At 44.9% G+C, this 72,089-nt stretch overlaps 1 protein-coding gene, 1 long non-coding RNA gene and 3 pseudogenes across 2 annotated transcripts; 1 reads left to right on the top strand and 4 right to left on the bottom strand.

Moving 5' to 3' along the window:
* The window catches only part of LOC136550633 (uncharacterized), a 3,586-nt pseudogene extending 925 nt beyond the window's left edge, over positions 1–2,661 (top strand).
* The window catches only part of LOC136547927 (putative receptor-like protein kinase At3g47110), a 216,491-nt pseudogene extending 185,779 nt beyond the window's left edge, over positions 1–30,712 (bottom strand).
* A 12,349-nt stretch (positions 30,713–43,061) lies between these two features.
* On the bottom strand, positions 43,062–56,595 carry LOC136547926 (putative F-box/FBD/LRR-repeat protein At4g03220; annotated as a pseudogene).
* Positions 56,596–59,915: 3,320 nt separating this feature from the next.
* Positions 59,916–69,753, bottom strand: LOC136547925 (uncharacterized). The gene is made up of 7 exons (XM_066539610.1): positions 69,725–69,753; positions 69,018–69,124; positions 68,818–68,912; positions 61,131–61,403; positions 60,618–60,824; positions 60,410–60,544; positions 59,916–60,290 (listed from the first exon to the last, which is right to left on the bottom strand). The coding sequence occupies exons 1-7, from the start codon at positions 69,751–69,753 to the stop codon at positions 59,916–59,918; spliced, it is 1,221 nt and encodes a 406-aa protein (XP_066395707.1).
* An 816-nt stretch (positions 69,754–70,569) lies between these two features.
* On the bottom strand, positions 70,570–71,391 carry LOC136550822 (uncharacterized). Its single transcript, XR_010782373.1, has 3 exons — positions 71,277–71,391; positions 71,035–71,105; positions 70,570–70,962 (listed from the first exon to the last, which is right to left on the bottom strand). It is a non-coding gene; the product is annotated as an uncharacterized lncRNA (long non-coding RNA).
* Between the last annotated feature and the right edge of the window lie 698 nt (positions 71,392–72,089).

The raw sequence follows: 72,089 nt of genomic DNA, 5'->3' as shown, positions 1-72,089 counted from the left end.
AGGTTTGGAAAATCACTGATTCCTAGCACCCTCATATTGCATCAGATTCTCGAAACATGAGGTTTGGAATAGCAACAGATGGTTTTAACCCATATGGGAAGTGTAATTCTACCCATAGTTGTTGGCCAGTTGTATTAGTACCATACAACCTTCCACCATGGTTATGCATGAAAGCTTCTTCTCTTATGCTCACTCTAATAATTTCTGGTTACCCTGGAAAGGACTTCCATACATTTATGCAGCCGGTTTATGATGAGCTAAATGAGTTGTTTGACACCGGTATGTCTACATATGATGCATCTCGAGATGAGAGATTTCAACTTTATGCTACAATATTACATACTGTGAGTGACTACCTTGGGACAGGGATACTGGCACATTACAGTGTTATGGGATAGTTGGGTTGTGTGTCCTGTGAAGATGAAACAAGTTCAATACGCTTGAAGCATGGCCTCAAGCAATGTTTCATGGGACACCGACGATTTCTACCCACTGGCCATGAGTTTCGTCATGATGCCAATTCATTTGACGGAACCGAAGAGCATCGGTTGAGACCTATTTCTTATTCTGGAGTATCTCTTTTGGAAAGGATAAAATCAATTAAAGACTTTGAGAAGTCCAAAACATGGAAGGGTGTTAGTGGCCTATTTTGTTTGTCTTACTGAAAGTATAATTTGCTACGGCACAATCTTGACTTTATGCATATAGAGAAGAATGTATGTGAAAATATATTTAGGACACTTTTAGAAATGGATGCCAAATCAAAGGACAATCTACAGGCAAGGAAAGACTTGCAAGAAATGAACATTAGGCCAGATCTACATCCACAAAAAAGGCTAATGGTAAGTATTACTTGCCTCCTGCTTTGTATAACATGTCTAAAGAGGAGAAGCAACAATTTTGTAAAGTCCTTCGTGACATAAAAGTTCTAGATGGTTATTCTAGTAACATCTCTAGATGTGTAAATGTTGGTCAAGCAAAAATTTCAGGCCTCAAAAGTCATGACAGCCACATACTAATGCAACAACTTATGCCACTTGCTCTGAGAGGTCTTCTCCCAGATGAAGTTACATCTGTCTTATTTGATCTGTGTGGATATTTTAGAGAACTGAATGCAAAAGTTCTCCACGTGAATGAACTTGAGAAGTTAGAGGACCAAATCATAATGACGTTATGTCAGATGGAGATGATATTCCCTCCTGGGTTTTTCACTATCATGGTGCATCTAGTTCTTCACTTAGCAACAGAGGCAAAAAATAGGTGGTCCTGTATGTTATCGATCAATGTATTTTGTGGAAAGGTATGTTTTTCTTATAAAAAATTAAGAGCCATGTTTGGTACCTTCACTTTGCATGCTAAATTATAGTTTTTATTAATTTATACTAGTTTGTGTAGGTACCTTGGTGATTTGAAGTCAAACGTGAGAAATAAAGCTCGTCCAGAGGGCTGCATTGCAGAATCAGTTCTGGCAAAAGAGGCTATGCACTTTTGTTCAACATTTCTTGATGGTTTTCAGACATTGTCTAATAGGCTTTCGCGGAATGATGATAATGAGGAGTCACTTGGATGCTCTACTAGACATGCATCAACTCTTTTTCCTCAATCTAGGAAACCACTTGGGAAGCCAAGTAGTTATGTCCTGAGAGGTTTGGCTAAAGTACAAGCACATAGATATGTGCTATTCAATTGTTCCGATGTCGATCCATACCTTAGGTAATATCTCAAAATTGTAAACATAAATTTATTTTTTTGCCTCCCATAAAATTTCTTACATGTAAATTGTAGAGCTCATGCTGAAGAGATCATTGGAAAAGGTACTGGACATAGAGCCAGTCATAGAGATGTTGAGAAAATCCAAAATGAGAAGTTCCATCAATGGTTTAGAGGTCATGTAAGTACCTTAACTCAAAATGCTTATGTAGCACTAACGTGCAGGACTAAACTTGTATAATTATACAGATAATGCAGTTAGAGAGGGAAAATGGCATTCATGGTGTTAAAGATGGCATTAGATGGCTAGCTCGTGGCCCGGTTGATGCTGCAAAAAGGTATCATGCTTTCAACAGTCGAGGTTTCCGTTTTAGGCCCAAACGGTTGGATAGGGTGACACAAAATAGTGGTGTAGTGCTAACTGCAAAAACATCAAGTTATGCCAGTGCAAGTGATGGCATTCCAGTTTTAGGTGATGTGACTTACTATGGGAGGATAATTGATATTATTGAGCTAAACTACTCTGGGAATTTTTCTGTGGTACTTTTCAAATGTGAATGGGTTGATGTTGTTTCTAAAAGAGGAATAAAGAAGGACAAGTATGGCTACACACTTGTTAATTTCTCACACCTGATACATACAGGAGAAAAGATTGTTCATGAACCGTATATTTTTCCTAACCAAGCTGACCAGGTGTTTTATGCTGAAGACAAAGAAAACCCTGGGTGGTCTGTAGTCATGAAGATGAAACCAAGAGATATATATGACACAGGTTGTGATGAATGGGAAGATGATGTAGAAAATGAGCCATTCCATGTCACACACCTTGGAGATATGTTCAATAATGCAAATGTAAGACATCAATGGGCTAGAACAGACATTGAGGGAACCACGGTGGATGCTAGTGATGCTGCGGATGCTAGTGGCAATGGATTGAATGACCAATCATAGTTCATGAGGTGCAGTACCTGACTCTTTATTGTGCAAGCTCATTTCTTCAATGGTTTGTGTTTCTCCTTTTTCTTTATTCTGTAATTGTACACGTTCTTCTCATATTTATTGAATTTTTACTATAATGATAATTTATATATGTGAACTTTATTGGGGTGGTCAATGGTATGATTGGAACAATATATGTTATACCTGTATGATACGATAACGAAAATATATAAAGAAACCACAAGTTAATTGTTACTTGACCATGCTAGTTCTCTACACATTCTTAAGTTGATTTATTACTAAGTTCAGTTTTGTTTATGCAGTCCAGCAGCACACGTTAATTGTTTTTGTACTAATCTATAACTCTCTCTTAATGGGGAAAAGAAATGCTACTTTGGTACATGTACTAAGAACTACTGAGTACCTGCTGTATTTTCTATTGCTATGGCACGCAAGCCTGCTTTGTTAGTTCATTAATGGCTGACGTGTGCTTCAAGTGTGGCACTGTTTTGCATAAATAGAGACTGGCTGACAACATGATAGACTGCTGCACAAGCACATGGATTAATGCTGCATGTTTTCACTAATTCAATCTTTCTATTGAACTTGTGATCCCAAAAAACATTGGTTTAACGCTGCATATTTTCACTAATTCAGTGTTTGACCCTGAAATTTTATGGGGTTAACTTTTAATGAAGTTCCTGATTCATGGCTTGATGCTGCTATAGGAGGTAAATGAGATGTTGGGCAGGTCTTGGCTACTACCATATGGGTCGATTTCTGTTGTAAGTGAGTTGTGCTCGTAATGGATTGAGGATGAATGACTAGGCGTTCTATTGGAATGTTGATGCTTGCTTACCAACTTTAGCAGCTGTGCTTGTTTACAGTTTTGCAATTAGTCAAATTACTGTGTGCATTTTCTTCTTTTTTTAAATGGTTCTATTCTTACATGTCTCAGTTGTTGATGGATGACTTATGCAACATGATACTCGTAACATGAGCTAAGATATAATTGAACATATTTCTGACACAAGAGCTATAGACTCGCTAGAGTAATTCTTCAGTTCCATTGCTACCAAATGTTAAAGGGAGTGTTCACTAAAGCTTCCTGCACCTGCTGTTGTGCAGTTGCTGTAGTAACTGCAGAGAACAAAGTGCAGCCATGGTTTGCCACTGCTGTTAAGTTTTATCTTGCATTTGCCAATTAATAACTGCAGAGAACTGCTGGCTTGTTATGCAGGACTTCAGGTGGCAATCAGCATGGGAGTGCAGGAGATCATTGTGGAGACCGACACCATGCTTGTCAGAGATGCTCTCTCAGGCGACAACTATAGGCTGTCCACAGTTGGGGGTCTAGTCACGGAGATGAAATTTTTTATTAGCGTAGAGCTTAGATCATGTAATCTTAGTGTGTGCAAACTTGACTGTAATAGGGTGGCTCATGCTTTAGCAGCTGTCAGGTGTAAGTTTTCTAGTGGCATTAGTAACACTTGGATGGTGTACCTTAGGAGTTTGAGTGTGTGGTAACCAGCGATTTGGCCGGAGTCGATGAGTAATAAAATGCTCAGTTCAAAAAAAAGATTATACTCGTACTAGGATGCTCGTCATGGTTGTGACTTGATAAATTATCTCATTATGTGTTCGTAACTTGAGTGGTTATGTGCCTGTAAACTTGAATTATATGTACGGATTTTTATTGGGTTGTTCCAGTTTATTATGACGTGGACTAATAAAAAAATAAAAGCTGAAATCTAGACTAATAAGAATGCAACACGTGGAAGAACTAGGCGGTCTATTAAAAAACTGATGAAATACGTGGATGAATTGGGTTAGCCCACAATATGGGACTGGACTATAATGTTGCTAATTTGTAGCTGGGCCAAAAAAAAATTGGGCCAATTGGGCAGATTGTAAATGAAAATAATAATGAAAAAAACCCATGCTATATGGGCCAAATGTTAAATGCCACGTCACCCACCACGTCCTCTGCCATGTCATATGTGCCATGTCACCATACACGTGGCAGTATTCTATTCAATATGTTGTGACGAGTTGTCTTGTCACGAATTATTGACAGGAGAACTATTGTCACTGTATTAATGAAAATGTCCTCTGGTGGTCATAGAAGCTCCTCCAAAATGGCTCCGACTCCTCCGAAGAAGCCCCTCAGGAGGAGCTCTGCCAAACACTCCCTTACTCATTGCTACTTGGTTCTCATGTGATGACCACGACGTGATTACCTAACAGCCTTGACAACAGCTAGGTGCGATGTTCGTGTCGCCTATGAATAGGAAGGTCCACATGTATATGTTTCTTTGTAACACTTGGACTGTAACATTATTTTGTGTTACTACAAGGTATATATTTGTAACATATTTTATATGTTCCATTTATGTGTTACAACATAGTACACTTTTGTAACATTTTGCTTGTAACATTAATTTTGTGTTACCATAATTATTGCCAGTAACACATTTTTATAAAAAAAAGTGTTTTGTGTTACAACCGAAGTCTGTAACACACTATTTTGTGTTACTATGAAATTTCATTGGAACACATTGATGAATGTGTTACAAGAAAGTGATACAATATCCTTGTTTTGTAGTAGTGTTCGTAGGCTGGGGAGCGAAATGAATTTGGGGGGTTGGTTCGGCTTCTAGTTCTAGGTGGACGGATCACGGACAGGTGGATTGAAAACACGTCGCATCGGTTTCTTTCCTTCATCTCGGCGATTTGCTTCATCGACAAATGGCCTGCGGCACGACGCCCTGATTGCGAGCAACAGAAAGAGATAGAGAGAGAGAGGGCCAGGGCAGGGCATCGGTGGGCACTTGGGCGGGTGACAGATCCATCACACTTTAGGGAGCACGTACCTGCATCTTGGCTTGAACAAGCCGGAGAACAATGGTGATGGGGACGAGGCCGCGGATGCCGCCGCCGTTGATGCTCACAACGTGATGAGCCTGGCCTCGTATGGTGAAGATAATGCTGCGACCAGAGATGAACCGGCCAAGGAGATTGGATATGACCGAGAGTGTCAACTGTTAGGGCAGCAGATGGATTCGTGAGAGGGAAAATTTAGTGGGAAATATTTTCAGTCAATATTTTAGGAGGAAAGCTAAGCTTCCACGCCTCTTGATTCTGGATTTCTGGTGCTTATCCATGCGCACGAAGTTGAAACACGTACATATAAAAAAATAAAAAAACGTACAGATCAAATTAGTTTGGCCTACGAAAATATGCAAGTTAAATCCAAGAGTGTCTACACATTCTAGCACAATTTTAAGAAAAATAAATTCATTTAATAGATTCATCTGAATCAATTTTCCATTATTTTACATATCCGATTCAGTATCAGTAGTAAAAAAAATTGATGGACATCCCATACAAATCCTTATATATCTAAAAAACATATAGTTTTCAAATAAAATATCTAAAAAATATATACTACTAGATTTCGCTATCTAAAAGTTACTTTATCAGTAATGACTATGTATATCGGTTTTGTGATAATATTAATAATATGTACCAATTTAGTCTATTTTAAAGCAATGACTAATATTAATTTTAATATTAACAATAATACATAAATGAAATTTATTTTATATAACTAATCACATCAATTTAATGTGGCCAATTATATTACAGCTGCTATAACTTCGTTTCCTAGCATAAAATCCATGTTAAAACTTGCGGCTTTGATTTCGGCCGCAACGTGCAAATCTTGCTCACCCTATTTCGATCTGTTTCACTTAAGACCATGTAGATTAGCGGTTTAACCTGCAGGAGGGACCATGGATTCAACAGGTGGTGGGAAGGCAACTTGGTGCTTCATTGCAGCAGCCGCCCACCAAGGAGCACTACAGATGGAGCTTGAGAGTTGAGACGAGGGATGAACGACGTCCTGACCCGTTTGGATCGGTGGCTCATCGGAGGGGAGCTACGAGGGTACAGATGGATTTAGAATTTTAGATTGCGTGGGTGCCGTGGGAAGGAGGATGAGAGGGATTTGGCGCGTGGATGTTGCGGGAAACTTGCCGCGATTTAGATTGCGTGGGTGCAGTGGGAAGGAGGACGAGAGGGATTTGGCGCGTGGGTACTAATTATTCGTTCAATTATTACAGGTAGTTCAAACCGAGCTAAACGAGTCGAGCCAAAGTTGAAGTCATTCAAAATCATGTCATTTTCATTTTAAAACAAAAATGAGGTTAATCAGACGTCACTTTGCAGCGTGTTACGGACATTCCACCCCATCATCCCAACTACTCTAGTGTCGCTTGGAGCTCTGCTTGTGGGTACCATGGTTTTCCGTCTTCCTCTGTACGGCGGTGGAGCTGGCGCCATGTGGGTCTCCTTTGGCTGTCAAGCCCTCGCAGGTAGTGCTTGGTCCTACAAGGATAGGGAATCAATGTTACCTTCGCTGGGGGCATTCTTGAGGTGGCCGCGCCGGTATCCACAGCCGAGGGTCCACATTACGCGACAGGGCACATCAGCAAAGGAACCAACCCTTCAAGACTTAGTCGAGGGTCCTTGCTGTTGCCCAAAAAATCAAGCACCTTAAATAGGAACTCCCTTATTGTTTACTTTTAAGTTGAATGACAAGTATCAAGAAACAATTTTTTATTAATATTTGTCTTATTAATAAAAATAAAAAGTAATATAATTGGCCACATTAAATTGATGTGATTAGTTATATAAAAATAAATTTCATTTATGTATTATTGTTAATATTAAAATTAATATTAGTCATTGCTTTAAAATAGACTAAATTGGTACATATTATTAATATTATCACAAAACCGATATACATAGTCATTACTGATAAAGTAACTTTTAGATAGCGAAATCTAGTAGTATATATTTTTAGATATTTTATTTGAAAACTATATGTTTTTTAGATATATATAAGGATTTGTATGGGATGTCCATCAATTTTTTTACTACTGATACTGAATCAGATATGTAAAATAATGGAAAATTGATTCAGATGAATCTATTAAATGAATTTATTTTTCTTAAAATTGTGCTAGAATGTGTAGACACTCTTGGATTTAACTTGCATATTTCGTAGGCCAAACTAATTTGATCTGTATGTTTTTTTATTTTTTTATATGTACGTGTTTCAACTTCGTGCGCATGGATAAGCACCAGAAATCCAGAATCAAGAGGCGTGGAAGCTTAGCTTTCCTCCTAAAATATTGACTGAAAATATTTCCCACTAAATTTTCCCTCTCACGAATCCATCTGCCGCCCTCACAGTTGACACTCTTGGTCATATCCAATCTCCTTGGCCGGTTCGTCTCTGGTCGCAGCATTATCTTCACCATACGAGGCCAGGCTCATCACGTTGTGAGCATCGACGGCGGCGGCATCCGCGGCTTCGTCCCCGTCACCATTGTTCTCCGGCTTGTTCAAGCCAAGATGCAGGTACGTGCTCCCTAAAGTGTGATGGATCTGTCACCCGCCCAAGTGCCCACCGATGCCCTGCCCTGGCCCTCTCTCTCTCTATCTCGTTCTGTTGCTCACAATCAGGGCGCCGTGCCGTAGGCCGTTTGTCGATGAAGCAAATCGCCGAGACGAAGGAAAGAAACCGATGCGACGTGTTTTCAATCCACCTGTCCGTGATCCGTCCACCTAGAACTAGAAGCCGAACCAACCCCCCAAATTCATTTCGCTCCCCAGCCTACGAACTCGCCGTCGCCGATCGGAGAGACCGAGGCGGCGGTGGCTGCGCTGGTCACGCTCCCGGTGCCCCGCGCCGTGCTGGGTCAGATCGTAGCGCTCGCGTCCTTGTTCCTGCAGCCCTCTCCATTGTGATCTCCCAGAGACCCGGACCTTCTGCTTCCGCAGCCATCAGCCGGCCTCCGCCCTTGAACAACGCCCGTTGAGGGCACGTCATCCCCCGCCGGCCGGTCCACTGCCGCCCGTCAGGGGCTGCCCATCGCGTACTGCAGTTACTGTAGATGAGTTGGGGGATGGTGACGCCCGTTAGGGTCTGCCCGTCGCGTACTTCACATTAACGATCAGGCATATCTTCTGGCACATGTGCAAGAATTGTTGAAGAATGTGTAGCAGAACAAATAAAAAAACCAGGGACACCGTACAATCATACACAAATGCTAGCTTCCTCCCTCCATCCGTAAGTTTCTATTTAGCATCCTTCCCCCACTTGTGATTGAATTGGGTATTGTCGATTAATCATCACAGCGATTCACTAAAGTTTTTTTGTTTTCTTGCGATTAGTAGTTGCCACCATGTGGGAGAAACTCGATTGACATGTCGTATAAGCAAATATTTGATTAGCAATTTGTTTTGCAGATTAGAGATGGCTTAGTGCAAATCGTGTTCTAGCATTGAAAACATAGCACTTCTACGAAACATTGATAGCAGGAGGAGCTCAGCCGCTGCAGTTCGACAATTAGGTAAGCAAGCAGGTAGCGGTGCGTCGGCAACTTATGCAGTTGCAACTTTCATTCGCTCGCACAGGCAAACGCGAAGTAGATAGCATTTGGTTACTCAGGTTACAGACGCTCCGAGCAGCAGTTCAGTATGTGAGACTCTAACTTGGTCTGCGTGCATATGGCTTTATGACTTAGTGTAATCCTTGGAAAAGGATACTTTACAGAAGAAATACTTACTGCTCGATTGCTTCACTAGTGTGGCTGATTAGTTGAAATACTTAGATGTGAATTATCCTATTCTTTATTCTTATTTATCTTATTTAATGTAAAGAACCTTTTGGACTATTTTTATTCGTATATATGTGTCATGCTCTAGACCATCCTATCTGAACCATAGCACTTTACTTGTTCTCAAGCTCCAAGTTCAAATAACATTACAAATATGCACTTTAGTCAAATTGTTACTATTCGGTTATACTTGATTCTTATTTGTGAATTATCCTATGCTTTATTCTTATTTTCCTATTGGTGCTATATTTTATTTAGATTGTGCTACCATGGCGGTGGATAATTGGACCATAAATCTGGAATGCGATGGGAAAGCTGAAGGACATAAACATGTGTAAAGGGAAATGGATAGAGATGAGATATGCTTTTTCGACTTGATTGATCTGATCGAGGGTTCTGGGTACACATCAGTCGACTATCTATACTACAAGAGAAAAGATAGCTTGGTTGTAATACAACAAGATTCTGATGTGATGGAAATGCTCAACGAGTGTGAGAGCGAAAAGACGGTTAATTTGTTTGTGACGAGGCAGAGACTGGCCACTTTAGCACCTACCAAGTCCAACAAAGAACCATCCAAATCTAAACCAAAAAAAATAAAGGTATTAGAATGAACATATAATTTACTTTTCTATGTATATTTGATTATTCAAGGACAACTATTCCAAGTAATGTTCCAAGTCATGTTAGTTATCAATGATTTATTTTCATCCAAGATTAGCATATCCAACCCCACCGTGGTATGTGACTTAATAAATACAATCTTGATAGTCTAATACAAATGTCTAGTTGTTTAATAAAAAGATTACATATTGTTTATTATATTTACTATAAACACGTGTTCATGTCCCCAACATTTGTTTAGCAGGAAGAGAAGGTACAAAGAAAAGGAAAGGATTAAATGTAATGCATACTGAAGCACTATATGCTAACAAGGTTGAGCAGTATGATGATGAGAACCAGAACACATCAGGTACAAATGTAGTTAGATCAATCTCATTCATATGGACTGCATCTTAAACAATTACTATCACTATCATTCTATTTTTAATAGGTGATGGCGATGAAGTACGTAGTAAACGAAAGGGGGCCGTTTTAACACATGTTTGGGATCTACTTGGAGGAGATCGGATAGTAGTAAGATGTAATATGCTTGGACAACCCATTGAAAAAGAAGGTGGCCTTTTAGGACAATTTTTGGGCACCATAGCAAGAAATGGTGGTTACTGTCCTGTTGGTGCCAAAGATTGGAGAGAAGTTAAGAAAAACAATGCAGAAACCATAATTCAATTCATCCAGGTTAGCTAAATTTCACAAGACATAATGTTTTTATAAGATTAAGTATATATATGCTTGTTATCATGTCATGAAGTCAAATTCATTCATTAGTGACTTTCTTATTTTAGAAAAAGTTCTTATATCCTCATTCATGTGAGAAATGGATTGAAATCAATTGAAAGAGATCGGAGAAAATACAAGGCAACAGTAAAAAAGTCACTATTTAATCCAAAGAAGAAAAAGTCGGTTTTGAACAAGCGTTGTCCAGATGATATCGATGAAGATCAATGGAAGGCCCTAGTAAAATATTGGAAGTCCAGCGAAGGACAAGTAAGGCACCATTATTGACGCTATTTGGCTTTTTTTTACTATCACTATCTATACCATTATTGATTTTTATATGTATAATGGTTCATTATCTATTAATTTACTTTTTCTTGTAGACCCTAAGTGAGAAGAACAAAATAAGTTGTGAAGTGAAGAAGACAACACATACAACCGGTACAAAGAGTTATGCTCGTTGGTCTGAGGACATGGTGAGTCATCTTCTGTTTAAAAAAATTATATATGATTCTTCTTACTTTTCCTTTACTGCTATTTTTCCAGAGGCAAACTGATCCTGAAAAAAACAGCCACATAGAGCAAAGGTTTACCTCGCAACTCACAGGAAAAGGGGAAAAGGGATAAATGAACCAATGGTATGCTACATGCACATGAGAATTTTTGCAAATATAAAATTATTTCTGTTTTCTAATGTGCAGATTTCTTGCTTGTAGGTTGAACTGGAAAATCTCCTAGACACACAACCAGAGTTAGCACAAAATAGTGAGGGAGGAGTTGCATGGGAAGGTGATGCATTACATCGGGTGTTGGGAGAAGAGAAAGCTGGACAAGTGCACGGCATGGGATTGCTTCCAGTTCCTAAACAAGTTTATGGTCAAAGAACACACCATTTTAAGGACATTAATATAGTTTCACTAGATGGCTCATCATCTGATGTAGAGACTCACATGTTGGAGGAAATAAGGCAACTCAAAGAGCATTCTAGAATGCAAGACAAAGTTATTGAAGAACTAAAAAACAATCAAAGGCACCATGAGAACCAAGAAGCAACAATGGTAACAATGTACATTTTAATTTGTAACTTCGTATTGAAATGTGTTACTAAAACTTTATTTCTTTTCTAGGGAAATTGTGCTAGGAGTGATCATAACAATTCTCAGAATCAAGCGGTGCTTTCTAAAAGAAAGGTATTTGCTCTATTTTCCATGTTTTCACCTAATTTAGTCTTTTGGCTTTAATATTGTTTCAATTTTTTAGAGAGTTCACTATGTTGCACCCAACCAGAATGATGGATTCCTTGAACACATGGATGAATTAGTAAAGTCACTTTCTTGTGAATTTAATACTATTTTATTCACAAAGGATTTTTTTTATATTAACTCATGCTACTGTCTTTTTTCTCTTTACTAGAATAAAGAAACATGTGAGTCTAAATATAGTGATGATGATAGTCTACTTTTATCCACCATAAGTAAAACAACAAAGAAACAAAAGGTATCTATGAACCACACTTTGCTGCATTTATAGAGGAATTTTTGTCTTAATATTTCATACTTCATTTTATATGTGTAAGGGTCATCATGGAGGGCCTGGAGAGACTACAACCATTGCACACCAGGAGGTGGCTCATGACAAGGTTACATGCAACAAGCGTCAAGCACCTAAACAACTTCCTATAATGAAGGTAGATGAACATAATACACTTGTTCTAATTGCATGATCTTGATGTACAACTAAGGGTTGTTGGTCACTAAGAGATTATGTCAAATTAATGTAGGTTGGGTCCATGGTGCTACTAATGACTTCAAAATATCCTAATAAGGCTAATGTGGCCTATGCAACTCTCTTGAGCACTAATCCAGAAGCCATTGTTGGTGGAGTTAAGACAGGAAGTCAATTCTACAAAGTGCGTATCGATCATGCTATAGCAAAAGATGAGCCATTAGTGAGGCCTAGGCCTGGGTGCAACAATATTGGTGATGCTCAAGCCAAAGGAGTCTCAATTGCTTGGCCTTCGATGTTTGTATGTTCAAACTAGCTTTCTTAACTTACATCATTGTACATATGTGGCCTAATTTGTAATCTTACAACTTATATTTTCTTTGCAGGTTCAAATGATTAATGGTTGAATTCCTACATCGATGTGTACAAAGAATAATAGAAAAAGAAGCAATGGACTTTATGAATCCTAGCTAGTTCTTGAATTTTTCTTTCTAGTATGGACTATGTGTGTTTGCTCTCTAGAGCCATATCGTTATGTACAAATACTATGATTTAATCTGAACACGCACTATGTTTGAAATCATCCTACTATATGTGGATCTTGTTATGATTATTGAAATTTGTGGTTTATGTGATTTTGCAATGTGTCATGTTTGTGTGATTCTATAATAATCCGTGTGCCACATATATAGGCGAAACAAATATTTGTTTCCTAATCTGAATATGTTACAATAGATATAAACAAGTGTTACAAACCATGTGTTCCTTTGTTCCATACTGTGCTCTACCATAATATAGAAGTGTTACTAGAACTAAAAAAAAGTGTTACAGCAGACAATCACTATAACACTAGGCAAATATTCCCATAGATAAATAAATGTGTTACAAACTATGTATTCCACCATAATGTGAAGTGTTACTAGAGAAAAAAAGTGTTACAGCAAAAATTATTGTAACACTAGACAAATGTTCCTATAGACAAGTAGATGTGTTACAATAAACTTGTCTATAGTAACATGGCCAATTGGAACACAAAAAAATTGTGTTACTAAGAGAGCTAGTAACACTTTTTTCAACCTACAGTAACACAAGCTGGTGTCACTGTATCCATGTGCTGTTGTAGTGGTCGGGCTCTCGGCAAAGAAAGGTTTGCCGAGAGTTGGCCCTCGACAACGGTAGGCCGTCGGCAAAACCATATTTGTCGAGGGCCAGGCCGTCGGCAAATAATTCCTCTCGGCAACCGGGCCCTTTGCCGAGGGTCCGGCCGTCGGCAAAGAAAGGCCATCGGCAACCTGTGACGGCAGGCAAACGGCCTTCACCTGCCGTCTGTTTTGCCGAGGGTCAGAATTTGGCCCTCGGCAAAGAATTACTTTGCCGAGTGTCGTTTCTGTGCCCTCGGCAAAATATATTTTTTTTGCTTCCAAATTTTTTCCCTGGGTTTACTGTTGTACCTTAAAGTACATATTAAAATTTAGAGCTTTTTTTATTTTATTAGCTATATTTAATAAGTTTATTTCATTTACTTGAATTATTCCCGGTAATTCGAATTTGAACTGCAGGTGCATCGAATATTGGAATTGAGTGATTCAAAAAATCATATTCATGGTATTGCATGTGGTGTGAGACCGTATCCAGTGACAGATGCCAAATTTGGCGCATTGTTTTCATGGAACACGGCGAGGAACTTGCGTGTAAAGTATTTTTAAATTATATAAAATGGAAACGAAGTCCGAAATTCACGAAACTTGTCGAGGTGTCATTTCATCGCATGTATAGGCTGTGATAAAAAATTGAGTGGGTTTCGAGCAAGTTGCGACGTCCGATGCCTAAAACCCACCCCGCGGCTAGCGCGTCCCCGGCCGGCCCCGCGCGCCCCCGGCCACGCCCGCCGGTGGCCCACCCCTGTGACCAGCGCGTCCCCGACAGGCCCCGTGCTCCCCCGGCTGGCCCCGTGCGCCCCTGCCGGTCGTGTAGAGAGCATTTGGAGGAGGAAGGGAGAAGAGGAAGGGAGAAGAGAGGAGGGGAGAAGGAGGGGAGAAGGAGAGGCCGACGACCGTCACGCCCCCCGCGTCGTCGTGTCACGCCAAGCGGTCGTTGCCGTTTTCCTTGTGTCTAGCCGAAGACGAGGGTGATCCCGACTCCGCATCGCCCGACTACACTGCCACCCAAGGTAAAGCCCCCCTCCTGCCTGTTGCTGGCCTTCGTGCCATTTCTGGATTAGTGGGCCTTCGTGCCTTTTGTGGATGTGTTGGCCATCGTGCCATATGTCGTTGTGTCGGCCATCGTGCCAAAATTGTGGATGTCGGCCATCGTGCCGTCTTTTTCCTTGCAGGTTTTGGAAGCCTCCCCGTACAGGGGAGGTTCTGCCGAAATTTTGAACTTATAAATTGTGTTTCTTGTTTTGCAGAGAAGAGCCCGACGGAGGGGACCCGGAGTACCCCGAGCGTCTTCCTTCGGGTCTGCCTGCACCGCGTCACCTCTCCACTCCACCACCACCCTAGGTATAAGCCCTTTGTCCGTAACCCTAGCTAGATCGCGTAAACCAGTTAGGCGTCTCCCGTCCGAAAGAGATACGGTCATAGGTATGCGGATCTCTACATATCTGCGACCGTATCTGTTTTGGATTATCCACGTTATTTGGACAGCCCGTGGATGCGTAGATGATTTAGTTTGTATGGTCCGGTCCGAGATGGGGTTTCGGCAGCACCTCCTTGTTGTTCTCCAGATACACACTCTCCCTTCCAGGACGTGTATCGGGAGAACAACGGGGATGTGCTGCCGAAATTCTATCTCGGATTGGAGCGGAGCATGGAAACTAACCTCATCTACGCATCCGCGGGTGGGATTAGGATCTATCCCTACCTATTAGATAGTAGGCAAGCGGTGTATATGCTATTGATGGTTATATTACTCTGTTATATATATGGTAGATGATGGATAACCGTGATTGGATGTACATGGGCCGCCGTAGTCAGAATCAGGTCACTCGTGAATGGATACAGAAGACTGAGGATTTCTTGGACAAAGCATTTGGTGTGGGTGCTCAAGTAGCGATAGAGGTGTGGTGTCCCTGCAGCGAAAGTGCAAACAGGAATAGGAAAACCAGGAAGGTCATTGAGGAACATCTTTGCAAGTTTGGGTTTACGCCAGACTATACCCGGTGGGTGTGCCATGGTGAAGGCCATCGTATTAGAGATGAGGCATTGAGGCCACGCTTGGAGGAGTTTGATAGTGATGGCGGGGTACCAGACATGATGGATGACTTCCACCAAGCACACTTCGGTGTACGATGTATGGACGAAACCGAGGAGCAGGAGCCAGAGGAAACCACAAGGGCATTCTATCGCATGATGGAGTCGGCTAAGAGGCCCCTTCATTACAAGACAAATGTTTCTCAACTCGATGCCATTGGACGCTTAATGGGGTTAAAGTCCATGCATAACATGAGTCGAGACTGCTTCGATAGTATGTTGGCAGTTTTTGGGACCCTGCTTCTGGCAGATCACGCGCTGCCGAAGAACATGTACGAGTCAGTGAAGCTCCTCAAAGCTCTTAAGATGCCATATGAGTAGATACACACTTGTGATAACAGGTGCGTCCTCTTTAGGAAAGAACACGCAGAAGCAAAGTACTGTCCAAAGTGTAAGTCCTCTAGGTATGTGGAGGTCGAATCTAGTGTTGGGCAGAAGAAGCAGCTTGGAATCCCCATGAAAGTCCTACGGTACCTTCCGTTCATACCGAGACTCCAATGGCTATTCATGAGCGAGGAGTTCATGAAACAGATGACATGGCACAAAAATGGCATCCGATACAATCCTGACAAGATGGTACATCCATCAGATGGTGAAGCATGGCAAACATTTGATGGCATTTATGCTGACAAAGCTCTAGAGGCTCGTAATGTGCGTGTTGCGTTTACAACAGATGGGTTCAATCCTTTTGGAATAATGGTGGCCCCATACACTTGTTGGCCAATCTTCGTTATCCCCCTCAATCTCCCCCCCCCGGCGTCCTTCAACGTCAGAATATATTCTTGTTGCTGATAATTCCTGGTCACCCGGGGAAACATATGGGTGTGTTCATGGAGCCTTTGATTGATGAGTTGATCAGTGCATGGGATCATGGGGTACTGACATACGACCGTGCTACAAAGAGGAACTTCACAATGCACATTTGGTACCACTACTCGATGCATGACTTTTTGGCGTATGGTCTATTAAGCGCCTAGTGTGTCCACAGGAAGTTCCCATGCCCGGTATACAAGGCAGCTCTATAGTTCATTAGGTTGAAGAGTGGTGGCAAGTTTTCCTCGTTTGACAAACATCGACAATTCCTCCCTCTTGACCATGCATTCAGACGAGACATTAAGAACTTTACGAAAGGTGTCGTAGTGACAGACCCTGAACCGCAGAAGATGATTGGCGCCGAGGTTCTTGCTCAGATAGATGGTCTTGTCGCCAAGGAAGACGGAGTTGGTTTCATGGGGTATGGTGTTCAACATATGTGGACTCATAAGTTGGGCTTGGAGAGGCTTCCCTATTTTAAGCACCTGGCCCTGCCACATAACATTGATGTAATGCACACTAAGAAGAATGTCGCCGAAGCTCTCTAGGCAACACTCATGGACACTGACAAGTCAAAGGACAACCCTAAGGCTAGAGCAGACCTAGCAAGGCTATGCGATAGACCACACCTAAAGATGCGACCACTAAGAGCCGGCAAGACATGGAGAAGGCCTAGGGGCGATTATGTCTTGGAAAAGAAGCACAGGACGGTTGTAGTCCAATGGATCAAGGACTTAATGTTTCCTAATGGGTTTGCAGCGAATCTTAAGAGGGGGGCCAACCCATCTACTGGCCAAGTCTTAGGGATGAAGAGTCACGACTTCCACATATGGATTGAGCACCTTCTTCCGTCGATGGTTCGAGGCTTCGTCCCTGAGCATGTCTGGGTCGTGCTGGCAGAGTTGAGCTATTTCTTCCGCTAGCTTTGTGCCAAGGAGTTATCTCAAAACGTGGTGGCTGACTTGGAAAAAAGAGCCCCTGAGTTGATCTGTAAGTTGGAGAAGATATTTCCACCCGGCTTCTTCCTGTCGATGCAGCATTTGATTATGCACCTCCCGTATGAGGCATGAATGGGGGGGCCCGTGCAGAACCGCTGGTGCTATCCAATCGAGAGATGTCTAAAGACTATTCGCAAGAAATGTGGAAATAAAGCTAGAATTGAAGCTTCCATGGCAGAGGTGTTCATTAACGAGGAGGTGTCAAACTTCACAACAACATACTATAAGGGCAACCTTCCTAGCGTGCATAATCAACCGGCTCGTTACAATGAGGATGAAAATAAATCTACCCTTAGCCTTTTGAAAGGGTCACTCAAAGAGCGAGTGCATTGAGCCCAAAGACCTTGAGCAATGAAGAGTGGCACAGTATCATGCTATATTTGTTGGCCAACCTAGATGAAGTGGCACCGTATATCGAGTAAGTTCTCAACGAACTTGTTACTTACTCCGTCACTATTCTACATCCAACCCCGTCATGTTTCTTGTCTACATAGGGAATTTGTTAATCTATTCTGGCGTCAATCAAGGCGACCTCGCCCTCATGAAGTTGATACCATTCTTAAGGAGCGGGATTTCATTTCTTGGTTCCAAAAGAAGGTACCGTCCAACTTCCCCCTTGTTTCTTGATTTCAAGTTGGTCGTTTGTGTGAATAACATAACGCTCTAGCCTGACTTTGTAGTGCTACAGGGATGTGTCTATAAGTGCTGAATTGCGGCAGGTTGCCGATGGCTTCAACTTTAGGGTCATGTCATGTAACGTTTATGATGTCAATGGGTATCGCTTTCACACAACAAGCTACGAGCAGAGTCGGCCGCATCGAAGGACCACAAATACAGGAGTTATGACGCCCGGAACTGATGGCAAGGACTATTATGGGATACTTGAAGAAATATATGAACTCCAGTTTTGTGGAGCCGAACCTTTTAGTCCTGTCATATTCAAATGCCGGTGGTTTGATCCTGAGGTATCGAGACAATACCCTCATCTTGGGCTAGTCGAGACTTGACAGGATTCCGTCTATGAAGGTGATGATGTATGGATTATGGCCACACAAGCCAAGCAAGTCTATTATAGTCCATATGCTTGCCAAACCGAGGAAAACCTTAAGGGTTGGTATGTTGTTCACACAATATCGCCGCACGGTAGACTACCTCTCCCAAACGATGAAGATTACAACTTGAACCTAGAAACACATGACGGAGAGTTCTATCAACACAAAGAGAGGCTACAAGGGAGCTTTGATATAGACTTAACTGGGCTAGTTGAAATGGAGACAGACATCAAAAGGGTTGTGGACAAGGACTCTAGAGATGAGGTGAAAAATCCAAAGGATATAGTGTTCCTTGACCGATTACACTTAGGTGTTGATAGTGATGATGAGGAGGCGGATGAAGATTTGGACATGGTTGATAGCGATGACGATATGTACAATCCAGCTAATCCTGGTCGTGGAGATCGTTTCTAATACATGTAATATTATCTGTTTTTGTAATTACATTCATTTTGCATCTCTTTCTAATTATGTATCGTTTATATATGCTAATTGTTTTGTTCTTTTTTAATGCAGGAAATGCCACCCAGGAGGTCCGTCCAGTCTCTTTACGCCAACCAGGAGGAGCCGGAGGCGTCGGTTCAGCCTCCGGAGCCGGTGCCGAGGCGGAGGAGCCACAAGCGTCCGAGCAGGACGCAGCCGACTACCCCTCCGGCCGTGGAGGAGCCTGCCGCCGTGATGGAGCATGCGGATGCCGGGGTTCCTCCACCTCAGGGGACGAGGTGACTGCAGGGGGATCCACTTCCTCTAATGTGTCGACGGTGTACTTGCGTGGTCCCGCGAAGCTCCCGCGTCGACCAATACCTAAAGCGGCCCGCCCGCTGATCACACCCTATGGGGATAGGTAAGTAACTTAAGATGTGCTCAAAACTTCTTCATTTGAAATGTTGAAAATCAAAATACAAACTAATACTTTTTGTAATCACTTGTGCAGGAACTGGAAACTTGTGGAGACTGGAGCCAAGGCACGCAAAGTGAATGGCATCCTAGGAGGTCTGTGTAGGGAGCACTACCCTGGCCTGGTGGCGGTGAGCCTAGACATGTTCGAGCCGGCCACTCAGTTTGACCACTACGAATTGGCCGCCGATGCCATGGATCGTAGTGGCCACAAATACAGGAACAAGGCGGAGCGGGTCGTCAGGGACCTGTCGGTAAGTCTTTCAGGCACACATTGTATTCTTTTAGCCACAAATACATCGTATTCATTGGGCATTCTTCTAATAAGTAATTGATACCTCGCGCCTTTATGTAGGATTTCTTTAGAATCGAGGAGGGCAAGGAGCACAGGGTGTACCAGGTGGCGGTCGCTTCTTGTAAGAAGCGCGTCACGGACATGATTCACGACGCGCATCATCAGGCGCACATTTGGCACTACACGAAGGTCCAAGGGTGTAGCATAAAAAAGGACGAGGCAAGACAGGTGGTGCTGACCAAGGAGGAGTACCTTGTGGTAAATACGGAACATTACTATTGATTTCTTCTGAGATTAAGTTTTCTTAATTTGATCTTCTGATATATCGTTTGCTTGATGGCCTGTAGGCGATTCCTAACTGGTGCAATCAGCATCCGGATGCCTGGGAGAGGATTGTGGACATGTGGCTCAGCCAGGACCGGAAGAAGGAGCAGGATGAAGCACGCGAGCACCGTTTGCTGATGCAAGGAGTACCACACCATCAAGGCAGCCGCAACCTCTCCAAATTCTCAGAAGCTTGGGTAAGGCGAAACCATTTCTCTAACCTAACACTCAATTCTGCAACAACTCTAACAATGTTATTGTCTTTCTCGCAGTCGGCGTCACATGGTGGCCGCCCTTGTGGTCACCTCAAGGCATATGCCTTGTCCCACTTGGGCAAGGTGACGTCCGCCACCGACTGGACCCCGGAAGTCCCTACCGAGTCGTTCACCAACGCCAACATTGCCCCTCGCATCTCTGCGTACACAGAGATGGCAATGTCAGTCCACAGGCCAGACTACGACCCGACCACCGAGGAGCGGCTTGATCTAGAGCTCGTGATGAGGGTGGGGCAAGGCAAGAAGCACTGGCGGTTCTGGCTTGGCGACGGTGTCCTCGACATGACCTCTGTTCCTCCGCTGCACCAGATCCGAGCAGTGAGCACGAGCTCAATGTCGGCCATACGCCAGCGCCCGACCATGGTGTCGACACTCCAGGTAAGTGTTCTCTTCCATTCCTAGTTCTTTGACTTTTACATACCTTAGCTCCGCAATCTTGAAACATTGGCGTCAAATGTTGCAGGCACAGCTGCAGGCGATGGAGGCCGAGCGGGAGCAGCAGCGGCAGAGGCTGGCAGCTTTGGAGGCCGAGAGGGAGCTCGAGCGGCAGAGGCTGGCAACTTTAGAGGCCAAGCAGGAGCAGGATCAGCGGCAGATGGCAGAGGTGCTCTCCTACGTGCGGGGTCTTGCGATGACCCAAGGTGGAACGGTCCCACAGTTCTTGCTCGGTCAGCTGCAGCCTACACCTCCACCTCAGCTTGATTCTACTCCGGTGAGTATGACAAATGTTTTAGTTTCTCTAAATGTCAAACCTAGTGAAACCTAGTAAAACCTAGTGAAACCTAGTGCTAGTGGTGATGGTGGTGGGCGGTGGTGGCGGCGTGGGTGGTGGTGGTGGCGTGGTCATGGTGGTGGCTGCGTGGTTGGTGGAGGTGGTGGTGTGGTGGTGTGGTTGTTGTTGGTGGTAGTAGTGGTGTGGTTGTGGTGGTGGCGTGGTGGTGGTGGTGGTGGTGGTGGTGGTAGTGTGGTGGTGGTGGTAAAAAGTACATCTAGTGCTTGGTTATCTATTTATGTTGTCTAACACGTTCTGCATCTTCTTTGTTTGTGTAGCATCAGTCGGCGGCGTCGAACGACCCTAACCTTCTCCTTGTCAACTCCCCAGGATCGCACGCGGCGCCATCTCAGCCCGGACCGTCGCCGTGACCAGTTTGGCGCCTCCTATGCCTCTTGTTTATGTTGCTTGTCGAACTTTACACTTGTGGTTGTCTATGTGTCGAGATTTGTTTGTGACTTCGAACTTCGAGACTTCTATGTGATGTGGATGTGAATTATGTGATGTGGATGTGAATTATGTGATGTGGATGTGGTTATTGATATGTGGATGTGCTTATTGTGATGTGGATGTCATATATATGTTTATTTGTTGAATGGAAATGCAAAAAACAAAAAAAAATTAAAACTGGCTGTGGCTTTGCCGAGGGCTATGGTCATGCCCTCGGCAAAGCTGGGAATTATGGAACACACAGAATCCCATCTTTGCCGAGCGCATGACCATAGCGCTCGGCAAAGAGGAAGCCTTTGCCGAGAGCTGAGCCATAGCTCTCGGCACAAAAAATGTCAAAAAAAATTATCAATATTCTTTGCCGAGAGCTCTTCTGACAGACGCTCGGCAAAGTTTTTTGGAAAAAAAATTCAGAAATTCTTTGCCGAGAGCTTGCTAAGGCTCACGGCAAAGATCAACTTTACCGTGACCACTCCCCGTCACGGCGAAAATTTTTGCCGACGGCCGGCTAACCCTCGGCAAATCCTTTGCCGAGAGCCCGAGATGCGGCTCTCGGCAAAGTAGCCTTTGTCGTGAGGTACTGTGCCGACCGGCCTTTGCCGAGCAAAGCCTTTGCTGAGGGCAAAGGCTTCTTTGCCGAGTGTATCTGGCCCTCGGCAAAAAACCTCGTTCCAGTTGTGCAAGCAGTCAACCTCCGTAATATTTCTCCACCAGTGTATTTAGGATCATTTAAGGACATATGAAAATGTATTTGTTTGATTTCAAAAGTACTAAATATTGTAACATTAATATTTCTACAAATACTATATAGGAATTAGTTTTTGAAGTTGTATTATGAAAATGCCAAGTATATCCAAAAAACAAATTTTTTGGTCACTTCGAAAAGTAATACAATCAAGGAGACCAATTAGCAACTGAACTGCAATATAACGTTTACCTGAGAAGATGACGCTAATACTTGCGGATGTATGTTAGGCTCCACCAGTCCGTATAACTGGGCCTCATTGGTTGTATGCATATTAGGATCTTCATGACCATAAGCCTGCAGATATCCAAGTTCTGTCATGGACGATGCCAAAAAAACTCTCTGGAAACCAGAATTGCAACTTCACTCTCTAATTAATAATCTAACAAAGAAAATGCCAAATAAAAAATCCTTCAAACATGTGGAGCATCAACAGACATATCCACTGACAAACCAATTATATAAGAATAATATTCCTCATTACCGAAAAATCATGAACGGCCTGATGGCTCCGGTGGGCGGCCGTGGATCTGCGCCCGGCTGCGGGAGGGGGCTGACGGCCGGCCGTGCCACGCGCTCCTCGGTCGCTTCTTCTCCGGCTCACAGGTGCAGGCGACCACCGCCTTCGCCTCGGTCAAGCACCAGGAGGCGCCGGTGCCGGGGCCAGGCCCAGCTCGAGCAGGAGGAAAGAAAGGATCTAATCTGAAGGCGCTAATTCGACAACCAATATACATGCCTGCTCGCGAGTGCCTGCCGCCCATTGCCGCGCTGTGCCGTGTCCGTCGCCGAAGTAGGCTGAGACGGCGACGCGGTGCTTGCCGTGGGGGAGCGGGTTCCGGTCGTGGTCGATGTGGTGGTAGGAGAGTTCGACGGCGGAACTGGGGGCGCCCTCCCAGGCGACGACGGGTGCGAGTTGCGTGGTGAAGCAGAGGGCGACCTCGGGGGCCTGGGTTGGGGCGGCGGCGTGGATCGGGACCGGAGGGTTGAAGGGGGGAACGAAAAATCAAGAGAAGGCAGCGGCGTCTGCGCGCGTGGGTGGGGTGGAGCGGTGAAGTGGGGAGATCAGGGGCGGGAGATCCAAAGAATATCGGCCGTCTGATATGGTTGAGTAAGGAGAGAGAATCAGTGCGAGTTAATTTGGTACGTACGTTTTTAATGTTATTTTTTCTATGTGCATTTTGTATAGTGGACGTAGTTTAGGTCGTGACTTTAGAGGTGAAATTTGTTTGGTGGCTGTAGAATAATTTAAAGTGGTGTATTATAGGGGTAGAGATGATAGCGGATTAACCCTCTGACCATCCTAATCGACCAGGCGCTCTGGGCAACATCGGATGCATTCCCGTGCCCCCACTAGATCCTGACCAGAGCCCACGAGGCCAAAGAATGTGCCAGTCCGATGTGGAACATAGAGGTTCTAGCGGGCAATTTTTGCCATCGGACTGGTCCGATGCTCTGCATCAGATCGACAACGCCGGTCTAATGCTCCCTTTTAACAATCCCACGCACTGACAAGTGGGGCCGCCTAGGTGACACTACTACAGAATGTTACTGTAGGGGCGGCTGCGCCAGCCGTCCTTCCCAGGGTGTTCCTACAGAGGGTGTCTCTGTAGGGGCGGTTTCCTGACCGCCCCTGCAGTGCTCTCTGTAGGGACGGCTGGTGTTTTCAGCCGCCCCTACAGTGCCCTCTGTAAGGGCGGCTGGTAATATCAGCCGCCCCTGTAGTGGACTTCTGTAAGGGCGGCCGTATCACCAGCCGCCCCTGCTGTATGTATTTGTAAGGGCGGTTCAATCAAGAACCACCTGGATTTTCCAGCAAAAAAAATAATTCAAATTCAAATCTGACCATATATATATATATATAATTCAAATCTGACCGCCACAAATATACATATATACATCCACAAACACAAGACCATCATCACAAATCATAATTCACAAAAGTCCATCATTACAACATAGTCCATTATGAAGTCCATCATTATAACATAGTCCATTAAGATATCCACAAGTCCACAAGCAAAACAAAGTCCAAACCGTTCCAAAGTCTGATCCAAATTATATCACAAGTCCACATTGTCATCAACGGCCTAGGGTTAACCTATCAGTCTCCCGAAGGTGTTGGTACAGAGGATTACTACCTAAGTCAGAAAGAAGATGATGGTAAGTGCCTTTATGATACACAATCTGGTCCATTGTAAAGTTGCAAAGGTCGCCGACCATCTCTAAGAGCTCGTCATCCTTGTATGGGTTCCTTCTCGTGTCTTTATCTTTCTCCAACTACAAGAGAACAAGTTTAGGTTTACTATATCACAACATATGCGAACTTTTCATACTACGAGCGAAGAGGTTCAAACTTACCAGATTGGGGTTTCTGTTGTAGCCACCGATGGTACTCATCATAATACATGTGTAGTATCCACAATGTAGACTCCCAGGCTTCTACTTGGGGCACTGTGTGTTTTGCATATGAAGATGTTAAGTAATGCTATTGACAGACATGTAATATATGGAGTACCAAAGTAAATGACACTTACCGCACATAGAGTTTTGACATACAACTTTTCCTTCCTATTTGGATGATGCCTCCCCTTATGTTCCTGGACATAGTGCCCGAATGTCTTGTTCCAATGGTTTTAGCAAATGCAACTTGTTAGTATCCCACATTGAACCTTACAAGTATGTATACAAACATAGTAGCTAAAATGAGAATTGTCAATATGTATACGTCTTGACAATCGTTATGAAGTCTTTGTATGTCTCGACTGGGAAATCCGCTAAATCAAAGACCCATGCCATGCTATGTGAGAGCCAGACGCTTATGCAAATCCAGTGATCGCTGCATAAATTTAGTCATAGAAGGAACACATAAGCTCTTTTGCATCGAACAAAGTAATTTGAACAAAGCTAAGTATACAGTCAAACTTACTTGAAGTGGTATGGTATCCATATATTATCGTGTTGTTGGAGATTTTTAAAACATAGAGCAATGTATGCCGCAACCTTGAGGGGCTCTTCCAATATTTTCTTGTTCTTGATGTCCTCTTTCTTCTTAAGTGTCTTTCCAGCTCCTAGTTCTTTGCAATCTAGTTTCCACTCTTTAGGGTAATTAAAATTTGTTGATGCTATAGGTGAAGGGTCTATATGCCCGTGTTTCAGAGCTGGCCTCTTTTTCACAAAGTCCGCTTGGATTCTACAAATCACGGCGTGGGTTAGTTACAACAAAATTAAAAGATTATATTCATATCATATCGAGAGGGCAAGGACTTACAGGCACCATATGCGAATCAGATTCATTTTCATTCGTCCGAGGTGGAAGCATGCCTGGATATCCTTAAACTCAACGGCAATTTGCCCACCTGGGCTCCAAATGTGCCGGCAGGGATCCATGCTTGTAAGATTTCTAGTTCTGTTATCTGAGCACACAAGTACCAATCATGGAACTTTCTCATTCCACGTGGCAAGCATTGTATGACTCGGTTTGGTAGGAAGTTCTTGCCTTTTTCATATTTATCCGGGCAATCATTTGACCATTTGAGGTTATCAACGGCTGGATACTTGTTAAACCCTTTGTGCAGTTTGCTAGTGGTGCCCTCCTCAGTGGTGCCCTCCTCAAAAGCTGGTGCTCTAAATTCTTTTACTTGGTTCTTAGGCTTGAACTAGTCATGAGCCATCCACTTGTGCACCGACGAGACATCATTAATGCCCACATACGATGGCTTTATCTTGATTGGGATTTTGTTTCGAGCTTCCCATTCGGGCACGTCCTTGTCAACTTGTGCATCACCTGCTCCAGGGGCCACTTGTTCTTCACGTATCGGCTGTTCACGAGGCAATTGCTGTTCATGAGACACTTGTTGTTCATGTATCGGTTGCGCTTGTTGATAAGGATGTTGCATCTCATCATGCCTTTGCTCGGTACGAGCTGGAGAAGGACATGGCATGTCATCATGCCCATGCTCGATACGAGGTGGAGAAGGATGTGGCATGTCATCATGCCCTTGCTCGGTACGAGGTGGAGAAGTCTCTAGCGTGTGGTGGTCATGGTCATGGGCCAGTGAGTATACCTCCCTGTCCTCGACGGGTCGCGCCAGAGGATGAACTTCAGTCGGAGTTGGCAAAGACTCGGTCAATACAATGTCCCGTCTGTGCCAGAGGATGAACTGGTTCATGACGTCTCTGAGTAACACGATTCCCTTAGGAGTAGGGTGTTCTATCTTCCAAGTCATGAACTCGGGCTTCACGGTATGCACCTCGACCCGAGTAGGGATGACCTGTGTATCTGGCAGGTCAAAAGTGTTAGCAGAGGTAACATAAAGCCATAGCATTAGCCAAATTTACAAGGTACTAAGGCTTTATCCGTACCTCGTCGTTCGGATCAAAATCCTTGTCCAACTCGTCCTTCGTTGGCCTCTGTCTGGGTTCTTGTGGGAAAGGATCCTCGGGACTTACATATCCCCCTGATGAGGTGTCGTCATCATCATCCCCTTCTTCGCCTTGGGCATCCTCTCTGCCTTCTCTTCCCTGGGCTCCCCCACTGGATCATCATCATCGACAAGGTCCTCCTGAGTAAGCATCACTTCTAGACCCTTTTCTAACTCGTTATCGAACTGCTCTTGAGTAAGCTAGTCATCTATTTCTTGCTCTCCATGGGATGGCTACTCATCATTCACGGGGCATCGGGATGCACTCTTTGATGTTCGCGACATTTCATGCCTTGTTCTAAGAGATGCAAGAAAAAAAGTAGTATAAGTAGTAGTAGTACTAGTGGTAGAAGTAGTAGTACTAGTAGTACAAGTAGTAGTACTAGTAGTAGTAGTAGTAGTAGTAGTAGTAGTAGTAGTAGTAGTAGTAGTAGTAGTAGTAGTACTTGTAGTAGTACTAGTAGTAGTAGTAGTACTTGTAGTAGTAGTAGTCAAACAAAGAGAAAGCAGGACTAGCCCACTGCATAGCCACTTTTAAGTCATGAGCGTTGTAAAACTCAAATTTCTACCTTAATACAGTGATATGCAACGAGAGAAAAAAAAGTCATGATAAGATCGGATCAGACACATACAGCTAGCATAATAACATTTAAAAAGAACTCCAAAGACACGAGGTGATGAAATAGTGTGGATAGGTGCATCAGCAGTCACTAATTGCAGATCAACCCTAAAGACAGAGGCGAGGTTTTACATGTGACAAGCCAACACCAAATTGAACTGGACTCGCTAGCTAGGGTAATCAGATTCCGCTTGGGAGCACACAAGGGCCCAACAAATTTTGCAATCGGTCGATACAAACTTTGCTATCAAATGGATACAACTTAGAACTATTTGAAGAATAAGACATCATCTTCTGTTTTAACCTAACAGAGTAGCTCCAGTTGGAGAATTGTAGCATCAGCTTCTTCTGTGTTCATATCTAAGAATAGTACTTTGGTTCAAGTGTCAAGTGTAAACAAGTGTAAACACAACTATACTGACTTATAAAGTTATCTACAGTTATCAAGTGTCAAGTCTCATCAGCACAGAAACGCTTGACGAGTACCAAGTGTAAACACAGCTATACTGACTTATACAGTTATCTACAGTGTACAGTCTCATCATCACAGAACCACGGATCGAAGTCATTCGATGGAGATCCAGCTAGCAACGGTACTCCTATTTATCATTATTTCAGTGTTAACACTTGCACATATGTGTTTATAATCTTTTTTAATCCTTCTTATTACCAAAGTCATTGCCACTTTGTCAAAGAGCTAAACTTTTGTCTAGATTAAATCAGACTTTTGCCATTTTCCAATTGGCTTTCATGCAGTGTTAACACACACAACACCAACAACCTCTTAAGGAATCCCAAGCTACTTGATGTACCTTCATAGTGCAGGAGCTTGTCTAAGCTGCCATTGGGCATGTACTGGAGCATGAGTGCTTTGAAGTCCAGGTTGGAGCAAGTGCTTAGTATTCTTATCAGGTTGCGGTGTCGAGCCATGCGAAGCACATGGCACTCAGCTCCAAAGCTTCTAATGGCTGGTTCTAGTCGCATGTTTAGAACTTTTATTCCAACAACCAAACCGTTGCTCAGTTGGCATTTGAAAACTTTTGCAAGACTTCCCATTCCCAGGAGGTTGTTATTGCTAAAGTTATTAGTGGCAGAAATTAGCTCATGGTAGGTAACTAATGTTTGTCTTACAGCATTGCCTGGATCAGTGACACTAGCTTTCCTTCTAATCATTAGGTGGACACAAAGAACAATGGAGACAAATGCAGCAGTGACAACTGGAAGAAGGATAACTAGAAGGTGTCTTTTATTTGAGTGAGAGTCCTCAAGACAAGGAGAAAATCCAAGATGGGGAGATCCACATAGCCTAGCATTTCCAATCAAAGATATTGATGTGATGTTTGAAAAAATACCTCCCTCTGGTATCTTCCCTTCTAGCTTATTGAAGGAGAGGTTCAAGGATGTCAAGGCCGTGAAATTGGCAAGGAACATGGGAATGGTACCAGAGATATTATTAAGGGAGAGATCCAAATATGCTAAGCTTGTAAGCTTTTGAAATGAATATGGGAATGGTACCAGAGATATTATTGAGGGAGATATTATCAAATGAGTTATGTGATAGATTTAGGAAGTTGAGCATCATAATTTGTCCAAACGATTCTGGTATGGTTCCATGCAGATAGTTGCAAGAGAGGTCAAAGAAAGACAACTGTTTTAGCCCACCAACATCACTTGGAAGTGGACCAACAAAGAAATTTTTAGAAAGATCTAAAGAAATAAGTTTGTCCAGGTGGAAGAAGCTTGCTGGTATAGCCGAGTTTAAGTGGTTACTAGATAAGCTTATTTGTTCTAGCACACTAAGGTTGCCAATGCTGTCGGGTATAGAGCCAAAGAATTTGTTTCCTGGAAGATACAACTGTTGTAAGCTCCTCAGCATGTCAATATTTGTCGGTATAGGGCCAGACAAGTCATTGTTATCGACGCTAAGTAAGATGAGGTCTTGCATCATTGTGATAGAATTTGGGATATCTCCTGTGAATAGGTTGTTAAAAAGATTTAATGTTTCAAGATGGCTTAAGTTTGACAGTGTTGATGGAAGCCTACCTGTTAACTTGTTATAACCTACACTAAACCAAAGTAACTCTATTGATAGGTTCCCTATAAGATCTGGGAGCCCCCTATGAAAGAATTAAAGCTCAGGTCAAGGACCTGGAGATTCTTACAATTAGAAAGGGAAGACAAGAAGTTAAGATTCCCATCTAAATTATTTGATCCAAGAGCAAGCCTCTCAAGAGCTGGGATGTTATTCCCAAGTGTTGGTGGTACTGAGCCAGAGAAATTATTGTTGTGCATAAATAGTGTAGATAATTCCGAAAAATTCCAAATAAAAGATGGAATCCGACCTGTTAGCTGATTGGTTCCCATATCTAGTACAGTAAGATGGGTGAGATTGCTAAGAACAGCTGGGATAGAACCAAAGAGGTTATTTACTACCAAGGAAAGACTGGTGAGATGTGGTAGTTGAGCCAACCATATTGGAACGGCGTCCACAAAATAATTGTCTGTCAAAGTGAGAATTTCTAAGTTTTTGCATGCTGCAAGTCCTGGTGGAATCGGACCCACAAAGTTGTCCTGTTCGAGAACCAAGATCTTCAGTAGAGGAAGGCTAAAACTTTGATTGGTAGGAATGGCACCCGCAAAGTTGTTGTGTGCAAGATAAAGCCACTGCATCATTGACATGTTGTAGATGGTTGGGGGCACTATACCGGATAGGTTATTGTACCCCAGGTACAAGAATTCCAACTTGGGCAAGGAACCTAGGTTATGTGGTATAGGACCTGATAAGCTGTTGTTCATCAAGCTGATCTGCTTTATGGATTGCGTATTATTGAATAGGCTTGGTGGTATGTGGCCAATTAGGTCATTCTTGGCAAGAGCAAACCTCTCAAGGCTGTGCATATTCTGCAGTAGTCCTGGCGGGATATCCCCAGACATGCTATTGGAACTGAGGATAAGATCCTCAAGCCTCGTTAGGTTTCCTATGGCAGTTGGAAGAGGGCCTGTGAGGCCATTTAAAGAAAGATGCAGAACCTTAAGCCGATGTAGCATGCCAAGTTCAGCAGGGATGGAGCTAGCGAGGCTGGTGTTTGTGAGGTTGAGGAAGGAAAGGAACAAAAGATTACCGAGGTCTGGGCTGAGCTCCCCTTGTAGGGGAACATCCGGTAGGGATAGAGCCATGACGCGCTGCCGGTGGCGGCGGCTGCACGAGACTCCAAGCCATCGACACAACGACACGTTTGTTGCCCAGCTCCTAATTCTGGCTATAGTATTAGAGTGTCTCCCAGATTTCCTAAAACACACGCCTAATTTAGGATTTTTAGTAAAATTAATAAATATACATCTCCAGTGGCTCCTAATACTGGCTCCTAATCTTTTAGGACTTGGAAAAACCGAGGCCATTGCGCGCAAAGTTAGGCGCGATTGCGCGACTGCGGATCCTGCTCCGTGCCTCCGCCCACCTCTCGCCTCTCCCCACGGACTAAGCCAACATAAGCTAATGTTGAGTGATCAATGATGAAGTGTAGTCTCTTTTGTGATCAGACTATATACATTCACTAATCTTTGGACACAAAAAAAATGGTGATGTCAATAGCATCACCTCACAATCTCTCAACAATTCCAGCATAGCATAGCACCATAAGCCTGTTTCATTTCTGTGTTGGCACAGATGCTAACCATATGAACATTAACTAACCACCAAAGTGACTGACATTACCACATCAAACCAGATGAAAAGAATGGAACAAATAGTATTAGACCACTACTACGAAGCACTGCCAAGTAAGCAAGGATTGAAAAAAATGAAGAAACCAATTTATCAAACAGAAGGACAAGCCTCTATGAAGACACGTGTAGAAGGCGTCGGCGGTGGGGGCGAGGATACTCACGTGGAGAAGGCGTCGGCGGTGGGCCAGAAGGTCCTCCTCTGGGCGGCAGCGGCACGATGAGGGCGGGGAGATCGCCGGCGCCCTCGGTCCCACCGGATTACCGGAGACGGTGTTGACGACGCTCCGGATCTGGGCTAGCGGAGAGGGAGAGGGAGGGGGCCAGCCGCCGGAGACGTGTCGGGAGCCTGCGGTCCTCGCCTCCTCGGTGCGGCGGGAACCCTAGCCTCCTCGCTCCGAATCTGGGCGAGCGGAGAGGGAGAGGGAGGAGGCCGGCCGCCAGAGACGCGTCGGGAGCCTGCGGTCCTCGCCTCCTCGGTGCGGCGGGAACCCTAGCCTCCTCGGTCCTCGCCTCCTGTGCCTGCGGTCCTCCCCTTCCTTCCTCGGTTCCTTTGTGCCGCGGGAACCCTAGCCGCCGAGGAATTGGGCAGCCTAACTGCGTCCACAGGAGATTTTGTCCAACACTTAATGGGTCGCCACAGCGACGGTCACTGATATACCTCATAGCACTGTAGGGGCGGCTGAGGTTATAAGCTGCCCCTACAGATAAATTGTAGGGGTGGCTGAGGTTATAAGCCGCCCCTACAGAGAAACTAGAATTTTTTTTTCAAAAATCTAAATCAAAATGAATTTTTGAAATGTAAATAATAAATAAACAGTACAAAATTTTATAATTATTTTTTTATATATATATTTACATATACAATAACTAAGACAACTACAACAGTTTAAAATTGAAAAATTGAACCTTTAAAAATGCGAAAAATTTTAAATTTTAAAAAATTAAAATCAAAACTACTAAAATAATTTTGAGACACCAAATGATCTCAAATGAAAATCAAAGTTGAACATCAGAGTTGTAGAGGTCATGAAGATCTACAACTTTTATTTTGGTCATCTTGTCATTTGACAAAATTTGAACCTTTCAAATTTGAAATTTGAAAAAATAACAAGTTTGAACCAAAATTTGAGACCCAAAATGATTTCAACATAAAAAGTGATGAATACCAAAGTTGTTCAACTCATTAATATCTACAACTTTTATTTTGGTCAACTTGTCATTTGACAAAATTTGAACCTTTCAAATTTGAAATTTGAAAAAATGACAATTTCGAACCAAAATTTGAGACCCAAAATGATTTCAACATAAAAAGTGATGAATACTAAAGTTGTTCAACCCATTAATATGTACAACTTTTATTTTAGTCATCTTGTCATTTGACAAAATTCGAACCTTTCAAATTTGAAAAACGATAAGTTCGAACCAAAATTTGAGACCCAAATTGATTTCAACATAAAAAGTGATGAATACCAAAGTTGTTCAACTCATGAATATCTACAACTTTTATTTTGGTCATTTTTTCATTTGACAAATTCTTAGCACACATTGTTCATTAATCTTACACATGTCTCATATAGTTTATAAAACCTTATGAGAGATGTGTCACATTTGTGAACAATGTCATTACCACTTTATCAAATGAAGAAATGACCAATACAAAAGTTGTAGATCTTGATGAGTTATTCAACTTTGGTATTTATCACTTTTTCAGCTGAAATCATTTGGGGTACCAAAATCTTATCTGAAGTTGCATTTTTTTTTAAATTCAAAATTTAAATTGCTCAAACTTTTCATACGTATATATTGACAAAACCAACAAAATAAATTGATAGAGAATAATTTTAGAAAATTTTAGAAAAAAAAATCATCAGATTTGGAGTTAGTATGAGGAAGAAAAACTAGTTACAAAGTTGACCCACAGATTAAAAAAAGAAATCACATTGTTCACTATGATCATGTAAGGATCATCTAGAACAGTGTGATTTCTCTTTTTAATCTGTGAGTAAACTTTGTAACTAGTTGTTCTCCCTCATACTAACTCCAAATGTGATGGTTTCTTTTCCTAAAAATTTCTAAAATCATGCTTCAGCATTTAAGTTTGATCAAACTTGGATGTGACAATGCTTTACACATTTTAAAATTTGAAATTTGACAAGTTCAAACTAAATTTTCAAACCCTAAATGATTTCAGATGTAAAGTGATGAATACAAAAGTTGTTCAACTCATCAAGATCTACAACTTTTATTTTGGTTATCTTGTCATTTGACAAAATTTGAACCTTTCAAATTTGAAATTTTAAAAAACGACAAGTTCGAACCAAAATTTGAGACCCAAATTGATTGCAACATAAAAAGTGATGAATACCAAAGTTGTTCAACTCATTAATATCTACAACTTTTATTTTAGTCATCTTATCATTTGACAAAATTTGAACCTTTCAAATTTGAAATTTGAAAAAATGACAAGTTCGAACCAAAATTTGGACCCCCAAATCATTTCAACTGAAAAAGTAATGAATACCAAAGTTGAATAACTCATGGAGATCTACAACTTTTATTTTGGTAATTTCATAATTTGCTAAATTCTTTGTACTCATTGTTCACACAAACATACATGAATGTAGTCTCACACATATACATGAATGTAGTCTCACACACATACATAAATGTAGTCTCACACACACATACATGAATGTAGTCTTACAAACACTGACACACTTACATAAACTAGCTATCCCACCGTGACAACTTTCCCCTTGACACCTTTTCATTCCCATGGCAATACATCTTTGGGCAGGTTCTTTTCCACAACCTCGATCTTCTTACAAAAGTCTGTGAATAGCGGCATCTCATCACACTTATTGTAAGCTTCAACATCGTCCACACCATCAACTCCGATGATATGTTGTTTTCCAAAGGCCACCACGTGCTTTGTCTTCTTCTTTGGGGGGAGGTTACTTTGCGGGTCGGGCATATAGAAGACTTGCGCGACTCGTTCAGCGAGCACCCAAGGGTCATCCTGGTAGCCTACATTCTAGAGGTCGACGACTCTCTGTCCGATCTCATTTAATTGATGTTGCTTGATCTAGCGGCATCGAAACAGGGCCACCTTTATATCCCTTCCATAGTCAAGTTTCCATATGTCTTCAATTATGCCAAAGTACAGCACCTTTTGCCCCACTCTGTCGAGAGCCTCTATTTAGACGCCGCTGCTCTGATTCACAGATTTCCTGTCCTTTGTGTCGGTATAGTATGTGTACCCATTGATGTCATAAGCATTCCAAGACATCACCTGTTTCGATGGCCTGGCCGCCAACTGACTGATGGTAATAGAATCTATGGTTTCTCTAGGCTGTATGTTCTTGTCCTTCAACCATGGTGTTAGGTGTTGCATGTTGTTTCATGACCCAATCATCTGAACGGCCATTCCTCTCGGCCATAATGATAGCCATGTGTTCATCAATGTACGGTTGCATCACTGCCATACTCTGCAAGACACTGTAATGCGCCCGACTCACCTCTCTGTAATCATTGTCGAGGAACACTTTCCTACCACTTGTGCCCTTCCCAGCTAGCCTTCCCTTGTGACAAGAATCGAGATTACCAATCCCTCTCTGTACTTTTAGCCACTCTTGGCAGCACTCGATGACTTCTTCGGAATTGTAACCCTCTATCATGGAGCCCTCTAGGTGTGTTCGGTTATGCACGTATCGGCTTAGAACCGACATGAACCGCTCGTAGGACCACATTTCATGCAAGAAGCTAGGGCCCAGTGCCTCAATTTGATGAACCAGGTGAATCATGAGATGTACCATTATATAAAAAAAGCGGGAGGTAAACACATCTCTAGCTAGTTCTGGGTCTCCACCATGAATTCATGTAGGTCACTCAGCTCTTGCCTGCGAATCATCTTATGTGAGATCTTCGAAAAGAAGTAGCACATGCGGGTGATGGCCATCTTTAGGAACTCTAGCTTTATAGCCCTGATTGCAATTGGTAGGAACACTGTCAGCATCACATGACAATCATGAGCCTTGCAGTATGTTAATGATAGGTCCTTCATCGACACTAGCTTCTTCGGGGTCGCCGAAAACCCAGTCGGCACTCTGACCCCCCTAAGGAAATTGCATATAGCTCTCCTCTCCTCTAGGGTTAGGTTGAAGCTAGCCGCGGGAAGACTATACTTGCCATTATCTTGCTGTACCGGCCAAAGCTCCCACATCACATTCAGCTGCACCATGTCTTTCCATGATCTAAGACCATCCTTTGACTTGCCTGTGTCCATCGAGGTAGCCATGAGACTCTCAAAGACATTCTTCTACACGTGCATCGCATCAATGGCATGGGGGACCTCTAAGTCTGGCCAATAAGGCTGGTACTGAATGAAGATCGATTGTTTCTTGAATGGTACGCCTTTGATGGGAGGTGTGTTTCTATCTCTAATCGTTCCATTCAGATTCTTCTTTTCATAGACGATGTGTATGTTTTGGACCATTCTGAACACATGTTCTCCATTACGACGTCTCTCTAGAGGGGGTTCATCCTACAGGATGTTGCCATAGTATCTTAGGTACAATTTGCTGTGGTACTTGTGACTTGTCTTTAAGAAGCACCGGTTCCTTATGTAAACTATCTTCCTGGATCCATCTAGGAACACCCATTTAGTACCATCCAAATAGACTAAGCATCCAGTCTTGCCTTTGAACTGTCCAGACAGGGCAAACAGCGTGGGGTAATCATTGGTAGTAACAAATATTATTGCTTTGCATATAAAGTCCTCCCGCCAGAACGCATCGTACATCGGCTCCCCATACCTCCATAGCCTCTCCATTTCTTGCATCAGAGGCTCCAAGAACACGTCTATATCAATGCCTGGTTGTTTGGGGCTGGAGATAAGAATGGTGAGGAGAAGGTACTTCCTCTTCTAACACAAATACGTTGGGAGGTTGTACATGGTCAAGATGACTGGCCATGTGCTGTGGTCGGTCATCCTCTCATTGAAGGGATTCATTCCATCGGTGCTCAAGCCGAACCGTACATTCTGTGGGTCATCACTGAATTCTGCTTTGTACTTGGCATCAAATGATTGCCACTAGCTACAATCGGCCGGGTGTGCGATCGTATCATCATCCACCTTACGCTCATCATCCCACCTTGTCATCAGTGCGGCTTCCTTAGGGTTTAGGAACATACGTCTCAAGCGGTCGGTCACTGGCAAGAAACACATAACCAGGGCAGGAATTCTTCTCTTATTTGCATCATTGCCTAATGGAGTTTCCTCTAGGGCTGAGATTCTTGCACCACCTTCTTCCCACCCTTCTTCCTCTTTCCTGTGGAGGCTTCCACCCCACTTTGAAGGTCATTATTCTTGTACCGACTAGCCCCACACCTAGGACATGTATCTAAAGTCTCGAACGATGTGCCACATCGAAAAAGGATACAGTGGTTGGGGCATGCATGGATTTTTTCAACCCCCAATGTGAGTGGACTTATAACCTTCTTCGCTTGGTATGTGTTGGCGGGAACTATGTTCGGCTATGGGAGCAACCGTGACATGAGGCACAACAGATCATTGAAACTGTAGTCCGACCAGCCGTACTTAGCCTTCAGGATGAGTAGCTCAAGCACAAAACATAGCAGTGTGAAGTATGTCGGACAGCCCTTCTCAGCATCATACACAGTCTTCTTCGATTCTTTTGTCACCCTCTCAAGATTTTCTAGACCTCTCTTGCTCTTTTCTAATATTTCTGGTCCAAAGGCCCCAAGCATTTCATCCAAGTTGTCACCGTCATCTGCATCCCCCTCACGTGCTTCGCCATCATTGCTGACACCACCAGCATCATCACCACCTTGTTCATTGCCAAAGCCACCACCTTGTTCATTGCCATAGTCACGATCCATTTGTTGCTCAAGATCGTCTGTGAATCGGGACAAGTATGCTTGGGTTTCAGCTTCATCAGCTAGATCATCGTCGCTGTCATCAACAACCACTGTTTCACCGTGATGAATCCACACTATATAGTCTGGAACAAATCCTCTCCTAATCAGATGTTCTTTGATGGTACTCACATCACGAAATGCAATAAGGTTCTTGCAATCTTTGCAGGGACAAATAATCATGTCACTATTCTCTTTCAACATCGCTGCATGCTTCTCTGCGGCTTTGATGAATTTGTCCACCTCATCATGAAAAAGAGCGTCGTGTCTTAACGAACCATACATCCAAGAGTTCCTGTAGTCCATCTTATAGAAACAAAACAACCAAAAAAAGAATATTACTCGAAAATAATTGTATATACCTGAGACACGCACCATGGTAGTAGAGGATAGTTAATTAATTGACTATTAATGCATAAATATTTCAAAATATAAATTAATAGGTTCAAATAAACAATTTCAAAGAAAACAATTAGCAACATTTAATATTTCATCCACTACCTTTCATGCAAACTCCATTCCAATTTCATAGTAGAGGATAATTAATTAATGGCCTATTTATCCATAACTAATTATAAACAAACATTATAGAAAGGAATCAAAATAAATATTAAATGATAATTGGTAGCCATGGTAGAGGATATTTTACACATTAGCAACAATTAAAATCTTACACATTCACCTACATGCAAACCCTAGTCACATAAAGAAAAAATTGAAAAAGAATAAAAAAACAAAATCCTAGATCTAGATCTAGATATAGGGTTTCATGACACATGCATCAAACTTCACTAATACTACACTAAAATCAACAAAGATGTACTAACAAAGGGTGCAATCTTACTTCCCTACCTAATTACCCTAGTATAGTGAAAATTAGAGTCCAATTTCACTCATAACTAGCTCGAGCTCCATGGAAGAACGAGAAAACCAAAAATCAAATTACTCATTAACCATCGAATTAAACTTCAAATAAAGAGTTGTAGAAGCATTTCCTTACCTTTTAGAGCCTCTTCATCAAAGGATTTGAGATCAAAACCTCCTCCCTTAGTAGAGCAATTTTTAGGAGGAGCCAAAGGCCTCCCAACCTTTTTTTGGTAGAAGAGTATGTCTCGAGGTGGAAGAAGGGGTGGCTGCTATTTATTCATGAGCCGTCAGTAGGGGCGGCTAGTGATCCAGCCGCCCCTATAGTAGAACAGCAGGGGCGGCTGGTGGCAGCCGCCCCTACAAAATGGTCACTGCAGGGGCGGCTGGTGATTGAGCCGCCCCTACAGATCAGCCCCAACTATAGGGGTGGCTCAGGTTACCAGCCGCCCCTATAGTGCCATCTGTAGGGGCGGCTGGGCTGCTGGGGCCCGAGGACGCCCACTGTAGGGGCGCCCCCAACCCCAGCCGTCCCTACAGTAAAAATGCCCCCATTCCTACTGTACGAATCTAGCGTAGTGTGAATAATGCCAGCATGTGGTCCGGTGCGCCCCAGCCACATCCATTGGACCAATGCTGCCGGTCCCATGTGACCCGGAGGGCTCCTTACTAGCTAGAGTTTCGTACCCATCGGACGAGGCAGTTGCCTGGCAGTCTGGTGCTCTCTCTCTCAGTTGGATCCCTACGTTGAGGCACTTGTAGCTCGAGTTTTCAACCCCGTATTTCAAATGTGCCAACTCTTTTGTTAATAAATTTGTGGAAGTAAGTTAGCATTTTCATAAACATTTTTCAAAGGTTTTTTTTGTGTCCTCACTATGTCTAATGCATATGCAATGAATTGATCGGCTATCTATCTAAAACTCGATCACACACTCTAGTGCGTCTTGACCAGCAAAGCAAAGAGCCATATCTTCTTTTCCAAATGTTGAGCTCCATACCACATCTGGTCTCCTTCATCACCTCCATGAACTGCCATCCTGCTCAACCTTGGTGTGACATAACTTATCTCCATCACAAGTTCACAATGCTTAGAGTAGAGGTTAGTCCACTAGTTGTCTCAATTACCAAAACCAAACATAGGGCTTTCACGACCATAGGGAGGCCGCGATCCTCTGAACTCGGCCGATCGAGTTCTGGAACTAGACGAGTAGCTAGGTCAAGAAATCGTGAGTGACCCCATAGGGCCTGAGACCAAGAACCAAGATCGACCAATAACCTCACACATGCACTCACCCGCTAGTAGCATGAGCACAATGCTCTTGGCTCCCGAGACCATTGTATAGCTCACCCGCTCCAACTAGGACCAAACAATTCAAAATGCCATGCCCATTGATGACATAGATTGACTCCAAGAAGACGTCATTAGAGTCCACTAACCAACACAAAGGACCCTGTGGCCCGTGAAATAGAAGGTTCAAAGGCTAGTCAGTGAATAATGTGTCGCCACCTTCAGACCATCGGGATAAGCGATAAGCACACCACGATGGACCCTCTAGCGATCCTAGCTCAGGCATGTGGAGCACTGGGGTTTTGTGTGATGTGCAGCCTGAGCCACTAAAATCACCACCGAACCCCTCGGCGAGGGTAGGCACCCAAGCAATGACAAAACCCCGAGCTAGTCTCTTGGCCCACAATGATGGGTAAGCATAGTGCCTCATATAGGCCTGAGCTAGATGCCGATGAGGGATTATCTATGCCCCACTTAGGCTTGACCAATTTGAACTTGTGAAAGACGCTACCCGACCCATTCTTATCGCTCGAAGCATATCGATTTGGAACCAGGTGCCTCAACTCGGTTGGACGAATGGTAGAAAAAAGGCCGATGCCCTTTGCCATCATCCCAAAGATGAGTTGAAGGGATCATGAGGGGATCCTATTGAATATCTAACACCAAGGCTACTTAAACCCTTAGATCAGCAACATGATAGCTTAATTAACTTGTTGACTAATTCTCCTAATTAGCCTGGTGCTACACCAAGCGGTGCGCTAGCGTGCCACCTACCAGAGTCTGTGATGCTCGAGCATCCCTCGCTCAAGGGCTCAAGCCAAGCGAAGTTAGCTCGGGAGCATGGCTGACCCTCAGGATAGCATAGGCCCTCGTCTCCTGAGGGTCCTATCCAACCATAAAAATGTCAATAGGCTAGGTCGAGGAGATGCCATAGAGCTCTCGACAGGACCCTATCACTTGCGTAGAGGTATAGTGCGGTTAGCTCTATTAGGGCATTCTTCACTCCTCCTTAGCATGGAGCTGCTTGCCTATTTTGGTGAAGGGTCACACTCAGGGCATGACACAAGGGGATAAGGGGTGCACCGGACCCACACATCAACCCACGTGGCCTCGTCTCCCTTGTCGTGAAGGGACGCTAGAGGGCGGATGAGCTAGGGGTGGGCGAAACGGTGAACCCCTAGTCAGCCTAGACCTGACACTACCATCTGCAAAAGCTATCATAGGTGGTTTCCACATTGTTGGCCACGGCTACACCTAGAGCGATAATGTCTCCAATAGCTAGAAGATGAAGAAGCCCGGAGCTCTCCCTTTGCAAACAAGGAACCTAGAGAAAACCCCAACCCTATACCTCCCATGCCTTCCGAACATATAAGGATGTGCAAGGGTGCCCATAGTCAGGGATGACTCCCAAAAATCAATCTTTTGAATCAAAACCATAGACTAGAGCAATTACAACACTCCCTACTCTCTCTATCTCTCTCTCAATTGTAAGAACTCATTTGAGCATTCTATCATGAAGAACTCTCTGCTAGACATAGGTTTTCAAAGCCCGAACCAGGATAAAACCCTCTAGTATCTTGAGTGTTAACCACTGAAGTCCCACACATTGACCACTAACTAATCTCTAGTCACTAGCCATGGTTACGAGTCGACAACAACAAGGCTACCAAACAAGGCAAATGTGTTATCTGGAAAACAAGAGAGAGAAAAATAGGAAACAAAAAGCAGGACAATAGAAGTTCACATTTGCATGGATCCATAACATTTTCATGTTCTCAATCCTCATGCATGGTAGTACATACATACCGTAATGAAGCCTGGGGCAATCCCTTTGCAAACAACAAACCTAGAGAAAACCTAAACCCAATACTTCCCTTTCCTTTCGGAGATAGAAAGACAAGCAAGGGCTCCCATAGATAGGGATGACTCCCAAAAATAATCTCTTTGATCGAAACCATAAACAAGAGCAATTGCTACACTCCCCTACTCTCTCTCTGAATTATAAGATCTCATTTGAGTATTCCAACATGAAGAACTCTCTGCTGGATGTCTTGGTCGACCGAAGCAGCGCTTGTCGATACATTGTTGCGTGTCTCAAAGATTATTGAGGTGCACTCGGATGTCCTGGTCAACCTCCTAGCCGTGTTGGTGAAGGTGTTCGATGCAGTTGCGCCTAGCTCCCGCTGGAGGGGTTGCCTATCGTTGCGGTGCTGGTCGGTGAAGCGACTTGGGCGGCGATCAGATCTTGGTGTGGCTGATCGGCGAATCGAGCTTGTGGAGTATGAAGATCTCTGATCCTGGCAGATCTAGTTGACCTAACAATGTGCCTCTTTAAGCATGGAGGCGACCTTGGCGACCTCTGGTGTCTGCGGGAGCCGAGCAAGCTCATTGGTGGCCATGACCAGGTTGGCGCTTGGGGACTTATAGACGTCGTGTCCATCAACAAGGACAAATTAATCATCGAGGTTGAGGTGGAGTTGGCGTGGCCTTCCTTGCGAGTCAAGCTGAGCCTCAGCCATCATAAGGGCAGCCTCATTTGCTCGGCGCTGTGCACTGTTGATGTTCCTGTTGACCTGGGCGGTGCGGTCCTTCTTGGTTTCCCCTTCCCGCAGGGGGCTATCGACGCTGACGTTGAAGATTGCGCCACCCTGGAAAGGAGAGAGAGGAAGTTGCTTGGCGGTGGTCTCGGCGATAGTCTCTGTAGAGCCCTGGGACTCAGAGTCTGGATTCTCCTCCAAGATGGTTTGGAGGGATGCTCCATGGCATTGGCCGAAGTGCAGTATGTTGATGGTCGTCGGAGGCTGGTCGGCGATCTGGTCAATGGGAGGCTAGACATCTCCAGCCTGGTCGGTGAACTTGCCCCTTAGGGCATCTTGGTAGGTGGAGGTGTCATTGGTGAGCCCAAAGGGTAGGGCCATAACCCCTGGAGTTTCCTGAGCAGCCTCTGATAGATCTGGATTGGAGGGTGGTCGACGCTGAACTAGAGTGGTTAGAGCCGATTCGGCGATGGAGAGACAATCGGTGAGCTTCTAGTCGACCTGATCGATGGATGCGATTAGATCATCATTGTTGATTTGCCTCCTCTGGTAGCGGAGAAGCAGGCGGCAAGTTGTTTATGAAGGTGACCTCGAAGGTGGTTTGAAGATCGTATCTGCAGTCGCAAGCGTTGGGGTGATCAACGCAGTATCGATCTGCATCGGCTCTATGAGCTCTCCAACTCTGTCAACGTTGATGATTCAGGAGATCGATCCAACCATGAAGATCTAGCCGGGCTACGGGAGGGACGAAGAGCCTGCGGAAAATACCATCTTGTTCAACATGAAAACAACACACACACCCCTACCTAGCGTGCCAACTGTCGATAGAATATCGTCGGTAGTCCTCCGAGGGGTATCCCACGAAGGTAGATTGATCGGCAGAGATGCGTGTAATCGAGAACAAGAAGACAACAGAGACACACAAGTTAGATAGGTTTAGGCCGTCAGTATGACGTAATACCCTACTCATGTGGTCTATTGGATTTGTATTGGCTATCATATGATATTGCGTGAGTTTGGAGGGGGTCCCTGCCTGCCTTATATAGTCCGGGGGATAGGGTTACAAGTCGATTGGATCTGGGAGATAACCAGAAAGTAATAATAGATTATAGGAATCATGGGATCATATGTATCCTAACAGATCTCATAGTATCTTTAGGATATCTTCCTAGTGTCTTATGGGAGGCGTCGAGTAGTGTCGAGCCCTACAAGGCTTTGTCTTGTGAGCTGGGCCGCCCCAAGGGGCGCAGCCCATGTGGTCTGCTGTGGGTATCCAAAGTCGTACCCCCCATAGGCTTCGAAGCCCGATCCAGGATAAACCCCTTTAGTGTCTTGAGTGTTAACCACCGAAGTCTCACGCATCGACCATGAACTGTTCTCTAATCACTAGCCATGGTTATGAATCCACAACAACAAGGCTGCCAAACATGGCAAAGGTGTTATCTGGGAAACAAGAGAGAAACATGAAACATAAAGCAGTACAATGGAAGTACACATTTGCAAAGGATCCATACCATTTCCATGTTGTCAAAAGTCATGCATGGCAGTAAAATACATACCACAATGAAATTAAAGGTTCCATTTTTAGGAAAAAGAAACTACAGATTCTCTGTCTAGCACATTAAAATAATTTGGACATGTGTTTTAGTTTTGTAGCGCACACAACACCTTGATCATGTCCTTCTGCAGGTAGAATTCCATGCATATTTCTGGCCTAGAGAAGCTTTGGAAAACCTAACACAACTCCTTGGCCATGTTTTCAGATATTGAAGAACTGAAAGTTAATTTCATCCATTTTAGAGCCTTCGCCCAATTGAATACTTGTTTCACAAAACTTACTTCATATTGAGATCCTCTCAACCCAATTATTTCTACTAGTTGGAGGTGATTCAACAGGAGTTCCTCTGTTTTCCACTTTTCTTACACATCACAAATGCAACCTAGTGGACAAGCAGTTTGTACCTAAAACGAGGACCACATTAATTTGGTAAGGCTAACTGATAAGGAGTTTTTCTAATCGCTTTGAATATGCTTTCAAAGGCATCTTCAACATTCACAAAAAGGATTCCATATAGACGTTAGCCTGAATTCTGAAGTTGTCAAATTGCAGTCATATGATTGTTATGAGCTCGTAGAATGTGGTATAGGGAACATGATGTTATAAATTTCCAAACATCTTTTAGCATTATGTTATGAATATCACATATCCAATAAGATTTTCAATTAATCTTATAGAATAAATTATCTAATAGAGCTATGGAAACTTTGAAGGATCATGGACCCAAGGCTTACTATACAGTGTTACTATTCCTAACTCCTAGTTGATCAAGCCTCCCATGCAACAACTCAGTCAATTTACTACAATTTTATTCTAAAGAGGGTGACAGTCATAAAAAATTAACATATAGTTGCAACCCAAATGGTGTTTATTAGAGCATTACCATGCTTCTGTATTTCTATATATGCGAAGAAGAGTTACATATATATAGAGAAAGGCTAAGCTAGAGAGTTAAGAGGGGGAAGTCCTTAGAAACACACATGGAGAGTCCCTTAGCAGCATGCTGGGTAGAATCCCAGGAGGCACCAGATGCATAGTAATAGCTGGTATTAATCATGCTACCCGATTGCAAAACTCGTTGAGACAGATGTGGGGAGGCCCTTTAGTGAAGATGTCTTCAAACTAAGATGTTGTCGAAATGTAGTACACGAACATCACTAATAACAACTTGTTCATGAACCAAGTGGAGATCAATCTCTACATACTTTGCATGCTGATGTTGAACCCGATGGGTCTATAAGTAGAGGGCAATGACATTGTCAGGCGAGAGTACTTTGTGGCAGGGGAGCATGTAGTTCCTATAGGAGTTAGCAAAACTAGCATGCTTCAACAATGTTATTGGCCACTGGCCAGTACTCAACTTCAGCACTCAAACGAGAAACTGTTTGTTGTCATTTGGACAACCAAGAGATCAAACTAGCACCAAGGAACATGGTGTAGCAAGATGTTGATCGGTGTGTTTGGGCTACCATCCTAGTGAACATCCATGTAGACCACTAGCTCAGGTTGTGGTGCAGAGTGCCATAGAGGTAGTGTAAGATACGCTTAAGAGCAGTCAAATGAGGGTGTTGAGGGGTGCCTAGTACACCTACTGCTGTGGGTGTGCTAGTGATGGGACTACAAGCATCATGGGATGAAATCCCTATAATAGAGGGGCACTATAGGGGTTGGGCATCGACATGGAAGTCTGCTGGGAAGCAAGTGTCGCGTGGTCAGAACCGCGGCAAGCATTGCTGTTCGAGTTGGTGTTAGAGTATGTGTCTCCGGTGGCTCGGGTGGACTCAAGAACACAAGAATCACAGAGAGAACGCAACGGTTTATCCTGGTTCGGGCCGATCGATGCCCTATGTCCAATGACTGATGATCCTTATACTCAAGATCACCCAAAATCGGGGGTTATAATAGAGTGTACAAGAGGAAGAGAGAGATTTGGTAGAGAGTTAGCTCGGTGCTAATCCTAAGGTTACCTCACTGCCGATGGAGTCTTCCCCTCGTTAGAGAGGAGGAAGACAACGGGTGCGGTGGAAGAGTTCTCAGTGCCCCTCTCTCGGTTGCTCTGCTCTTAGTGCTGAGCAGGAGCGGATTGATGAGGAATGGAATGATCTATCTGGGATTGTCCTCCCCCTCAAGCATCCCACCTTACCCCTTATATATCGAGATAGGTCGGGTACATGGCGGTTTGGAGGGTTGAGCCTATGGTCTAGATGTGCTGGAGTCCAAAAGGGTCCTACAGTGGCGCTTTGTGGACTGTGGTGATGTCATGGAGCCAAAGAAGCCTTGGGTGTCATCCGGTTGGCTTGTTCTGATACACTGAGTGTTAGGTTGTGTTGGCTTGGACCGGCCTCCCCTAGGGTTCACCTTCTAGAGTCTTCTTGGTGGTGAGGGAGGTCAGCTCGAGAGGCTAACATGTGGGCTCAGAAGCCCCCAAGCCCCAAAGGCCTAGGAGAGCTTGTCTTCTTGTGTCACGCCCTATGCGTGACCTTGTCGGGGTAGCGGCCAGCAAGGCCTCACCCAAAGTGCTACACTGTGGAGCCCCCAGACTCGATAGCTCAGGGCATGTCTTCTTCTGCCTGAGCCTTAGCTAGCATCGTAGGTCGAGCAAGAGCTGAGGGCCAGGCTCAGATTTCCTATCGATCAGGAGCCTGGGGCTCGGGCTAGCCCTAGAGCCCTGAGCAGAGGCCTTGGCGTGCTCAAGCTCGGGCAAGTTCCTTAGTATGAGGGTATGTGTGAGCGTACCTGATGGGTATAGCCCCCAAGCCCCCTGGTAATCCTGGAGGGATCGGCTAGGGGTCTCTTCGGTCAGAAACCTTAGACCTCGAGGCTTAACATACCCATATGTTAGGATCTCATTAGGAGCCCCTGAGCCCTTCATGGCCACACTTCTTCATGATGGCGATGGGGGCTGAAGATCTTCCGGTGATCGAACTAGCCATGGCGAGGATAGCTTTCGCTAATGAGATCGTGATGCCCTATGTGGGTCCTTTCCCCAATGTGATGGGGGTGCTTGGCTATCAAGGCCGGGCGGTAGTGATGTTGACCCTTCTTTTGATCCTATGTCGCGTAGGTCTGTGGTTCGAGTGAGGGTTTAGTGAACTCGTCTGGAAGTTACTAACTTTAGGCCTTGGGGCACCCTTCTTTTTGGTTAAGTGCCTACCATGGGTTGGGTGATAGAGAGCATCTAGGCTCTGACTCAGGGCCACATGATCACCCAATGCGCCATGCCCTTCAAGGGGCTTTGGTAGTAGGCCCCCATCCTCTCAGGTTGGTCTTCTTGGGCTGACCTTCTACGGCCATAGGTCAGTGTGCGGGGAGCGTGTCGAGCTCAGGTGAGGGTCCCTTGTTGGGCCCACTACTCAGCGGCTCCTGACTCAACTCTGGAGAGTTTGTTGATTTTTGAGGGTGCGCCGCCCGGGCGCCCGAGGGTCAGGTTGCTCTGTCTAGGGAGCAAACGTAGCCCCCGAGGCCATCATGCGGCCTCCTTGCTAGCAGGTGTGGTGGCTTCTAGGCATGTCTCATTTGTGGATGCTCTGTGCAAGTGGTTGATGGCACCTAGCGTGCCACGCCTGGCAGAGGAGTTATGGCGTGCACTCTCTCGTCGTCCCACCTCATTTGGGAGATGGGACGTCGGGCCATGTGGTGTAGATTTGGCAGGGGAGGTGTCATGGCACTTGGTGTGCACGGATATAGGACATTGATAGTAGCCGGTGGGCCTAAGGGAGTCAGATCCCCTCAAGTCCCATGAGGAGGCATGCGCGGAGTGGGCGGTGCGCATGGTGGAAAGTGGAGCGGAGATTTGACTCGTTGTCAGCATTGTCCTGGCTCTGCATTTACTGTGTGGCCTCCATCACGAAACCACACTAGGGCACATTGCGAGTATTGAAGGGACACCTGGCTGGATCCCTGGAGCCTCTTTTACTAGTCGATGGCTGATCGGAGGGCCTAGAGTCACTCATCGCACATTGACTGGGGCTATAAAAGGGGAGTCCCGTGGACACGACGCCTTCTATCCCTCCTCCGGTTTGTTCCCTTCTTCCTCTCAGATCTAACTCTTGGTGGCCATGGCTATGATGAAGTGCGATGCCTCTCTCTGAGTGAGCCTTGCTTCCCCCTCCCTAGTCATCCAAGTCATCCCTTGCGAGAGTGGAAGGATTCTAGTGAGGCCCTAGCCGTGACTCGAAGTTGAGGCGGTCATAGGGCTAGGGCCCTTCACGGTGGTGCTGACATGCGTGTGCTAGGAGGGGGTTGGCCAGGGCTGTACTGCCCTCTTGACATGCTCCTACGACCCTGTTGGCGGGAGCGGCGAAGGCAGGCATGTGGGCACGATAGGGCAACGCCTACAGGCTTCTGGGCGCTTGTGAGGCTTGGGGGTGCCCGAGTCTCATATCGCCACTCATGAGCCCCTAACCATCTGCCCAAGCTCATCATTGGGCTAGACGTTGCACTCTTCGAAGGGCTCGGGCAGCTGAGGTCAGGTCAATCTCCAAGCCGTAGCTGGTAGATCTCTGCCTCTTCTGAGTGCACTCCGACCCTCCCTGCCAGTGGCATGCTTTGCTCTTGGCTTGGATTTTTGACCTCCTCCTTTGGCTAGTGTGCTGACCTTGAGAGGGGGCACATGCAAGGCATGTCGCCGATGGGCCTTTGTTGACGCCTAGCCGCGGAACTAGTACTCTACAAATCTACCTATTTTTGCCGCCATATATTGTAATCGGGTCATTCCTAATTAATGAAATGAAATTACTTTTGTTTGTAATCTCATTGCTCACAAGTCGTGCTTGGAGATTTAGGTCCCTCATTGGGATGGGCTATTACGATAATAGCCTCGGTAGCCAAGATTGCCGCACCGGTGCTGCTAGTGGGAGAGTCCATGAGAACCCTAGGTTTACAGTCGTTCTATGCCCTGGTCATATCCCCCAGAGGAGAGATCATCGGTTTCTTGACCAAGCCACTAGTATAGTTCCCAAGCCCGTATATCGGTGCTCGGGGGCTCGCTGCCTCCCTTGTTGGGTCACCACGAGCAGTTCGAGGTCGGTACTCAGACATTGTTTGAAGGTTGGCCGGTTTCACTTCTAAGCGCCCGGCTAAGGCCTTTGGTGCCCGTCCTTGAACGTCCCTCGCACCTTTGGATGCTTTGGGCGGCCTTGGAACCCTCGGCAATGCCCCTCCTAGGAGTCCCATACCATCGTGCGGCTAGGAAACATGATCCGATGAGGGATCGAGAACTAGAGAGATAGCTGCAAATGAACAAAATAGACATAGGAGAAGGGAAAGAGGACATAGCTAGTAACTTTGCGGTTGGGACCGTTCCATTAGTGTTTTTGCTAATCTCTTACTAGGTCCTCCTGTTATGTCCATCCCATCCTTGCCTCACTTGGGGGTCTTTCAGTGCAGTTCTCCTTCAAAGGGAGCAACAGGTGGTTAGCTTAGTCAATCCTTTGGTGGAGTTGAGCCACTAGCAAAGACAAGCAAAGCAAGAAGGTCAGGAGGATGCGACTTATCTTGGTTTTTGTTGTTGGAGAGGTAGGTCGGCAAAGGAGTTTGGCAGTTTGGTACAGGCTCGGGAGGCGGTGCTTCTAGGCAGATGGCTCGGCGGTGGCCTTCCCTCATGGGGAAAGGTTGGAACTCACCTCGATTGGGTCAACCCCTTCTAAGGGGCCGAGCACCTAGATGGAGGGGCCAGCCGAGCCATCACTACCTCCAAGAACCTTGGTCACCTCGCCGATGCTCGGTTGGTTGAGCACCGCCGCTACCTTGGCTGCTTCCTTTGCTGGTGCCCTTCTCATGTTGCGGCCAGGGCTATCGGGAGCACATGGGGCGATCAGTGTAGCCACTTAGGCAATGCAGTCTGGCTCGCAGTAGTAGGCTTGCTCGTAGCTACCCTCACCGGTGATGACCCCCTTGTGGCTGGGCATCTTCAGCTTTGGATAGGTGTAGTTAGGGATAGCCACGAACTTGGCGAAGCATGGCTAGCCTAGGAGAGCTTGGTAGATGCTGGGAAAGTCAACCACCTCGAAGGTGAGTGGCTCCTTGTAGAAGTTGACCAGCTAGCTGATGGTGACGCTGAGCTAGATGTGCTCGAGGGGCACGGCTTCCTTCCCTAGGACGATCTCGTAGAATGGTGCCTTGCTGGGGTGTAGGCTGCTCCATGAGATGCCCAACCTATCACGGTGATGGCGTAGAGTATGTTGAGGCCATTGCCTTCGTCCATCAGCACCTTGGTAAGGCGCATGGTGTCCACGATTAGGCTGACCATGAGCGTGTAGCATCCTGGGTGAGGAACACGATCGGGGTTATCCCCCTAGTCGAAGGTGATGGCCGTCTAGGACCATCGGAGCCACGTTGGAGTGCTGAGGGTGTGAATGGTGTTCACCTCCCGCTCTGTGATGTGTCGCTACTGGTAGGATTCATACGCCTAGGAGCCCCCGAAGAACTTGGCGTCGTCCTCTGGGGTGGCATCCGCTAGCTCGCTGGACTTTGGGGTTGGCCTCAAGGCCTTGCCCTACTAGCTGAGGGTGCCATGGATGTAGCCCCTGATGGTGGCATGGTCCTTGAGGAGATGCTTTGCCTACCCTCCATGGAATGGGCAGGGAGCTACAAGCGCCTTCTCGAAGTGCTCAGAGCACGTAGCGCCCCCACGGGGCTGAGGCCTGGCGGCGCGGTCGACTGCGACCACCATCTTCTTCCTATGGTGCTTTTGATCCTCGTTACTCTTGCCACAGTGATGATAGGATGAAGTAAGGTCGTCGCTGTTGTCCCCACCGCTGAGGTGTCCGGCGGCCTTGGCCTTGCCGCTGAAGTTGGCCTAGATGGCATCCTTGCTAGTGGCGTTGTCCAGGAGCTCCTGCATCATGCAAGGGTCTCACGACCGAGCATCTGCACGAGCGCTTCATAGGTCATGCCATAGATGAAGGCATTGATCACGTCGGCGTCGGTGATATTGGGGAGCTCATTGCGCTTCTTGGAGAAGCGCTGGATGTGCTCTCGGAGGATCTCATCAGCCCTCTACCTATAGTTATAGAGGTCCCATGAGTTCCCAAACTGAGTCTATGTACCCTAGAAGTGACCGACGAAGACTGAGCGGCGATCGCCCTAGCAGCGGATGTTGCCGGGCTCGAGCTATTCGAGCCAAGCTCTGGTCGAGCTCGATAGAAGCAATGGAAGGTACTGGACGGCAAAGTCATCATCTGAGCCCCGGCCTTCATGGTGAGGCAGTAGTCCTCGAGCCAATGGTCCAAGTTGGTCTTGTCATCGTACTTGGAGATGTGCGTCGGTGGCCAAAACCTCCTAGGGTAGGGGGACGCTCAGATCGCTGGCCCGAACGCCTAGGGGTCAAGTGATCTGGGGTAGCACCACCTATACCTCGCTCTAGGGTGCAGGACTATGCCTGAGTGTGGCACTAGGCCTCGATGGTGTCGTGGATGTCATAGCTGTCACCGACTCGGTGGTGCGCGGGGGGACACCATGGGGAAAGCTCATGCCTTTGCTCCTATTGAGGCTTGGCGCCCCTAGTCCGCAGATGGTCAGAGCTGCTACCGGAGGAGTCACCACTGCACCTGCCTATCGGCAGGGCGTGGGTGTCGAGGCGATCCCCATTGGTGGTAGTCATCAGTTGGGATGGCCTGGTACGAAGCTGAGAGGTAGAGCTCTTGGCCTACTGCTCGAGGGCGACGTGGAGAAGCCGCCTTGCCTCATGCAGCCGCTCTTTGGACTTTAGGTCTGGCGTGTTGGAAATGTCCTCTAGCTAGCAGGTGGTGGCCACCATGTTGTTGCCCACTCAGGGGAAGTGCAGGGTGCTAGGAGCCCCTGTGCGGGCGTCATCGTCGTTGCCAGGAGGTTGCGTGTCTTGTTGCCGCGCAAAGTCCTACCTTTGGCACTCGAGCTCTGCCTCGACGGCCTCTAGGTCCATCTATAGAGCTTGCAGGCAAGCGGCCTTCGGTCAAAGGTAGTTCACGTGGCTACAGGAACTCTAGTCTGGTGACATGACCTTAGGTGCCTCCTCGATGGGAACCTCATCGTCGATGTGATAGCACATGTGCAGCAGGGCGTAGCAGTCGATGTCGTCGGAGTCGTACTCCGGGCCGTTGCTTGTGAGGATCTCGAGGAAGGTGCACAGCAAGGTGACGTCAAGCCCCATGGCACCAGAGAGGATGGTGATCTGTGGCGCCTCATGGCTGATGAGGTGCTCCAGCTCTAGCTAGAAGGACGCTGTCGTATTCTAAATCCCAAAAGGCAGGTCCGGGAGGTAGTACCAGAAGCGGTCAAGCGGTGGGAGCACCTCACCGGTGGCGATCTGGTGGTGGACGTTGGCTAGCATGTAGAATATCTAGCAGTGGTCCGACACGGTGGGGTGCGGACCTAGATTGCACTGGATCTGCTGGGCCAGGACCTCAAGATCTGCTCCTAGGAGGCCTAGTAGAGGGGGCGGCGCTAGGAGCTCATTGCCCGCCAGCGCAGCCCCGTTGAGCGAACGAAACTCCCAAAGTTGAGGACTTGGCCCAGAGCGAAGGCGCCAGCTACGATGAGAACTCGTTAGGGAAGCAGACACCGTTGTCTAGGGTAGTGCCGCTTGCTTTGGTGAGAAGGTGGGTGGCTTTGGCCACTGTAGAGCATGAATCACACTTGACGCTTTCCCCTACCTAGCGCGCCAGCTATCATGGGGTCAGAACCGTGGCAAGCATTGTTGTTCGAGTCGGTGTCAGAGTACATGTCTCTGGTGGCTCGGGTGGACTCAAGAACACAAGAAATATAGAGAGGATGCAACGGTTTATCCTAGTTCAGGCTGATTGATGCCCTACATCTAGCAGCTAATGATCCTTATACTCAAGAGCACCCAAAATCGAGGGGTTACAACAGAGTGTATAGTAGAAAGAAAGAGATTTGGTAGGGGGATAGCTCGGTGCTAATTCTGAGGTTGCGTCGCCGCCAGTGGAGTCTTCCTCTCGTCAGAGGAGGAAGATGACGGGTGCAGTGGAGGAGCTCTCGGTGCCCCTCTCTAAGTTGCTCTGCTCTCGGTGTTGAGCAGGAGCTAATTGATGAGGAATGGAATGATCTGTCTAGGATCGTCCTCCCCTCTAGGATCCCACCTTACCCCTTATATATCAAGATAGGTTGGGTACATGGCGGTTTGGGGGGTTGAGTCTATGGTCAACATGCGCTGGAGTCCAGGATGGTCTTGCAGCGACGCTCTATGGACCGTGGCAATCCTGTGGAGCCGAAGAAGCTTTGGGCGTCGTTCGGCTAGCCTGTTCTGACACACTGAGTGTCAGGCTGTGTCGGCTTGGACTAGCCTCCCCCAGGGCACAGCTTCTAGAGTCTTCTTGGTGGTGAGGGAGGTCGGCTCGAGGGGCTAACATGTGGGCCCGGAAGCCCTCGAGCCCCTAGAGGCCGAGGAGAGCTTGTCTTCTTATGTCACACCCCGTGCATGACCCTATCTGGGAGCGGCCAGCAAGGCCATGCCCAAAGTGTTATGTCATGGAGCCCTCGAGCCTCGATGGCTCGGGACGTGTCTTCTTGTGCCCAGGCCTTGGCTGGCATCGTAGGCCGGGCAGGAGCCGAGGGTCGGGCTCATGTTTCCCGTCTATCGGGAGCCTAGGGCTTAGGCTAGCCCCTGAGCCCTGACTAGAGGCCTTGGCGTGCTCAGGCTCGGGCAAGTTCCTTAGTATGAGGGTGCGCGCAAGCGTACCAGATGGGTACAGCCCCCGAGCCCCTAGGCGATCCTAGAGGGATTGGTCAGGTGGTCTCTTCGGTCGGGAACCATAGACCCCGAGGCTTAACATACCCATATGTTAGGATCTCGTCCGTAGGGTACCTAGAGCACCCATCCTGAGGTATCGGTGAGGTGCCCCGATGTTGTTATTGTTACAAGTTGCGAGTGGCAGAGCTAGGCTAGAGCCAAGACACATGCTGATGGACCCTAACTTGGGGTTGTCAGAAGACGGCCAAGGGGCACCACTCTTGCCTCCATTACCACGCCGACGACAGCAAAGATCACCTTCATTGTCGCTGGTTCCTGCACTGCTATTGCCATGGGTGCTAGCAACAGTGTTAGTGAGACAGTTGGGGATGCCTTATGTAGAGGAAGAGCCATTGACGGGTAGTCGCTGAGACACGTTGGGGGTGTCAGTCTTCTTCTCTGTGGTGAGTATAGCAGTTGGCAGCTGGGATGTGGGAGGATCCAGAGTTTGATGAGTGCACTTCAGGAGGGCCTACATGTGGTCATACTTCGCATTTAGACCCTAGAGGATATTGAGTACAACGATGCGGTCATGGATAGCCTCACCAAGGTCACCCAAGGGCGTCAGCCATCCCTTCATTTTATAGACATGTCACCTTGGATAACAACGAAACACAGTGTCAAGTTGCAGAGCGTGAGTCTCATGATGTCCCAAGAACTACTACAAGATGCCGAGCCATGTGTTGGGCTCTGTGCCGCCTTGTTCACGAATGTTGTCCTAGAGGTCGACGGTGACCATGCCGGGGTGAAGGACATCAGAGAGGACTTGACAGCAAGAGCATAGCACTCAAGGGTGAGCAAGATAAGGCCACACCACCAATTTATTGGGAGGATATAGGGTCGAGGACTACCAGCACTAGAGAACGGATGTTTTCCACACTCGCAGTCAGGGCCTAGTGGTGAGTGATGGTGGTAGCTTTGTAGTTGGGGTGGACATCATTGTCCTCATCGATGTTGTTAACAGAGTCATTGCCATCTATATGAGGCAGGGCAGCATAAGCTCGAGCAGCGACATCTTCATGCTCGAGAGCCTTGGTGGCTGCGCGTTCGTCATCAAGAGTAGCAAGGGCCGCGCGAACAAGGTCCTAGATGGCAGCGGCTGCATGGGTGCCAACCGCAGTGGCATCCTCCAGGTTGGCCTGCCTTGGCTACGACGACAGCAGCAGCCATGCGCTCGTGAGTAGCGGCAGCCATGCATTCGCTGGCGACATCTTGCTCATGCTCGGCATGCACAATAGCTGCGGTAGCGGTAGAGTGAGATAGGGGGCTCATGACCGTGGAGGAGAAACGATGGACTTCACTCGCGATTCTGGAAGGAGATCATAGGATCTTGGAAGTATCTTGATACCATATTAGAGCATTAACATGCTTCTGTATTTATTTATATGTGAAGAGTTCAGTTATGGATATATAGAGAAAGCCTAAGCTAGAGAGTTAGGAGGTGGAAGCCCTAGGCAACACACCTGGAGAGTCCCTAGGCAGCAAGCTGGGTAGAATCCCATGAGGCAGCCGATACATAGTAATAACATGTATTAATGTTACCAATAGCATTCAGAACTGAATACAAAGTGGAACAAATATTATAAACATGGAACCACGAATGCCTTGGGACACAAGCAGATCAGGCTCGCACCCGCACATGCAGCTACGCACTGACCCAAGCACCCATTCACCCACACCCACACACATATATATTGAACACCAAACTAGCACAAAGTTTTAGTGTCAAACCAACAACTAGAATGAGGGAACTCAACTCAAAGATCAAGACAAATCTACAAATGCAAATATGTTGCTTTTTGTCACTTCCTACTTATTTGAATAAACAAATGCATCTTTACCTCCAAGTCGCGATTTGTGTAGAACTCAAGTGACAATCTTCTTAAACCGGAACACATCCTAAGCACATTGAATAAACTGGCTCCAAAAGCATGTCCTTCATTTAATATATCCAGGTGCAAGAACATAATCTGAGGGAGCACTGTTATGTCTCCCAACAAGTATTGATAGTCATCTACGTCCTGTGAATACATAAGAAGTTACCAGAAAAAATAAAGATCATACGGGACATCCCATTTTCAAATAGCTGACTAGCACACACAAAAAAATTGTTATAACCTGACATGTTTGCATTATAGTTCTTAAGCAAAGCTAGTCATTTACACATCTAGTTTAAATATGCTAAAAAGCTATACAGGATGATTTAGTTATGATGTCACATCCCATCTGTAAAACATGAGATAAGATACATACTGTCAACTGAAAACTATACTTATTTAGGTTTTAACCACTCAATTCACTCAGCACCACTACTGAGAGTTCATGAACCCTTGAAATAACTAGAACACTAATTGCATCAGACTGTCCCTCACCACCTCATGTACATCACAGTTTCGAATGTTCTGGAATGTCTATATTACTAGGACAATTCTTTCTAGCACCACAGGTTGCATTGGTATAATTCCGAAACTCTGCGCTCACATTATTAGTTACTTGTTTTGATGTTAGGCACAACACCTCTTCAACTCTAATTCTAAGTAAAATTTATCACAATAATAGCTAGCATTACCCAATATTGTAACTCCGGAATTCCACAACAGAAGGATGTTCACTCACCGGCTGATTGATGAGGATGAGATTAAGACTGCGAAGAACCTTGAATCGCTGCAAAAATCTTAGACATTGATTCTGCTCTCTTTGGAGTTGTGGCCCATATAACCAGAAAAGTTTGGTCCTCAGGAGTTGGAGTTGTCCTAAATTGCCAAGATGGACAGATTCTGGATCATACGCATCTGCCCACGCCAGGGACACTATCTGGGGCGCTGAGATGTTAGCAACCGGTTTCCTCTGATCATCATCAAGAAGGCTGTATGCCACGCCTAACTTCTTGAGATTCGGCGCGACAATTGTGAGCTCCTGCAAGCTCCTACGAAGGTGGAACAGCTTTATTTTTAGGATAGACTTGGAGTGGATCGAGAGACTGTCCAGCCCGTGGGATTCGAAGACGCTGAGCTTCTGCAAGCACGGGCACCGTGCCTCGGAGACAGCGTCACCGAGGTTGCACGGGCTGTGGAATCGGACGCGGCTCAGGGAGAGGTTGGTGAGCTTGTCGAAGACGCCCTGGGGAGGGAAGGTGAGGCCATGATACCGTAGCTTGAGCTGAATCTTGGTGGCTTTCTCGAAGCAGGGCAGCTCAACGAGGCCTCTCTCCCCGGCCTCCTCCACCTCTTCCTCCTCCTGCTCGTCCTCCTCGTCGTCAGTGGTGCTCCTCGGAAACACGTTGCGGTAGAAAAGGTCACCGACCAGGCGGCGCGCGGTGGCGGGAAGCCAGGCCGCCACGGAATCAGGGGTGGCTTCTTTGGTGTTGACGGAGATGCGGCGGAGCACCGGGGCGTCGTCAGGGGCGTCGAGCACGTCGCGGATGCGGTTGCCGTCAGGGGCGAGGTTGAAGCGTACCTCGGGGAGGTTGCGCCAGAGCCTTTTCCAACGGCAGGCGAGCACGCTGGTCCGCGCGGCCTCGGTGGTGTCGAGGAGCACGAGGATGCGGAGGAGGAGGTCGTCGTGGAGCGCGCTGAGGCGGTCCTCGCCGCCGTCTGGGGGCTTCGCACGCTTAGCGGCGATCTGGCCGCCGCTTAGCTCCATGGAAATGGCGGGGGGTTTCGATTCAGCCTCGGCGGCGATCTGGACTGGACTCTGGAGTACTGCACACCGCTCGGATTTGGGAAGGATTACGGATTTGGGGGAGATGTGTTTTGCGCTCACGTGAAAAGAACGGCAGAATACACACGAAGTACGTACCTGTTTGTAAATTTTCCTTCTCTCGGGTCCTTTGTTACGTATTATGATTTACTCATCTCTAAAAAAATGAAATTCTCATTTTTCTATGAGCCAAATAATTTTAATTTTTACCAGATGAATAAAACAATACTAACACCAATGATACCGAATAAACATTACTAGATTAATCATATAATATATTTTTATATTAAATATATTTGGAGACATCAATATTCATACTATTTTATATAAACTTGGTCAAACTTAAGAAATGACGTGTTCTAAACTTAGAATCAAATTATTTTTATGATTTGCTCCATATTTTTGAAAAGAATGCATTCTTACTTTTTATGAGCTAAATAATTTTTAAGTTTTAACCAAATATATAAAAAAATACTACTATGATATCATATAAATACTATTAGATTGTGCAGAATATATTTTCACAATAAATCTATTTGGAGACCTAGATGCTGATAATATTTTATGAGAAAATTTTATATAAACTTGGTCAAACGTATAGATGCAGGGAGTATGATACATAAAACTAACCACTGTGATTCTTGATTGGATATGCTAATTTTCTGTAATAAGTTAAAAATGCTATGTTTGGTTTTGAAATCCTTTCACAAGTGCGACGCATGAGACAAATGTATGGTTGCTTTTTCTAAATTGGACCAAAAGCTATTCTTGTGCCCATGAATAACTAAATGGGAAAATATTCAATGCACACCATATCTTTTGCTGAACCGTGAAAAGCTCATAAAAACCAAACCTAGGAGTTTTAGAAAAGAAACTATGCAAATTCATAGTGTATCTATAGATGTACATTGCCACAAAAGTTTACATTCAAAATCATTTTGTAAAATTCTTATGGAAGTAACACATTTAAGGTGTATAAGCACTAGAAGACAAAGTTTTGGGAATTTATCTTCTAAAGCATATGCACCTAAAAACGTTTTATTTTCGTATGGACTTTTATAGATTGAGTTTGAATAATAAACTTGGTCACAATGTGTATCTATAGAGTAACTATGGATGTGCATCGTTTCAATTTTTTAAAAACTTCTAAGTATGTTTTTCTAAATGGTTTTCACGATTTCACCAAAGACAGTTTGCGGTGAATTGGCTCAATAGTTGTGAGCAATTCTTCTAGGCCAACGCACTTTAGCCTTAGATCGCGTCTGGCTCGCGTCGTACCACCTCATAAGCGCCGCCCGCACCTAGTACTACGTGCCAGAGAAGGATGTCGGCATGCCGACCTAGGAACGCTTCAAGGAACTCTGTCACCTGCGTTTCGGCCCGCCTGTGCGCGTGAATAGGCTGGCAGAGCTGGCCCAGCTAGCTCCCACTCCTCTCCTTGGTCCAAGAGTACACTGAGCGCTTCAATGCGCTCCTGTGTCACACACGGAACCTGATGCCCGCATAGAAGGCCAAGCTCTTCGCCGGTGGCCTCCCCGAGCATATCCGGATCAACGTCGAACTCCGGGAGCTGCACGACCTTCAAACGACTATGTACCTTGCCCGGGCATAGGCCAAATTCGGATCACAAGTTTTTAGGGGTTAGTAGAAAAGAATTAATGAATCCATGAACCCAGGTTTTAAAATCCAAAGGGTGACTTGGAGCCAGATATGTCTTGGATGAAAATCGGAGATGCCAGGGGTAAATGGTTTGGATGTTTTTAAGCAGTAATTGTTCTTTCCTAGCTAACTGACAAGCTTTTATTTCCTATGTAAGATCCTGACAACATGCTTCTGTATGTTCTGGATCCTTGCTAGCTCAGAAAATTTAGACTGCCTGCTCATTTTCAGTGTGCTAGAACGGTAATACTGAAGTTATGGTTGGGTGTATTGGTTACATAGGCTTGCAGTTGGTTAGTAGTTTGGGCCAGCTATTCAATTATTGTAACGAGCATTTCAAAACAAAAAAGTGCAAAGAGCAGTGGAAGGGCTATGTATCCTTTGTATAGTATAAACACTCAGAAATGTTCAGATCGTTCCTTCCATTAAATGCTTGCCATTTATGACCCAAGGATTTTCAGTGGTAGCAGAATTTCTTTTTGCATGTCCTGGTGCAGGACTTTTTCAGTAGTGGAATGCTAACTAAATGAAAATGAAAGTAAAAGGACTTTTGCATGTCCTGTTCGGCTGGTATTAAAGCCGGCTGATAAGCCGGTCTTGGCTGATTTATTGTGAGAGAAAAATACTGTAGATTCTAGCTGATAAGCCGGCTGATAAGTTCAAACGAACAGGAACTAACAAACTGAGAGTTAGTTTGAGAGGTTGGAGTGCAAATTGGGGAAGTGATCAGAGGCATCGGAAGCAGGAGTTGACGCTGTGGACCAATTGGACTGGGATGCTGTCTGCGCTCAGCACCATACATAGTGATTGGTATGGAGGCCATCAATTCGAACTGGTTTTTGTTTGACAGGGTTCACTTTTGGGATGTGTTTTTAGAAAAGTACAAAGCTAAAAATATGGCCATCGCTGTTAGCACAGAGGAAACAATAGAGTTATACTAACTTTCTCATGCAGAATCTGTTCATTGCAAAATGCGTCAAAATTTATAATAATTCTCTTGAAATTAGTTTGGATCTCATATATCGGTGGGACATGTTGGAAAGAGTGATAATTGAATGGGCTCAGTAGTGTTGCATTGCAGCCTTGCAAATACTTGAGCAAAGCAAAACAGGTTAGAACCCTTTGTGGCAATTTTTAGATATATCATGTATCACAATGTATGCTGCATTCGAGAAAAGAATCAAAATGAGACATGTCTTACTCAAGTAGATCAATTGTTCCAATGTTAGAGGGAATCTGTACTGTCCTAAATATAGATCCATATGTTGTATGCCTGAAGTACTTTCACTTATTTTCAAACAATACTGAACTACTTTTATGGGGCGACTTATTATTTTTTTTTAAATGGAAACTCGGCCTGCGGGGGGGGGGGGGGGGGGGGGGGTAAGACAGCCCGCGGGAATTTGGCTAAGAAGAAGATCTTCTCACACAATGGGCATCTCAAGAGCTCTTCTCTATTTAATAAAAAATATAGCAACAAATCGATTGATAAATTACAACATTCTAGGAAAGAGATAACAAATACCAACACAATGCAAAGTGACTAAACGTTGATGGATATTTGTCCCACCTCCAAACAAATGTATTCTTTGGTGCTATTAGACCTACTGATGAAACCTTTGAAAAGGGTCGGTCGTTGACAGATCGTGTACTTGTTCAGCATGCAGTACGTCAAGTGAACCAATCAATATTTTAGGAGATACTACAAAAATGAACTTTACACCCCTTGAAGCCCTCTTTTTGACATTGAGCAGACTACGTTGTCTTGAAATCCAATCTTTGCTAATGTTTACGTCTACTGCCTGGAGCCTCATAGACTCCAACACTCGCGCATTTGATACAAAGAATTTGGCAAAGTCAATATGTGACTTGCTGCCTTGATAGTTTGCCAGCACAATTTTCCTCAGGCGGATATCCAGGGTGCCAATAAGTTTCTGGTATTTATGATACCACGCATTTTCCACCCAACCACTTGTTGCCTGAAAAAAGTGAAGTGAAGATAAAAATGGTGTCGATCTATGGTCAACCTTGCTTTATCATTGATATAATAGTAAGAGACAAAAAATATGCAGATGCACACTCTTTCTCAGGGAATCACCTTGATGTACAACTTCTCCAAGCAGGGAAAGCACTTCAGTAAGTCAATAATCGCAACCAAGGAAAGTTTGACATCAGACAAAGCTAGAACCTTCACACTGTGGACCACAGTTGTCATGCCAACAGCGATCGATCCCTGAGTTAAGCATAGAATTAACACACTATGATCAAGTAAAGGGTCCCCGATGAAGTAAAAATGATGCATGTACCTGGAAAACCGTGGCGCTAAACTCGAGTTTGGGAAGGTTGTCAAAGAGTTTTCCCAAAATATCCATTCTAGGTGCAGAGATTACGGAGATGTACATATCCCTCCCTTCAAAAAATAGCAATCTTTGCAGGCATGGTGCGTCCACAACAAGGAGATGTTCTGGCTTGATACCTTTCCACCTAGAACGCACACCGAAGCTTCTAACAGCCTGTTCGGTTGGCTGGTTTGTATCATTGCTGGTTCGTGAAGAAGTACTGCTGGCTGGTTTTTGTGAGAGAAAAATACTATTCCGGCTGGAAATTTACGATCGTTTACGACAAGCCACAGCCAAACGAACAGGCTTAATGCTATGGGACTCTATTTGCAGTCGAGGGAAGCCTTGTCAAGTAAGCAAGCTCTGCAATAGAGAACAGCCAGTGAGCAAGGCATGCAGAGAACTCTCAGAGATGCCAACATTCAAAAGGGTCAGCTGCTCGAGAAGCGGTAGGTGGAGCGCTTTGGCATTGGTTCCAACCGGGAAGTCAAAGGCGCTGAAGCTAGCGATGCGAAGGGTGGACGAGAAGCGGTGCACTGATGCTGGCACTGGCAGCATCCGCAACCGAATCGACCAGTGCTCAACCCTGTAGTTGGTGTTCAAGTCGAGCTCCTGGAGTTTCTCCAGGGTGGGGGACCAGAGCCAGCCGTCCAGGGTGGTGGCGTTGTAGGGGTAGAAGTAGCAGTAGCCCTCCGGATGGAGAAGCGGCGTGTGGGGCCGGGTGTGCAGAGAGCACGCGTGGGATGTAGAGCTCTAAAATTAGAGAAGGGGATCCAAACAGGCCCTAAAAAAACTATATATGTTTATTTGAATTTTTACCAGATTGTCAGTAAAAGGAGCTAGAGAAACATAAGAAGTCAACAAGTTTCGGCCTAACTGACTAAATTTCAAACCACAGGTTGTTTAACTAACAAACTAAAATTGGGTAGAAATGACGTAGTAGTTTCTAGTGCTTTGAATTTAAATGCTCATTTGCTTCTTATAAACTAATGGAACCATGTCCATTCTTTCAATTCCATTACGATTTGAAGTTCAGGAGTAGAATCGCAGGTCTTACCTGCTTACAAACAAGACCAATAATGCTTGACAACAATGACAAAATTTGAAAACATCACGACATCAGATGTCCTATCTCATCCTTAAACATCACGAGATAAGGCTATATATAGGATAATGATGGATTCTTTTTTTAAGCATCATGCACTACCGGACTCAGTGAATTTGCCGAGTGCCAGGGGCACTCGGCAAAGCCCAATTTGCACTCGGCAAAGGCTTTGCCGAGTGCCGCACTCGGCAAAGAGCACTCGGCAAAAAAGAGTCGGCAAAGACGTCTTTGCCGAGTGTCTTTTGTCGGGCACTCGGCAAAGCCTTTGCCGAGTGCCGACACTCGGCAAAGCCTTTGCCGAGTGCCGACACTCGGCAAAGTTGGAACCGAAAAAAAGCCGAAAAAAATGGGAATTTTTACCCAAAAAAAAATGAAATTTTTTTTTAATTGGTGGAGGCCCCCACCGGTCGGCGCCCATCCATCTCCGGCTTTTTTCGCGTAAATTTCACGGCTACGCGGCCGACGGGATTCGAACCCAAGACCTCCCGCTGCGCACAAACCTCCTCTACCACTACACCACACTGTCACTTGTGTCTAGATTCCGTTTTAGTTTCCAATATATTATACTAAACCGAGTGTAAATTGCTTATTTGAGACCCTAAATGAATTCAAATCAAAAAATGGTCAACTACAAAGTTTCATAACTTTTTGAGATCTACAATTTTCATTTAGTAAGTTTTTCCATCCGAGGTCGTTTGAAAAATTTGAATTTTAAATTTGAGAGATTCAAACGTAGTTTTGCATGATAAGATGATTTCAAATCAAAAAGTTGTCAACTACATAGTTTCATAACTTTTGGAGATCTACAATTTTTATTTAGGAAGTTTTTTCATCTGAGGTCGTTTGAAAAATTCAAATTTTAAAATTTTCAAATTCAAACGTCGTTTTTGCATGAAAATGATTTCAAATCAAAATGTTGCCAACTACAAAATTTCATAACTTCTCAAGATCTACAAAGTTTATTTTGGTCATTGTTCATCCGACATAGTGGGTAGTAACATTGTTCACAAATCATATATATCTCTCTTCTATTTTCATGAAATTAATGAGAGATGTATATTTTATGAACAACGTTATTGTCGCTTTGTCAAATGAAGAAATGACCAAAATAAACTTTGTAGATCTTGAGAAGTTATACAACTTTGTAGTTGAAAAGTTTTTCATTTGAATTCATTTAGGGCCTCAAAAATTGATTCAAAAAACTGATTTGCCGAGGGCCAAAAAAATGCACACGGCAAAATACCTCTTTGCCGAGTGCCAAAATATAGGCACTCGGCAAAATACGGCTTTGCCGAGTGCTAGAAAGAAGGCACTCGGCAAACTGAGAGTAAATTGCTTGTTTGAGGCGCTAAATGAATTCAAATCAAAAAGTGGTCAACTACAAAGTTTCATAACTTTTTGAGATCTACAATTTTCATTTAGTAAGTTTTTCCATCCGAGGTCGTTTGAAAAATTTGAATTTTAAATTTGAGAGATTCAAACATAGTTTTGCATGATAAGATGATTTCAAATCAAAAGTTGTCAACTACATAGTTTCATAACTTTTGGAGATCTACAATTTTCATTTAGGAAGTTTTTTTCATCCGAGGTCGTTTGAAAAATTCAAATTTTTAAATTTTCAAATTCAAACGTCGTTTTTGCATGACAAGATGATTTCAAATCAAATGTTGCCAACTACAAAATTTCATAACTTATCAAGATCTATAAAGTTTATTTGGTCATTTGTTCATCCGACGTAGTGGTAGTAACATTGTTCACAAATCTTATATATGTATCTTCTACTTTCATGAAATTAATATGAGAGATATGAGATATGTAGATTTTATGAACAACGTTATTGTCGCTTTGTCAAATGAAGAAATGACCAAAATAAACTTTGTAGATCTTGAGAAGTTATACAACTTTGTAGTTGAAAAGTTTTTCATTTGAATTCATTTAGGGCCTCAAAAATTGCTTCGAAAAAATGATTTGCCGAGGGCAAAAAAAAAATGCACACGGCAAAAAGCTTCTTTGCCGAGTGCCAGAAAAAAACACTCGGCAAAGACGTATTTTGCCGTGTGTTTTTGTTTGCCGAGTGTATTTATTTGGCACTCGGCAAACACGGTATTTGCCGAGTGCCCGATAAAATACACTCGGCAAAGCCTCGGCACTCGGCAAATCGCCGGTTTCCGGTAGTGATGGTATCCTTAATCACTGGAGTAGTACCAGAAGAAAAACTGCCAAGTGCCTTAGGGCATGTACAACCCACAGATGGGGGTTCGTCTCTAAGCACCTCAAATCTATCATACAAATAGGTATAAAGATAGGTCATACAACTCATAAACAGGGTCTGTCTCTAAGCTATTTAATGCTTTGCATGTAGCTAGGATCTACACTGCGTACGCCCTTTTATTGTTGGCTATTTGATAGAAAATGTATCAAGGATAAATAAGAGCAACATGATACCAAGAAAGCATGCCATATAGGAATATCCCGAGTTGCCCTCTCCGTAGGGCTGGACGAAAAACTCGTAGCTCGATAGCTCGCTCGACTCGGCTCATTAGTGGCTCGGCTTGACTCGACTCGTTTGAATTTTTTAAACAAGCCAAGCCAGCAGTTTAGCTCAGTTTGTTAATGAGCCAGCTCACGAGCCGCTTGTGAGCCAAAACAAGGCAAGATAAGTAACAGACCAACAACTTTAATAAGCCCACTTATCACTTTGCCTATGGCCTAACACATGGATGATAGCATACTTGTATTTTCCATTGTAGAATTCACATTATTCTGCTTTATTTCATTTTAAATATGCATGTAATGTGTTTGTTGTTGACTTGTGGTTATAATCTCTACATAATATGCTTTTGTGCTTTGGCCCACGAGCCAGCTCGAGGTCGCTAATAAGCCGAGCCGAGCTAGACTTCGGGCTCGTTTGAATAACAAGCCATAACGATCTGACCATAACGAGCGGAGCTATAACGAGCTGAGCCATAATGAGCCGAGCTGGCTGGTTATCTAGCCCTACTCCCCGACGACCCGCGCCTCCCTCCCTGGTGGCTTATGCGCCACTCCCCGATGGTCGCGCGCCACGACGACCGCACACTCCGGCAGCTCGTGAGGTCTTTCTTCTCTGCGTGCTTCTTCTCTACGGGGGCAAAACAGGCTCAATCCGTGTTGGATGCCATGTAGGTGAGGTGATTCCGGTTGAAGCTAACTTTTTTGGCTCATTCCCATCCCAAACCTCTATGAGAGCAGGTTTCTAGGGGCTTCACCAAGGAAGCCATTCTATTTTACCTCGTTTGGTAGAAAACAACTCTAAACGGCTTCTGAAGTCGGTGGAGAAGCTCTGCCAAATGGGGCCTACTTGTAGGCATTGTTCTACTATTGTAGCTATTGACACTTCAAAAACTTTGAATAGGGTTTATTCTACCCATCTCTGTACTATCAGAAAAAAAAAAGTCTAACTGTTTGTCTAGCTACAGCGAGAAACAGCCGCGAGCAGGCGGCAGCGGCTAATAGCAATACGAAAACCTTGACCTTATTCGCAACATTCATCGTCCAATTCTCGTTTTCCATATTCCACATATTCAAAGCTACTCGCAGATGCAGAAGAGGATGACGACACACTGGCCCCAGACGTTCTAGGTTCCGGCCGGATTTTTATTCAAAGAAGGGCATAGAACGATATGATTTCACTTAAAACAGGCCTTTAGGATTTGGATGCCAGGCTAGAAAATCATCCGTGTTTTATTTCAAATAGTGGCCAGGATTGAATGATTTTTGCATCTTCTTCCCAAAATGTACGTCTCTGACCAACTGCTCGTTCCAATTGCTTGTTGCTAGATCAATTGAATATTCGATCGATTGCCTGTAGGTGATTCCTATATGGTGAGACAACAATGATTTTTAATTCTTCAACACGAGTCCTTATATATAAAAAGAAAAATTAAAAGAAAGATTGAAAGACCACACGTAAATATTCACAAAAAGGAAAAAGAAATTCCACACGTCTCCGGTCCCAGAAAAGCTTGATAATGCTTGGTGCAGCCCCTTCACTACCGGGAACAGGATCTTTGCCGTGTGCCAAGGGAGGGAGGGGAGTGGTTGTGGCGGCGCCAGAGAGAGGGCGCGGGCGGGCGGATCTGGGGAGGAGGTAGGGGAGGAGGGAGGGGAGCTGAGGGCCGGGCGGATCTAGTGAGGGGAGGGCGGGCCGTGCCGGCGCCGGAGAGGGAGGAGGGGAGGGAGGGAGGGGAGGGCACGGTAGGGGGCGCGCCGGAGAGGGAGGGGAGGGGTGCGCCGCCACCGAAAAGGGAGGAGGGGAGGGAGGGAGGGGGCAGCCGCCGGGGAAGGAGGGGGTGGTGCCGGCTGGAGGAGGGGAGGGGCGTGGAGGCAGCTGGGAGAGGGGTGCGGGGGCAGGGAAGGAGGGGTGTGCATGCGTTGTTAAGTGTGCGGCAGGCGGTGGCTTTGCCGAGTGCTCTAGATCTGGCACTCGGCAATACTTTGTCAAGTGCCAGATCCAGGGCACTTGGCAAATAACTTGTATGTCTAGTGTTTTAATAAAAACACTCGGCAAATCACTTGTATGCCGAGTGTTTTTCGAAAAGCACTCGGCAAAGAGCTGTTTGCCGAGTGCCCGAGAGAATGCACTTGGCAAACATAAAAACACTGGGCAAACTTAAGGATTCCGGTAGTGCTTGGCCTTTGCTTGCGCACCCAGCTGAATAGTTTATGACAAAACTGAATAACCTTTTTCTGTTTTATTTATCTCGGTCAGCGAATAATCCTGGATTCTGGTTCACAATAGCATGGACGTGTAATGTCTCCAGAAATTTGCTGATGCCATTAATTAACAAAGATATCTGAAAAATAAAACAGACAGTTTTTCTTTGCCCCAAAATAGCAAGGTTCCGCTGGATTAAGTGTGTGCAGAACAGTATTAGTTTGCCTTCTGGCAGTAAATACAACAATGAAACCACAGATCCTATACAAGTACTAGTTCGAGGAAAAATGGGTTGGTAAACAGAATCAGTGGAGGATGAAAACAATACTTAGGGCTTGTTTGGATGTCCAGTATTCAGTTTAAAACCCTTGTAAATCACAGCTCTAAATATTTTTTTTTCCAACCCAATCTAGAATTCACTATTTGGATGGTCAGTGAGCCTTATACTATTACACCCGTTTGGAACAAAACCATCGGAAAAAAACAATCTTCTCATCAGGTCTGGAAAGAAATACCATAACTATCGTGGCCTCCACCCTCCCGCTCAAGTCGTGAAAAGAAGGCTGTGACGATGGTACCGAGCACATTAGCAATAGCAAGGTCTCCTCCTTCCTAGCGCTGCCGGTGTCGTGGCCTTGGCCTCCTTGTCCGCCCATCCAAGCTCTTATTTGAGGTACCCCGAGCATTGTCGCCCATCCCGTGTTGGCGCAAGATCGAGACCATGAGCCCAGCCATGCACGGCTACGTAGTCGGCCCAGAGACCTCAGCATCAAACTCTGACATACGCTATCCGTGTGGCCGAGTCACTATGTCGTCTCGCATCCAACTTTGACATAGGGCCGGCAACGGTGCCGCGCCGCCGTGTATGGTGCACGATAGGCGACTAGGCCGTCGATTCTGCAAGAAGACCGGGTGCATCATCGATTCAGCAATAAGACAAGCGGAGGTCGTTCAGACTGGCGGCCATGGCGCCTTTCCCCATGAACGAGGATGTGCTCCTCTTCTTCGCCCACGTCCGCGACTGCCTTCGGGGCGGAGTATTATAGAGCATGCATCAACCGGTGCCTCGCGATGCTACCGGAGCAGAAGCTCCATGGCGCGCCCATCCTGGCGAGCATGGCGTCGGTCGCCTAGGGCACAGTCCCCATGGTGGCGGAGGACCCTTTGGCCGGCTAATGAACATGTCTAGGTCATCGAGCTTTCCCTGTTGACTGCATCGATGCACGATGTCATAGCACCCATCGAGCGGCGTCCTGTCACCGTGTCACTATGGTTCTGTTACCCAAACCAATATTTCACACAGAAAAAATTGCAATTGTTTTCTTGCGCACAAAATGTTACTAGTATAGTGAAAAAAATACAAGTGATGAATATCTAACGCCAGGGTTACTTAAAACCCATGGATTAGCACTACTAGTATAATGCCCGTGCTAACGCAACGGATTTATCTTGGAGACGCACATGAAAACAACCAATGTTTTTTTTCATAGTTCAACTTTTACACAATATCTTTGAGCATGTATACAATCCGGGAAACTAAGAAGTCACAGTAAAGTTTTTTCTCATATAACCATTTAAGTTATATTTTGTCTAAGTCCTTAATCATGGCTTGAATATCTTCAGGAAAGTTGTTAAAACATTCGTTTGCACGGCTCTTATCCTTGCTCGGTATTCTATAATAGCCTTTATCCTTGCTCGGTATTCTCGTTGTTTTCTATTCCTCTCTTCCCTCTTCCGCTCAGCCTCATCCACAGGTGGTTGAACTGAAACTAAGAAGGCTATAAAAATATGAAAGTAACCCTGCCACAGCCCATGAAGTGCTCGTACCTGTGTTGTTGTTTGTTATGTCATCTAAAGTACTGTGATCTGCTTTCTGGTTTGACATGGCCTTTTTTTTGTTTTTAATTAACCACAGTAGAATTCATGTAGATCCGTAGGAATCTGAAAGATGCAAATATCCGTTGCATTGCTATCTCTATCCAGCTACCACATCCGCATTGCCACCTTCTATATGCAGTTTCAAATATTATAGAATAAATATTTTTCTTAATCAATTAATCTGACATGGGATGACATTTGTGAGAGGAATCGACAGCTGACTGCAATGCATTGCACGTGTGTTAGTTTCCTCAACAAGCAAGTACCTAGATGCTGAAGATGTGAGGGCCAGAATGTACGCCCAGCCGAAGACGGAGATGATGCCGATGCTGCAGAATGTCTCCTCCGTCAGGTGCGCCGCCGCGTCGTACCCGTTCAGCGAGGTTTAGGATTCAGGCGTCTTATAATTTGGGATCAAATTTTTTGAATAAGACGAGTGGTCACACTTGGGATCAAAATTAAAGGGGAACTAAATGATTACTAAATACATAAGCCATGTAAATTAAGTCAACCAAATCATGCTGCAGAGAGGTTCTAGCTAAACATGTCAGAGACTGCAGCATCGACAAAACTTCAGTCATGCCTAACCAATTGGCAAAAAATTATGTTCAAACACTTTCAGATCATTATGTCATTATGGCCATGATTTCATTGCATTCTGGTCATATATACTCCAATGCAAGAATACCAAGGAATTTGACAATAAGATGTTTATCTACAGTAGACCAGTAGTGATGGTCATCTACCTTTTCAGCCTGTCTCTGCAAAGAGACAGCACTCTGCTCGCTAAGCGAACTGAAATTTAGAAAAGGAAAATGTATAATCAAATACTAAAACTGAACTCAGATATGTCATATATAGATATAAACTGAAGCAAGAGTCTAACTTGTAGCTAGAGAGCCTACCATTATTATCTTTTCGTAGCTTACTGTAATTTACATTACATGCTACCTTGTGGATGAGGACATGATTACTTTAGAAGAATCAACAAAAATAATACTTACAGAAGCAATCACGTATTTTAGTAGGGCTAGTACCCATTGAAGCAGAATATGTAAGGCACATTTATCAATATAAGTAAATAAATGGCAGTAAAAAAATAGATCACTAAAGCTGAGATATGTATGAACTTACAAAATCTGGTATTATTTTCTGAATGGTAGGTCCAAAACGTACTGGAGGCAGAAGAGACATTATGAAAGAGGCATTCACACATATTCAGATCATCCACAGTAAAACCATCTAAAAAAAATTAGATTAGAATTTCCCAAGCATCCATATCCGAAATCATGAGACCAATTCATTTGTGCAAACAGAAATTAACCGACGAAGACCTATCTCACCAAAAAATTTGAATTTTGTTTGCTCGTCGTCTTCATAGATGTGGCTCATAACCTCATGGCCTCCTGCCTGTCACCAGGCATCGGATGAATGAAGCCTGTCACCAGGCATCGGATGAACGAACATCTCTGACACCATCGCAGCAACCTCGGTGCACAGCCGCTTGAGATAGCACAGATACGATACAATAGAGAGATCGTGGCCAAAGGCAAGAGAAAGGGGACGACCAGGAGTCGCCCCCGCTTTATCCGGAGGTGAAGGACGCGCCCAAGGACACCGGCAGCATGATCGACGGGCGCAGATCCTCCCCGCCTGGGAGACGAAGTTCTTGGTACAACCGGCGCCTCTTCTTCAACCCGCGGCGTCGTTCCCGGCCCTATACTCCCGGCTCCGTGCACCCGGCGTCCGCGTCGAGGGCTTTCCCGGCACTGCGTTCCAAGCGTCCTCCACACTCCGGCGGCCACGATCTCTGCCGCGGACGCTCGAGGGCGCGGACGCTGGGGTGGAACGGTGATGAAGTAGGGAGATCGGGGGTGGGAGATCCAAAGAATATCGGCCGTCGGATGTGGTCGAGTAAGGAGAGAGAATGAGAGAGTTAATCTGGTGCGCACATTTTTAATGTCATCTTTTTTTGTTTGCGTTTTGTGGGGTGGACGTAGTTTAGGTCGTGACTGTAGAGGTGGGATTTGTTTGGTGGCTGTAGGATAATTTGAAGTGGTGTATTATAGAGGTAGAGATACATGATGAGTAGTTAAAGTTTTCCTCTGAATAATAAGCATTTCTTGCAATCTTGAGCCTGGACAAAACAAGAGCTATTCCCTAGTTCATTTCATCTCACGAGAGTCAGGCAGTCAGCTCTTGATCTTTCTATCTTGCTGTAAAAGGGCGTATCAGTGCAGAGAGCTTGGACAAAACAAGAGCTATTACCACTTATCCTAAATTTACATTGTGCTTAAAACAATCCCGAGATGATGAACACTTCACAGCAGCATTGACATCAGTGGAAGCGATAGTAGAAACTATCCTTAGAACCACAATTATTCCTATCCGTCTATACTTCATGTCTGGATTACTAACCTACAACTACAAGGTAAGAAGCAGGCACAGAAAACAATAACAGATTGTAATTTGCAAGTGAAAGATGTCTTTGCGGGAAGAATGTGCTACCCATGTAAGAAATGTGGTCATACCTGCTTTCTCACCACCATTAGAAGCTCATTAGCTACTGAAGAGCCACCTGAATCAGTATTGAAGCCAACAGCCAGTGCCAAACGACATAAGATACCGTAAACCTATATTGTTTTTGATCGGGTATTATTTATGGAGACACAAATTAGGAGAGAAATGAGCAATGTATCACAAACCTGAATCAGGAAGAAGATATCGTAAACTCTCCAAGTAACCCAATATTCCTGTATTGAAAAGGTCGATATGTCTGTTGAGCAAATGAAAAGCACTAAATACAAAGGAAAATATTTTTTTCTCAAATATGCAGGAGTTTACCAGTTATCCTCCGAATTGAATTATATCATAACATCATACAGACATACAAAACAAAGTTCACTGACAGACACACAAAAAAGAGAAGAAAATGTGTTTTCATCACCTGCTCATGCTACTCCTCGTTGAGGTTAAGATCTGACAACACATCAAGCACGGCAACTACAGAAACTACGGGAGAGCAGTTAAAAATCAAAATACAGTCCTAGCTCAGATGTGAAAGGGAGAACTTGTGAGTGAACATTAGATTCTGGCATCCTGAAGACTTGCACAGCGTTATCTGCTTCCCGATTTTCTGAAGGGTACCCCTGATGAGAGAGTAAGGGGTTGTAAGCAGTAAATAACACATTTCATCCATATTACTCCAGTTAAGGATATATATGCTTTTTTGGGATACAACACTACCGGAAACAGGGCCGTTGCCAAGAGCCAGCGTCTTTGCTGAGAGCCAAATGTCCACTACTACAAAACAAGGATATTGTATCACTTTCTTGTAACACATTCATCAATGTGTTCCAATGAAATTTCATAGTAACACAAAATAGTGTGTTACAGACTTCGGTTGTAACACAAAACACTTTTTTTTATAAAAATGTGTTACTGGCAATAATTATGGTAACACAAAATTAATGTTACAAGCAAAATGTTACAAAAGTGTACTATGTTGTAACACATAAATGGAACATATAAAATATGTTACAAATATATACCTTGTAGTAACACAAAATAATGTTATAGTCCAAGTGTTACAAAGAAACATATACATGTGGACCTTCCTATTCATAGGCGACACGAACATCGCACCTAGCTGTTGTCAAGGCTGTTAGGTAATCACGTCGTGGTCATCACATGAGAACCAAGTAGCAATGAGTAAGGGAGTGTTTGGCAGAGCTCCTCCTGAGGGGCTTCTTCGGAGGAG

The sequence above is a fragment of the Miscanthus floridulus genome, chromosome 4, assembly GCF_019320115.1.
Source record: "Miscanthus floridulus cultivar M001 chromosome 4, ASM1932011v1, whole genome shotgun sequence".
NCBI classification, from domain to species: domain Eukaryota; kingdom Viridiplantae; phylum Streptophyta; class Magnoliopsida; order Poales; family Poaceae; genus Miscanthus; species Miscanthus floridulus.
The sequence above is the reverse complement of the archived record's forward strand: the minus strand, read 5'-3'. Positions and strand labels throughout refer to the sequence as shown.

Excerpts from the sequence above, each read along its gene's own strand:
- LOC136547925 (XM_066539610.1), bottom strand. The coding sequence starts at position 69,753 with ATGCCTGGTGACAGGCAGGAGGCCATGAG. Across the intron at positions 68,913-69,017 it reads TCTTATTGTCAAATTCCTTG|GCATGACTGAAGTTTTGTCG; the intron begins GTATTCTTGCAT and ends CCAATTGGTTAG. Across the intron at positions 60,291-60,409 it reads TGGAGAAGTTGTACATCAAG|GCAACAAGTGGTTGGGTGGA; the intron begins GTGATTCCCTGA and ends CACTTTTTTCAG.